The sequence below is a fragment of the Chanodichthys erythropterus genome, chromosome 17 (assembly GCF_024489055.1).
Source record: "Chanodichthys erythropterus isolate Z2021 chromosome 17, ASM2448905v1, whole genome shotgun sequence".
Taxonomy (NCBI): Eukaryota; Metazoa; Chordata; class Actinopteri; order Cypriniformes; family Xenocyprididae; genus Chanodichthys; species Chanodichthys erythropterus.
Window position 1 is genome coordinate 10872974 of NC_090237.1, and position 72089 is coordinate 10945062.

At 38.8% G+C, this 72089-nt stretch overlaps 2 protein-coding genes and 1 pseudogene across 5 annotated transcripts; all 3 read left to right on the forward strand.

The window, feature by feature from the left end:
- Window positions 1-6919: 6919 nt before the first annotated feature.
- On the forward strand, window positions 6920-12875 carry LOC137005335 (calcium-activated chloride channel regulator 3A-1-like; annotated as a pseudogene).
- A 7952-nt stretch (window positions 12876-20827) lies between these two features.
- Window positions 20828-39623, forward strand: LOC137005334 (calcium-activated chloride channel regulator 3A-1-like). 2 transcript variants are annotated; one of them, XM_067366178.1, is made up of 14 exons: window positions 20828-20996; window positions 34261-34398; window positions 34493-34634; window positions 34720-34825; window positions 34911-35079; window positions 35501-35734; window positions 35843-36067; window positions 36156-36336; window positions 36434-36540; window positions 36617-36832; window positions 37064-37328; window positions 37431-37595; window positions 38616-38840; window positions 38981-39623. In XM_067366178.1, exons 1-14 carry the CDS (start codon window positions 20850-20852, stop codon window positions 39364-39366), a joined length of 2706 nt encoding a protein of 901 aa, XP_067222279.1. In that variant the 5' UTR covers window positions 20828-20849; the 3' UTR covers window positions 39367-39623. The 2 variants fall into 2 exon arrangements, with proteins under 2 accessions (XP_067222279.1, XP_067222280.1); XM_067366179.1 differs by lacking the exon at window positions 20828-20996 and adding an exon at window positions 21898-22040 and having other exon boundaries at window positions 38981-39622.
- Window positions 39624-39802: 179 nt separating this feature from the next.
- LOC137005336 (calcium-activated chloride channel regulator 1-like) lies at window positions 39803-52593 on the forward strand. Of its 3 annotated transcripts, none has more exons than XM_067366180.1 (15): window positions 39803-39992; window positions 46849-47068; window positions 47403-47540; window positions 47635-47785; window positions 47879-47984; window positions 48069-48225; window positions 48324-48551; window positions 48700-48924; window positions 49017-49197; window positions 50530-50636; window positions 50725-50940; window positions 51024-51288; window positions 51385-51549; window positions 51633-51857; window positions 51951-52593. In XM_067366180.1, exons 2-15 carry the CDS (start codon window positions 46922-46924, stop codon window positions 52211-52213), a joined length of 2574 nt encoding a protein of 857 aa, XP_067222281.1. In that variant the 5' UTR covers window positions 39803-39992; window positions 46849-46921; the 3' UTR covers window positions 52214-52593. The 3 variants fall into 3 exon arrangements, with proteins under 3 accessions (XP_067222281.1, XP_067222283.1, XP_067222282.1); XM_067366181.1 differs by having other exon boundaries at window positions 39982-39992; window positions 46920-47068; XM_067366182.1 differs by lacking the exon at window positions 46849-47068.
- The last annotated feature ends 19496 nt before the right edge of the window (window positions 52594-72089 follow it).

Sequence of the window (72089 nt, forward strand, 5' to 3'; positions counted from 1 at the left end):
AGACTAAAATGGCACTTTGAGAAACTTGATAAATACAGGCCCTGGTTAGTGATAAGGGAAGCTGGCTGTTTTTGTTTTTCAATCCTCATCTGCTGAGATCTCGAGGGATCTGTTAGTGTTTGATGTTCTGTTGGGATTTAAAAGGTTTCTGTTGAGTTTTGTGGGACAGCATTGTGTTAAAGAGTAGAGCCTGTGCTTCAGTCCAGAAGAAGACCTAGAAAAACTATTAAAATGCTGCATGTTGCTTTATGTAAAAAGCAAATACAATTCTATTTTGTACTTGTATACTACGTAATGTTCTATTTATTAAAACCAAGTATAATTACATCAAGTTAGTGTTTTTACGCATTTTTACATTTATTCCAAAATAATAACTAAACAATATATATTATTTATAAACTAATATTCAGCTTTTCTTTTTAATAGTCAATTTATTTTCAGCAGTCATCAAGCTTGAACACACTGGTCACTCGCTCACTCACAGACACAAAGATATACCTTTAATTTCACCACGCTGATTGCTCACTAAAAACCCCACAGTCATCATGTTGTCAGGCCATTTCGAGTTTGATTTTGACATGAAATGAAGCAGTGATATCTAAGTAACAGTTGTTTACTTACTTTTTAATTATTCTTCCCATTAACACCATCACTGTCTTCATTCAGGCCGATTCGACAAGAACGCGCACGTCTTTAGAAAAACGAGTGACTTTTACACCTTTTAATGTCAAATTTTGTAACTTTGCATTGTTTGCATCCTAAATAACTGATAACTGAAATGTTGCTGGTTCTTACGCTGTTGAATCACAGACATAATATAATCGATAAACATAATACCCATTAAATCAAAAGAGTAGACACAGAAAGAGATCAGTGAATTAAACAAATCCAAGATGATTTCAACACCATCACAACAGCCAAAAAACCAGATCAACTTCATGTTGGTTTTTTCCTGCCGTAACAAATGTGTTTTATTAACACTCAGTTACAGCAGAACGTGAGCGTAAAAGAGTCAAGAGCCCAACTAAAGCAGACACTGGTCACCACGATGGTGACTGCAAACTTCAATACATTTTTATTTTCAATAAAACATCAACATCCAAATCTGTTAATTCTCAACAAGAACTTCTGTACATGTATGAAAGAAATAATGTCAAACTGGTTTGACACTGAAGTCAGTTGTAGTTCTTGTGTTTCTGCTCGTCTCTTCTCTTTTTTCTGGTCTTGTTTCTCTGTCCTTCAGTGATTCTGCTAATCAGGTGTTCATCAGTGTCTGAATGTACTATATTAGTGAACTAATGTAGGGAATAGTGAATGAGGGTATAGTGTGTGATTTAGAACACAGCCTCTGAGTGTTGACTTTGAGCGATGTTAACTCACAGTATATTTCTGTAGGCTATTTTTTCGAAAATGACAAATATTACCCAGAATGCATTGTTTTCTACAGTATATTACTGTTTTAACGGAAAATGGTTTGTTACTGTCAGAATTTGGCCAATTTTCTACAGACAGTGCAACAAAAACCTGTTCTAAAGTCAATGGCACAATATTTGTTTCGTTTAAAGAGCAAATTAGTAATATGCGCCTACAGGTGCATGTACACTTTGCTTATTACACACACACTCCCCTGAACAATAAAGCACACACAAACATGCCAAATATTAAAAATAAAAGGATCATAATGTAATTATTATTATGTGCATAAAGATAAAACTGCTTTGGTGGAATTCGTCTTGTCCCGTAGATGGACTGCAGATCCATCTCCTCATTAGAAAAGCGTTCAGTTTTTCCGTTTGCAAATTCCACCATGTAAATAGCGAATCCAGCATGGCGCAAATGCAACTGGCTTTTAAAGTGAATGAAAGATTAGATTCTGATTGGATTATTGCACGTTACGCCCAAAACACACCTATTATTCATTAAGAGAATAGGGACAACCCTTTTAGACCATGCACTGGGCACGCTGACCATTTTTCCCCATCATAAAACTAGCAAATGTGGATTTGGACACGCCCTAAGTGCACTTGCAGGTAACACTTTAGATAATGGTCCGTCATTAATAAGTAACTATGCAGGAAGTAATGCAGAACAAATGAGTAGTACTACATTAACCCTTAAGCTACTACTATTAACTAATATAGAAACAAGCTTAACTAATCAGTAAGTAATATTGAATTTAGTACTAAGATAGTTCCTTATTAGTTCCTTATTATCCTAAATTCGATATTACTTACTGATTAGTTAAGCTTGTTTCTATATTAGTTAATAGTAGTAGCTGAACTGTTAAAGGTGCCATCGAACGTTTTTTTACAAGATGTAATATAAGTCTAAGGTGTCCCCTGAATGTGTCTGTGAAGTTTCAGCTCAAAATACCCCATAGATTTTTTTTAATTAATTTTTTTAACTACCTATTTTGGGGCATAATTAGAAATGCGCCGATTCAGGCTGCGGCCCCTTTAAATGCTTGCGCTCTCCACCCCTTCCGAGCTCGCGACTCTATCATTGCATAAACAAAGTTCACACGGCTAATATAACCCTCAAATGGATCTTTACAAAGTGTTCGTCATGCATACTGCATGCATGCATCGGATTATGTGAGTAAAGTATTTATTTGGATGTTTACATTTGATTCTGAATGAGTTTGATAGTGCTCTGTGGCTAACGGCTAATGCTACACTGTTGGAGAGATTTATAAAGAATGAAGTTGTGTTTATGAATTATACAGACTGCAAGTGTTTAATAATGAAAATAGCGACGGCTCTTGTCTCCGTGAATACAGTAAGAAACGATGGTAACTTTAACCACATTTAACAGTACATTAGCAACATGCTAACGAAACCTGTATAAAGACAATTTACAAATATCACTAAAAATATCATGTTATCATGGATCATGTCAGGTCCGTGTACTTTTGCGTCCATTCGTTTTTCCTTTTTTAAACCAGAAATGAAATATGGAAAATGTGGTTTCTTTGTTTTTTATTTTAACATTGATGAATAGAATTAGCAGATACAAGGCAATTTTCTTTATGCAAGATTAATATTTTATTAAAAATAACATAAATGATATACAAGTTGTTATTTAATATGTAAAAATGCTAAATTTAATTTCCAGTGTTTTGCGTCATACACACAGGGACGCTAAAGCGCCCTCTAGTGCCTTTTCCTCTGGCGTCAATAGAATGACTCGCTTCAAGAGCCTGCCTAAATGACATTGATTAATTTTCATTCATTAAATTACTATTATTATTATTTGTACATTTATATTTTAACCTAAACATTACATTTCTAAACCTTATAGCCTCTTGTTTAGCGCTCTAACATGATCGAGTTCCCGCTTGTGGTCTCAATCCCGTCATTTTTATGTGAATAAAGGCCAAAACGACATCTAAATTACTGTGACTTTTTCATCTGGCTCTGTTAGGTGTTTTATATTGTTTTATATTGAGAAAATGTTTGGGATTAGGATCGTCACTTTATAGCTGTTATTCTGTATATGAAAATATACATTTGTTATGATGACAAAATTATACCCCAATATGTGATTTCGTGAAGACAAAATTCCCATGCCCTTTGCCTCAGTGGAGGTTTGACATGAAATATTTCTCAATTCTCATTGAAAGCAATGTGTTACGCCCGCGTAGCTGGGACATTAATTCTGTATGTGGCTTAATCCTAAAAACATCCAGGGAGAAACATTTTCTTTTCTTGTCATCACTAGCATCTGCTATAACTGCAACGTAAACAAAATGGAAGGACAATATAAAGTTATGCGTTTATAGCTAATGGTTTTCTACAAGTGGAAAACGCTGAACGTTGAAAGCGCGTTGCCTTCGGCCTGACCTGCTTGTCTGCACATCTTTATTGGTAATTTAATATCAGTGTCTTAATGCATTAGCGTTTTCTTCATAACTGTGTTTTATTTTCTAGGAAAATGCTTAACGTGTTATTAATTGTGTTCATAGTGGGCTGCTTATAAGGTGTAGTGAATTTGGTCCTCCAATATCACCTACATTAAGCCACATTAAGGATTTTTCACGTTAAGCACTTAGAATGTCCCGCTTCGCTGAACGCGTTTGCTGCCAGTATCTCTTGGACATGCGGCATTATCGGACCCCTCGTGAGTGAGAAGGGTGTGGAAATCAAGTCAAGATAGGGTGACCACCCGTCTCGCATTTTGCGGGACAGTCCCGAAATTGGGAGCTTTGTCCTGCGTCACGCAAGACTTAAGTAGTGTCCCACATTTCATTTATGTCTGTAATTTTTTTCATCCCTGAAATTACAATACAACAGAAGGAAATATAATAAAAACTAGGAGCATTAAAAATCTATTTGTGCAGCAGTCATATTCTAGCTGTGAAAATAACCAACCAACGCAATCATAGAGAGAGGTTTTCCCTCTGATGACAACTGAGTGGACAGCGCAAAGAGCAGGCCTCATCAAAGTCGGTAAACACAACTACACCAGCAAGGATTTCATCTTCCATACTGGATAAGAACCTCAAGAGCTGCTCATAGGCTGCCCAAATCAATGATTTAAAGCATGTAATCATCCATCCTGATGTTAAATATTTCCAACGAACGGCGGCGATCAAGCGCCACACACGGAAATGGTCGAGCACCTACAGAAAAACGAGATATTCTCCATTTGTTTTAACCAATACAAAATTGCGAAATTCAGACACGACTTTCTTCACACGTTAATAGTTCATTTAATGCGGGTTTTATGGCGTTATTATAATGAAAAATGTCGAGAGCGCATTATTGTATCACGAGAGCGCATCAAATGCGCGAGCAGGAATCTCTCCGCTCACAGGCGGATTCCCTTGCACAAAACTGGACGCGCCCGCGCTCTCGCTCACATATTACATCTGCGCGCTCAAACTTTGTCCTCCTGCATGCAGCCGTGAATCTATCTTCTCTCCAGGATTTAATGTTGCCATAAGCGCAACATTATGGGCACCCACCGGCAGAAACATTAATCGGCGTATATGCCAAATTTGCCAACAAATGTAAATCAATATTTACATAGTAATAGTTGTAAATTTATCTGTTTCACTTTCATGAGTCCCGCAAAATCACATCTACTGTCCTGCAACAGATCAATAGCCAGGTGGTCACCTTAAGTCATGTATTATCATGTTTCAGAGACATGGCTCTCGAAAGTGTGGGGGAAACAACAATTTTACAAAAGATAACTTGTAAATTGACATTTTTTCGACTTTAATTTGTCCTTTTTTAATTTTGGTTCATAAAGATGCAAAACGTAATAAACAAAAATCTGAAAATAAGTCAATATTTATTTTGTGCACATGAAATTTGTGTATTCGGATTTAATTTAAATTTTGGTATTCACCATAGCATTTAAAAATACAACAACCGTTTCTTTTTTGTTTTTCTTGACGAGGTTAAAAAACGAAAAAGGAATGGACGCAAAAGTACACGGACCATGTCAGTTATTATTGCTCCATCTGCCATTTTTCGCTATTGTTCTTGCTTGCTTACCTAGTCTGATGATTCAGCTGTGCACAGATTAGGGATGGTCCGATCACGTTTTTTTGCCCTAGAGTCAGAATCCGAGTCATTTGATTTTGAGTATCTACCGATACCGAGTCCCGATCCGATATTTCTATAATACATAAAAAAGAATAAAGAAGAGCGAAAAAACAGATCCAGGATCCAGGAACAGTGCTTTTCAGTTTTTTCAGGTATCTAACAGTAATCAAATAGTAATCAAATATAAAATATCACTGCATATTATCTTTACTGTATAAAATAAATAAAGATTAATCATGATTGAACTTACAAAAACTATTCAGTCAAGAGCAATGAGTGATTTCTTTGTTATTTGTTGTTTGATTTAACATTAAAAACAGGCAGCAGGAATAGTTTTTTTCCCTTTAAGACATGCACGATCCAGTACATATACTGTTACACATGCGCTGTCTTTCTCGACTAATATACGTTCACTTAAGACATAGCCGCCTATGTTTGCTAGGATACTCGCTAAGACCAACCCGGGCATGTTGACATATTTTTTGTATGAATTTGGCCGCTGAAGCACAAGACTTCACTTCAGTATTTGCGCGCTGACTGAAATAAGCGTGTGCGCGCTTCGGATGAGCGCACAAATCACAGCGCGTGCGAGTTCTCTTTCGCGTTTTGTTCTTGAAGGTTTAAATCAGCAAGGCTTAAATGAGTTAGTTTAAACACAGATAGCAACGTGTGCTGTTTAGGTCTCACATCTTCGGAGGTCTTTTAAACAAATGAGATTTATATAAGAAGGAGGAAACAATGGAGTTTTAATGGAGACAAGATAATGAGATATTTTTGAACACTGGCTGGTTATGTACTTGCTCAAAAATTGATTTTTGATTATTTTTAACCAAAAAAAGTTACGGACTGCAGCTTTAAAATAGGGCCCTTTGTGTTAATCCACCGAAATCTAATCAAAAGCAAACCTTTGTCCTGGAATGTGCTGTTCACCACAGTTGTGATAAATCATGAAAATATTATTTTTTTACAGTGTAGTGACAGACAGCACTCAATACACTTGATAAATAAACAGCCGATAAACCAGCCAATAAAAAGTCAATAAACAGCTTATGAGAGTGTATGACAGCGATAGAGAACAGTTATTTTAAATTATAATAATATTTCACAATATTGTTTTGTTTTTTACTGTTTTTTTGAGGCTTATTTTGAGGTCCTTGTGAGAGTAGCAGCACTGTAGGTTCTTTCGTGCAATAAGTCAAGGAAAGTGAATTAAACAGCTTGCTGTTGATTGCTGTCTCCAACATTTTGCCCCATGACTCAGTCCAGTTATTGATATAATTTAGTCCATTCCAGTAAATGACATTCTATCTGTAATCAGGCCCTTAAAGTTAATTTTTTACTATATATGTTTCAAAACTGGGTTTCGGGAGTTGCTGTTCATCAGAACTCTACAGCTATGGACTCAAGAACAGTGTTGGTCTTATTATGGATGTTGTTGTCGTCCTCCACTGGAATCAAACTAGATGGAAATGGTTATGTTGACATTACCATTGCAATCAGTTCAAATGTAAAACAGGATAACACGCTCATTGATAAAATCAAGGTGAATATGCTTTCGTTCTTCTTCTTTTTTTTTTGTCTATTATGTGCATTAAATGTTTTTGAAAGATGTTATAGAAGATTTTGTGTTCCAAAGTTTTTAATCCAATTAATTTTGTTTATATTTGTATAACAGAAATATATATATATATATATAATTGTTGATAGTATCTGTGAATGAACAAATTAATAATTAATTTTGTATAAATGCACTGAGTTTTCTCTTTTTATCTTTTCACTTTCCTTCTGACAGGACATGTTCACTGAAGGGTCGATTTATCTTCATCAAGCATTGGGAAAAAAGGTCTATTTCAAAGAAGCTACGATACTCGTTCCACCCAACTGGAGTGGTGTGAAATTTGACAGAGCAAGCACAGAGTCCTATGAAAAGGTACAGAGCATTATGGCATTATATCTTTTAAAATATTAATTTCCAGTCATTTCATTCACATATGATGTTGCTGACCCAATCTCTGTCAAACACAGGCCAAAATAAGAATCGATAAAGCTCAATCAGATGAGCCATACGCTCACCAGTATGCTGAATGTGGAGATGAGGCTCAATACATTCATTTAACCCCAAACTATCTCCTAAACGACTCTGTCATTCAGCTTTATGGACCAAGAGGTGAATGTCATCTGTTATCCTTCAACATTTATCCAGGTTAATGCAGTAATCTGTTTGTTTAATTACCAAAAATGTTCGTTTGCAGGAAAGGTCTTGGTTCATGAATGGGCTCATCTGAGATGGGGCGTGTATGATGAATACAGTGACACAAAGCCATTCTACCACTCTAATGGCCGCATTGCAGCTACAAGGTCATAAACTGTGAATAAAAAGAAAGAATATTATTAAAGTGTCTTTGGAAATTACAATCACTTTTGATTTCTTGCTTATTTTTAGGTGTAGCAATTTCATTGATGGAGTGTTTCATCATGTTAATGCTGATGGATCTCTTCAAATGTGCAACATTGATCAACAAACTTCACTACCTACTGAAGGCTGCAAGTATTTTCCAAACAAAAATCAGTACACAGAGAGCTCCATAATGTTCATGCCAAGCCTGGATTCTGTAAGTGCAGATTTTGCATGTTTCCACAAATTCCAGAAAATTACTTCAGTAACTAATTAAACTTGCAGCATACAGTACATGATTTTTTCCCCTGGGGCCGTGGACGTTCATTTGGATGTTACATCCCACAATTATTATCTACATCAATTTCACTTTGAAACATCTGCTTGACAAGTTACATTTGAAAAATATAAAGTTTGAATTATAGCAAGCTAATATTAATTTTTAAGTTTGTCAGAAATTACTTGAGATATAAAGTTGAAATTCAGTGATATGAGGACTCAAAGATAATCAAGTTATTTTTTTTTTTACTCCTTGCTTAATTAAAACAAGATATCTTAAACTGATAAGCTGAGTGAAACTGAGTGTTTGGGGACATACTTTTGTTTAGTGACAAATTTTGTTTTTTTAGGTGATCACATTTTGTCAAGCACACGAACACAATTATGAAGCCCCAAACCTGCAAAATGAAAGATGTGGCAACAAGCCGACGTGGAACGTAATATTTGAGGATTCTGTGGATAAAGACACACTTCCTTCTCTAAAACCAATGCAGTCCTCTCCACCAGCGCCAATTTTTAAAGTTGTGCAACGAGAGCATGGGTTATTTGTCTCATCCTTGATGTCTCATCAAGCATGGCAATAGTATGCAAATATTAAAAAACCTTAATTTGAAACAAGTGTGCCTGCATAATTTTAGCCTCTACACAATGAATATCAATGCTCTTCCATTTTCTAGGACTCCAGAATCCTTCGACAGCAGCAGGCTGCCACACATTTACTGCGGAACATCATTGAGGATCAAGCCAGTGTTGGAATTGTAACCTTTAGTACTGATGCCAAAATTGAAAGCTCCTTGACTACTCTTGACAGTGAATCCACACGAGAGAAACTCATCAAATTGTTGCCAAGTACACCAAGTGGATCAACGTACATGTGTAAAGGCCTCGATCTAGGCTTACAGGTGATATTTTAATTGTTAATTTTATGTTTGTAATATGTGAGGCGTATATGTAGTTTAATCTAGGCAAATGCTCTCTTTTTTCTAACCACCAGGTACTTAGAACAGACAATGGGAATGTATTAGGAGATGAAATCATTTTTCTGACAGATGGTGAGGCGACAGACGACATTGGCAGTTGTAGTCGTGATGCAATAAAGACTGGCGTCATTATACACACAATAGCTTTAGGTCCCAATGCAGCTAACGCACTGAGGAATATGGCGACACAAACTGGTAAGTAAAAAAATAAATAATAAGTATCTATATCTGAGTAAATCATATATTACATTAGTGCCAGTTTAGTATGTAATGCACAATTGTTTCATGGTGAAAATAGGAGGGATTTACTTCTCACCAAATGATCAGATCACCTCCAACCAGTTAATGGATGCGTTTGCTTCACTTACATTATCAACTGGAGATTACACAAAAGACCCAGTTCAGGTTTGGCAAGTGATCACTCATTGTATACAATTATTACTTTGAGAGTGTCATCGATACTGAGTATTTTAATGTTTCTGTTTTTATATATTCTTTAGCTAGAAAGTGTTGGAGTAAAAACATCAGACTGGTTCAATGGGACAGTATCAGTGGATCAGACTGTTGGTAACAAAACCAGCTTTGTAATAATCTATCAACAAAGTGTTTCTATCATTTCAATCCAGTCACCAAGTGGCTCAATCTACAATCAGACAGAAATGAATGATGATACATCTCTGAATACAGTCACCTTGAATGTTCCTGGAACTGCAGAGGTATGACAACTTTTATGAACCAGATATTAATTTTATAGTTCAATCCATAAACATCTAAACTAAACAAACTATTAAAACAATAAAAGGCATCTGGGCCCAGAGTTTTAGATAAGTGAAAATGTGTTTGACAGTATCTTCAGACTAAGACTTATCTTAGAGGTTATCACTGATGATTCAGCTACAAACCTCTATTTTTCTGCTTGCATGTTTTTTCTAGCCTGGGGACTGGAAGTACAGTATCCGAACTACAACACTTCAGGCTCTGACTATAACAGTAACGAGTCACGCGGTGAGTGCTGATGTTCCTCCTATCATAGTCAAAACCCGCATGAACCAGCAGTTCAGTGACGGCACTAAACCCTTGATAGTGTTTGCTGAGGTCAGTCAGAATTACAGGCCTGTAATAAATGCTGAAGTGCGGGCTACGCTGGAGTCCCAATCTGGGTCCGCACAAGAATTACGACTCCTGGACAATGGAGCAGGTAAATTACCCATAATTCTTGTTCCAAGTGTGCACTTAACTTAAAATATAAATAAATCATGTAAATTTCCAACTGATATAACTCAGAGATACATCTTTTCAGGAGCTGATGCTTTCAAAGATGATGGCGTCTATTCCAGATATTTCACAAAGCTTGAAAAAGGGAGAATCAGCTTGAAAGTAAGAGTGAAGAATCAAGATGGACAAGCCAGAATTACTGTCCAAAAAAGGGGTGGTGCCCCATATGTACCTGGATACGTGGTAAACGGTAAACTCTTCTCTTTTTTTGAAAATGCATTTAAACTTGATCACCCCCCCCCCCCCCCCCCAATGGGCTTTTTTGCGGAGCAATTTGCTGAGTTTTCTGAAAACCTGGCAACCCTCGCCAGCAGCAATAATTCTAAACAAAGCCAGGTAACACTTTAGAATACTGATCCTTCATTAATAAATAACTACACAGGAACAAATGAGTAATGCATTATTAACACTATAGTAACTGCTGTTAACTAACAAGAAACTCTGATTAATGAATTAGTAAGTAATAGCGCTCAGTTGAAGGTGGCAGTTCACTATTAGCTAATCAATAACTACTATTTTTTTCATTCCTCCCAGAGAACTACTAAGAACTACTATATACAGGTTCATAATTAACATGAATAATGCATAATGTATAATTAATTCTAAAGTAAAGGTCATGGTAACCCACTAGTTAGTTAATAGTAGTTACTAGAGTGTTAATAATACATTACTTATTTGTTCCTGTGTAGTTATTCATTAATGATCACTCTAAAGTGTTACCCAAAGCCAAAGCAGAATTGTGCCCACTATTTATTGTTCATCACTCCAGCACTTTAAAGTTTGTATAAAATAAAAATACAAAGGAGTTGAGGCTCTTATTGCATTTAATTAGTCCAGTGTGTGGTTTGCAGGTATAAAGTGTGCAGGACACAACATTTTCAATGCAACTAAATGTAATTGCAATAGCAATAGTAATAGTAGTATTTACCAATAGTAGTTACCTTACCAGTATTGTCTTAATTAAATACACTGTAATGTACTGTAAAATAAAGTGCAACCCAAACATCTTATTTAGTCAAGTGATCTGATCTTTAAAAGGTATCCTGGTTGGTGAATAGAGAGATATGAACACTGTGTAGGGACCCTGATAATTGGAATGCAGCTTGTGACTGAATAAATGAATCTGAGATAATGATTTAGTTACTCCCTCATAAAGACACGTGTATCTATGTAACCTGCAGAAAGTCAATGAATTCATACACAAACTGGAACTATATTTAGCTACACCGCTGCTCAGAGAAAACCTTCAAACAGAATCAAGCAGATTCAGGTGGTTTTTCTAATTTCAGGTGTGGTGGAGCTGAACCCTCCAAAGCCTCAAGTTTCTGAAGAACCACTCGAGGTTGGAAGCTTTACCAGGACAGCCATCGGTGAGAGTTTTGAGGTGGCTTTTACAGGCACAACGCCACCAAATTTCCCTCCTAACAAAATCACAGATATGAGTGCTGAGATCCAGGAGGACTCTGTGCTTCTCAGCTGGACGGCTCCTGGTGAGGACCTCGACCAAGGGACAGGTAAAGCATACAGTTACTATACCAGAATTTAAAATACAAAGTTTTCATCTTCACTGACAACATAGAAGTAGTTTCAAATTTAGATCATGAAATAATGAAAATTTTATTGTCTTGCATGGCATGTTTCTTTTCCTTTAAGCTAAATCCTATGAGATCAGGTGGAGCTATGACCTTCAAATGCTTCGAGAAAACTTCAGCAATGCTCATGCAGTCAACACAGCTGCCGTCTCACCGCTGGAGGCTGGATCAGTCGAACAGCATTCATTCAATCTCAGTTTCACAATCCAAAATGGCACCACACTTTTCTTTGCAGTTCAGTCTGAGGATGAACAAAATGTGAAATCTGAAACCTCTAACATCGCTCAAGCTTCAAAGATCCTCCCTGATCCAAACCCCCCTGGAATATCAAACCCAGGCTTGAATTTGACAGTTCTTGTCATTTCTTTGTGTGTAGTAATTATGGTCATATGCTTTGTTGTTGCTGTAATCACATGGGCAGTGAGACGCAGAAAACGCCTTGGTTAAAGAAACAACTGGAATTAACAATCTGATGCAAACAAATAAATCAATCTTTATATCTAATTTGAATATAATGTACATCCAACAACTTTAGAACATTTCTTAAAACAACCATCTCTAACTATCAAAGAGAATTTCTTACTTTCTGAATATTTTTTCAAGTATATGTATTGCTACTGTATCTCATGTAGAGTTCTCATTTGTAACAGATTCTCATTTGAAATATCTTCCTCTGAAATGTGAGTGACTTTAAATACAAAATAATAAAAACATTTCTGTACAGTAAAAGGCATGTATTAAACTTTCATTATGATGATTTAAAGCACATTTTTAGTTAACTAATTCTTTGAATTTTAAATGGGGACCTATTATGCTATTTTTCAAAGTCTTGAATTTGTTTTTGGGCTCAAAGAAAAAAAATTATGTAATATTTTATTGTGTACCTTGGAACCAGAGGTGGGAAGTCCAGGGGTCAGAGAGTAAAAGTCCTGCCATATTTTTATTCCACCCACTGAAGCATTAATGAGATAAATAAGTATTTAATTGAGTGATGATTGACCATTATTGAAGACACCTGATGATAACAAGCAGAATCACCAAAGGAGAAAATCACTATTTTTAAGTTACCATCATCGAGGTCAGGGTTTGTTGTGGATGTAAAGAGACAGTTCTATATAAATGCAGCGTTATATTTGGCGATGTTTTAAAAAAAGATTATTATTTTTGTAATTTTATATGCTCTTGGAGGTTTGTGGAGTAGCATCACCCCAGGGGGTTTAAAAATAATTCAGCAGAGGCAGGGATACATAGACCAGATGGGGGGAAATCCCCCCACCCCCCCCCTACAAATCGCACCCTCTGTATATATATATGTATGTGTGTGTGTGTATATATATATATATATATATATATATATATATATATATATATATATATATATATATATATATATATATATATATATATAACTAAATACGACCTCACGTTTTAAACATTTGCAGCCTTTGAAACTTCCGTCCGTCATAATAATTAATTCGGATGGTTCGATTTTCTGCATTTTTCGCATCCGTAGCAAATATTTTGAGGGGTGTTTTTGACAATTGAGAGCCACCAAATGACGAATATGAAAAAACGAAAACGACAGTTACGGACTCGGTCAGGGTGCAAGGACATTAAACTTGTGAGGCTTGCGCAGCTTCTCGAGGAGAAATCAAACAAATGAGCGCCGTTTTCTAAAGTCTATGAGCGCAGCACACACAAATAAACTACGGTTAATTGACATACTGCAGTTAAATTTCAAAATGTGGTGTTTTTATATTTATAACATTTGAATACAGTTCAGCAACATACATCACACGACCTGACGACCAAGAGAGCTGACAAGTGACCATCACTTTATTTACCATCACCTCGCGATTGAAAATGTGACACTGATACGACAGTTCAACAAACAAGTTAATAATATTAAGTCACTTACATTTTAACACAAAGATGGTGTTTTCAGATCTATCCACTCTGGGACCCTGTTTCAAAAATTAGTGGTTTCACCTTTCGAAAACGGCGGATCCGTGTGGACGAAACACCTATCTGATACAAAATTTGTGCGTATTCACAAAAACGCGTCTCCGTGTGGATGGGGCCTAAATCGCTCAATATCTCAGCAGAGGAGGGTTAAACAACAAAAATAATATTACCAGCTTCACTTATTACTAACCATATTGACTATTTCTGTCAGACATCTACAGAAGTTCCTATTGAGAACTAACAGATGTTTTGTTTCGTTTGACGTTACCATGATGGAGGTCAGTGCTCGCTTTAGTTGTGCTCTTGACACTTGACTTGTAATATGAGTTTCTTTTTGGTTGGTGTAAATGTGTGTTTTTTTAAGACATATTTGTTATGGCATAAAAAAGCTAAGAGAAAATGTGTGTGTTGGTTATGTTTTGATTATGAAATGAACAATTCACTGAACTTATCCAGTGTCTAATCTATTATAAGAAATGTTGCTTCTTGTTCTTTAATAGATTTACTTTTATATTACAGCAAAGGATGAAGCAGTGCTAAGCAATCATAATTTTTAAACTCATTTACAAAAAATGTTTAATCGATGACATCACTTAAATTAACACGGACATCAAGAATCATCATATGAATCTCAACAATGGTGACAATCAACAAAAAAGATAAACAGATCAACTCTGAACATCATAAAACACACTACTAAAAGTCAACACAAAAACAACAGCAAAAATAAAGGCAAACAGTGAGAATTAAAGAAAATAACCAGTCAATTTAGCTGCATAATTTATTCATGCCGCAATGCATGCTGGGAGTCATGAATGATTTTAGTACTATGTTGGTACCCAGCATGCATTGCGGCATGAAGCTTTTGATTGTCACCGTTGTTGAGATTCATACTCCAATTCTTGATGTCTGTGTGAGTCTTTCGGTTGATCAAAATGTTTTGACCACAAACTGTAAGCTAATGTTAAATAATTAAGGTTCAAGAGTACAACTAAGCAAACACTGAAACAAACAACATCTAAGCCTCTGTTAATTCTCAATAATAACTTTTGTAGACATGTGACAGAAATGCTGTAGAATCACGGTGCTGCTGTAATAAACAATAATAAATCTAACTAAGATTGGAATTTAAATGAGTTCAGTGATTCAGATCAAACAATGATTATGTGAAAACATAACCAACACCACCTGATCATCTTTTAGCTTTGCTTGTCTGGTTGGTTTTAATGACCCTGACCCTGACCTCGATGATGGTAACTTAAAAATGGTGATTTTCTCCTTTGGTGATTCTGCTTGTTATCATCAGGTGTCTTCAATAATGGTAAACACGTATTTATCTCATTAATGCTTCAGTGGGTGAAATAAAAATATGGCAGGACTTTTACTCTCTGACCCCTGGACTTCCCACCTCTGAATTTATTGAAAGTCCAAAAACAGGCAAAGGGTAAACAGTCCAAACAGTCAGACTCACAGGAACACAGGCAAACAGGGAAAATCAAGAAACTGGGCAGAAAGTCAAAACCATGAACATGAGAATCAAAAGACAGCACGCTCAGAAATCCAGTGATGATGAGACCAGGCAATGAGTTATGGGGGATGTAGTCTTTGATGGAATGGCAAAAGTCTGTGATGGAGTGCCCCCTGGTGGCTATCAAGGGCACTCCAGCTGTTGATCGTGACCATTTATTACTGAATGGCAAGAGGAAAACAAATGATGCAATATTTTATTGTGTACCTTGGAACACCTTATCACAATGAAGCAGTAATTACTGAATTCATCAGAGTCAGTAAAAGTTTTATTGCAAAATATGATTGCATACACAAGAAATGTTTTGGTGACAGAAGAAGCTCCCGGTACACAGAGAGACAACAGTACACAGATAGCAAAATAATAAAAATGAAGATGTATGTAAATAAGATACAATATAAACATTGTATTTATATAATAAATTAACAGGGAATAGAATAAGAAGAGGTAGGGTATTGTTAAATAAATATAAGTGATGTTCCATATAGTTGTCGTTGCACAGTGGGGAGAACATTTAACTGTTCATGATTGCCTGGGGGAATAAACTTTTCTTGTGCCTGTCTGTTCTGGTGCTCAGTGCTCTGTATAGCGCTGGCCAGACTGCAAAAGTTCAAAGAGAAGGTAGCTTAGATGTGACGGATCCAGAGTGAGTTTCTGAGTCCTTTTTGTCACTCTGGATGTACACAGTTCTAAAATACGTTCTTTCTTGAAAAGTCAAGACCAACAAATTTATTTAAAAAGCACCATCAAATTTGCATCATAATTTGGACAAATAGTTCCTAATGTTTTGTCTTTTTTTTTCACCATAACAGCTGTGTTTTATAAACACTGAGATACAGCAATCAGAGAAACACTAACATTAAAAGTCAAGTTCAAGAGCCCAACTAAAACAAACACTGTTCACCATGATGGTGATATCAAACTTTATTATTTACAATAAATCATATACATCTGTTAATTCTCAATAAGAACTTTTGTGCACTTATGAAAATGATCAGGGCCCGTATTTATCAAGCCTCTGAGAATTACTTACAAGAACACTGCTAAGAATTGACTTAAGAGTAAAAAACTTCTTGGCTCAAAGCTGCGCTTAAAAGTTAGTTATCAAGCATCTCAGCTCTAATTTCAGTGAAGTGTATGACTAAATCTTAAGTGTCAGTCTTAGAGATGATTCACGACACGTTGCTGTTCCACAAACGGGATTTTGGATGACGACATAGGCATGGACCAATCACTGAATAGATTTCCTTATTTAAGAATATTCTCAGAAAAATTCACATTGAATGGTGACATTCCTAAGAGGAGTTTACATTCAACACATTCAATTTGACAATAAAGAATTTTCAAGAGAATACATGATGATATACACATTGGAAATTAAAGATAAACACGTTTTCCATCTTATCTTAATTGCACATTTTAAACCGGTGTACTGTTAACTGACCTGCCTTTATATAGCCTAGATTTTATGATATAATCAGTCACCATGGATTCCAAAAGAAAACTGAACTGGCAAGAGGAAGAAGCGCTACTGCTTGCTGAATTAGTCGAACAAGCTCAGCTCAACATTAACCAGCGCTAACAAAGATGATGCCTGCTCTGTCCAAACGATACTGTTTAATTGCTCGCCATAAACATTTCAACAACATTCTTGCTCCCCTGAAAGATTTGTGCACGTCTCCTCAGTGCCATCACAAGCCCCTTCTGGCAACTCCTAACCACTTGAGAGACCTCTCGAGCTGTCTTAAATAACTGGGAGAGTAAGAGTGATTCTTATAGCTTTAAGAAATTCGATAATTCGCTTTTATACTTAAGTTTGAAAGTAGGAGTAAATTTCATAAATTCTCAACACTTAAGACTAAAATGGCAGTTTGAGAAACTTGATAAATACAGGCCCTGGTTAGTGATAAGGGAAGCTGGCTGTTTTTGTTTTTCAATCCTCATCTGCTGAGATCTCGAGGGATCTGTTAGTGTTTGATGTTCTGTTGGGATTTAAAAGGTTTCTGTTGAGTTTTGTGGGACACCATTGTGTTAAAGAGTAGAGCCTGTGCTTCAGTCCAGAAGAAGACCTAGAAAAACTGTTAAAATACTGCATGTCGATTTATGCAAAAAGCAATGGTGTGTGGTGGTGTTTTAAAATGAGACAGCGTTCTCATTTATGTCTCTGTTACACAATTTTCCTGGTTAAGTTAACATTTCATAAAAAGAGAAACCAAATACAATTCTATTTTGTATTTGAATCTAATTTTCTATTTATTAAAACCACGTGTCTTTATGTCAAGTTAGTGTTTTTACACATTTTTACATTTGTTCCAAAATAATAACTAAAGGCATTAACAATTTAAAAAATATTTATTATTTATAAACTAATATTCAGCTTTTCTTTTTAGTAGTCAATTTATTTTCAGCAGTCATCAAGCTTGAACACACTGGTCACTCACTCACTCACAGACACAAAGATATACCTTTAATTTCACCACGCTGATTGCTCACTAAAAACCCCACGAGCCCGATCACACGAAAATGCGTATCAATAGTACGAGTTTGTAATCTCGTAGAATATATACGCCAAAATGAGTTTTGGCGTGCTTATGGTACGCAGTTTTTCGCGTGCATATGATACGCACTTTATGGCGTATTATACGTACGAAACCCCCACCCCCCCACCCCCATCCTACCCAAGAGCGTATCATATACACGCCATAAAGTGCGTATCATATGCACGCGAAAAACTGCGTACCATAAGCACGCCAAAACTCATTTTGGCGTATATATTCTACGAGATTACAAACTCGTACTATTGATACGCATTCTCATGTGATCGTGTTGACCCCACAGTCATCATGTTGTCAGGCCATTTCGAGTTTGATTATAATACCCATTAAATAAAAAAAGTAGACACAGAAAGAGATCGGTGAATTAAACAAATCCAAGATGATTACAGAATCACCACAACAACCAAAAAACCTGAACAACTTCATGTTGGCTTCTTGCCATAACAAATGTGTTTTATAAACAGCAGCCAGAGAAAGCAAACGTAAAAGACTCAAGAGCCCAACTAAAGCAGACACTGGTCACCACGATGGTGACTGCAAACTTCAATACATTTTTATTTTCAATAAAACAACAACATCCAAATCTGTTAATTCTCAACAAGAACTTCTGTACATGTATGAAAGAAATAATGTCAAACTGGTTTGTGAACTGGTTTGACACTGAAGTCAGTTGTAGTTCTTGTGTTTCTGCTCATCTCTTCTCTTTTTTCTGGTCTTGTTTCTCTGTCCTTCAGTGATTCTGGTAATCAGGTGTTCATCAGTGTCTGAATTCACTCACTTCTTTTCAATTAATCTGTCAAGTGGACTAATGTAGTTGATTCTTATCATGTAGCAGCCACAGCATCAAATTGTGTTTTCTTTTGTTTTTTTGCTATAACAAAAGCAGCCAGAGAAACTTTACATTACAAAGACAAGTCAAACTACCCAACTAAAGAAAACACTGATCACCATGATGGTAACATAAAAAATCAATAAAAAATCAACAAAAAAAAAACTCTCTTGATTCTCAATAAGAGCTTCTGTATATGGAGTTGTTTAATCCTCCTCTGCTGAGATCTTGAGAGATTTAATGTCTTCTTTTATCTAAGGCTGTGGCTGAAGTCAGTTCTAGTTCTAGTGTTTTCGATTTTTTCTGTTCTTGTTGTTTCTCTTTCCTTTGTTCTGCTTGTTAACAGCAGCTATCTTCAATAATTCTCAATCATCACTTAATTAATTACTTTATTATCTCATGAAATCCAACACTGATTCAGTGTTACATTTAACAGCCTGTAGTGTGCACTCTGAACAATGTTCATTTCCTCTGGGCTAAACCATGTGGGCCCTACATAGGTGTGCTGGCTGGGAGACGTCCCGCCAACAGGATCGTGACAGTTAGGAGGTTAAAGGGAATGGAAGATTAGATTCTGATTGGTTTATTGCACATTACGCCCAAAACACACCTATTATTCATTAAGAGAATAGGGACAACCATTTTAGACCGTGCACCGTGCACGCTGACCATTTTTCCCCATCATAAAACTAGCAAAAGTGGATTTGGACACGCCCTAAGTGCACTTGCGGGTAACACTTTAGAATAATGGTCCGTCATTAATAAGTAACTATGCAGGAAGTAATGCAGGACAAATGAGTAGTACTACATTAACCCTTCAGCTACTACTATTAACTAATATAGAAAGACGCTTAACTATTCAGTAAGTAATATCAAATTTAGTACTAAGATAGTTCCTTATTAGGTCATAAATAGTTACGGAATGAGATTGGCATCATTAAAAAATAATAGGTAACTATGACCAATTATAAAGAATTACTAATTAATTACTAATCACAACATTAAAGTGTCTGAGATGTGAGCAATTGTCTTCTTTTTACTCTCAACGTGATCATGCATAATTACTCAAGTGTTACATAGTCACTATGCAGGAACTACTAGTGATCTGGAACATTATTTTAAAGTGAAAAACGTCTTACTGATTAGTTAAGCTTGTTTCTATATTATAGTAGTAGCTGAAGTGTTAATGTATAGTACTACTCATTAGTCCTGCATTACTTACTGCATAGTTACTTATTATTGACAGACCATTATTCTGAAGTGTTACCCACTTGCGCCATGCGCTTTAGACCATGCACTTAGATCGTTAAAATAGGGCCCTTTGAGTTAATCCACCAAGATCTAATCAAAAGCAGACCTTTGTCCTGGAATGTGCTGTTCAACACAGTTGTGATAAATCATGAAAATATTTTATTTTATTTTTTTACAGTGCAGTGACAGACAGCACTCAATACACTTGATAAATAAACCAGACAATAAAAAGTCAATAAACAGCTTATGAAAGTGAATGACAGCAATAGAGAACAGTTATTTTAAATTATAATAATATTTCACAATATTGTTTTGTTTTTTACTGTATTTTGAGCCTTATTTTGAGGTCCATGTGAGAGTAGCTGCACTGGTGCTTTCCTGTGCAATAACAGTTAAGGAAAGTGAATTAAACAGCTTGCTGTTGATTGCTGTCTCCAACATTTTGCCCCATGGCACTGTAATGTTGCCATGTTGCAATGTTGTAATGTTTTTTATTGGTATGACTCAGTCCAGTTATATTGATATAATTTAGTACATTCCAGTAAATTACATTCTATCTGTAATCAGGCCCTTAAAGTTAATTTTTTACTATATACGTCTCAAAACTGGGTTTCGGGAGTTGCTGTTCTTCAGAACTCTACAGCTATGGACTCAAGAACAGTGTTGGTCTTATTATGGATGTTGCTGTCGTCCTCCACTGGAATCAAACTAGATGGAAATGGCTATGTTGACATTACCATTGCAATCAGTTCAAATGTAAAAGAGGATAGCACGCTCATTGATAAAATTAAGGTGAATATGCTTGCTTTATTTTTTTTTTTTTTTTTTTTTTTTTTTTTTGGCTATTATGTGCATTAAATGTTTTTGAAAGATGTTATAAGAAAGATTTTGTGTTCCAATGTTTTTAATCCAATTAATTTAGTATATATTTGTATAACAGAACTACATATTAGGGGCTGTTAACGCATGCGAATAATTCAAAATCCGGTAACACTTTAGAATAATGGTCCGTCATTAATAAGTAACTATGCAGGAAGTAATGCAGGACTAATGAGTAGTACTACATTAACACTTCAGCTACTACTATTAACTAATATAGAAACAAGCTTAAGTAATCAGTAAGTAATATCAAATTTAGAAGATATTTCCTTATTAGCTAATCAATAATTACCTAAAGAGATTACCATCATTAATAACTATTAACTACACTGTAAAAAAAGTCAGTAAAATATACAGCAAAACACCGTCAAATTCCAACGGTAATGGAGCGTAAAACCAAAAACTTCCTTTTACTGTATTAAATAGATTGAATAACCGTTAATTGTGAGACTGGATAAAACTTTGTTTTTTACTGTAATAAAATGTTGAAATTATAAATATTTTCTGTGAAAACAAATAAATATGCATACATTTTACAATTAAATGTTGTAATGTTGAAAATGTCTAAAAACCTTAGATTTGATGGTATTATTTGAGTAAAACTACATCTTTTGGGGTTGTGCACATTGGAATTCACAGTATAAATCTGTAGATTTTTAAAGGTGCCCTTGATTCAAAAATTGAATTTACCTCGGCATAGTTAAATAACAAGAGTTCAGTACATGGAAAAGACATACAGTGAGTCTCAAACCCCATTGTTTCCTCCTTCTTATATAAATCTCATTTGTTTAAAAGACTTCCGGAAAACACACGGATCTCAACATAACACCGACTGTTACGTAACAGTCGGGGGCTCTGCCCCCAATATTTGCATAGGCCTATGCCATTGCCAGCTCATATTCAAGCCATTAGAAAGGGCAGAACGTCTGGATGTGCAAAGCAGAATCAACAGACTAGGTAAGCAAGCGATGACAATAGCAAAAAAGGGCATATGGACCAATATTAACTGACATGATCCATGATAACATGATATTTTTAGTGATATTTGTAAACTGTCTTTCTAAATGTTTCGTTAGTATGTTGCTAATGTACTGTTAAATGTGGTTAAAGTTACCATCGTTTCTTACTGTATTCACGGAGACAAGAGCCGTCGCTATTTTCATTTATAAACACTTGCAGTCTGTATAATGCATAAACACAACTTCATTCTTTATAAATCTCTCCTCATTAGCCGTTAGCCACGGAGCACAGCCTCAAACTCATGCAGAATCAAACGTTTAACATCCAAATATATACTTTACTCACATAATTCGAAGCATGCATACAGCATGCTTGACGAACATCTTGTAAAGATCCATTTGATGGTTATATTAGCTGTGTGAACTCTGTAAATGCGCTGTAATATAGTCCAGAGCTCGTGTGGCTGGGAAGATGCGATTGGCAGGGGGCGGGGTCGAGTGAAAATCAGTGCATAGTTAATGATGCCCCAAAATAGGCAGTTAAAAAAATTAATAAAAAAAAAACTATGGGGTATTTTGAGCTGAAACTTCACAGACACATTCAGGAGACACTTTAGACTTATATTACATCTTTTAAAAACATGATCAAGGGCACCTTTAAGCAAACAAAAACATTCATTTTTACAGAAGCAAGATGTTAAAAAATCCCACTAAACACTGGACGTCGGATAGACATGCAGATCATGTCTATATTAGGTCCGTCGGTCCATGACCATTTCTGAACATCTATTCGACGTCCAAACTACACAGTTAAAAAAAAACTGTCAAATTTACAGTAAAATACCGGCAGCTGTGGTTGCCAGGAATATACTGTGAAAAAAATGTGGAATCTGTAAAAGACAATACGGTATACTGGTTTTGTAACCCTAAATTTTACAGTAGACAACGGATTTTTTTTTACCAAAGTCATGGTAGAAAAAAACAAATATATTTGTCAATTATACAGGTCCACTATTTGGACGTCCAACCATGACCCATAAAAAAATTAATGGGGTAATTTTTTTGGACGTCATTTGGACGTCAATAACAGATGCAGGAAATTGACATGATTAATATGTAATATTTGTTTTATAGGGCCTATCAACATGATTAATACACGAAGAGCTCAGATGCAAAAGCCTCTAAGTGCCATCTGAAATTTTCTTCTAGAATTATCATTTTTATCAAGCTTGTATATTTAAGTTCAATAATTTCACTTAAATGGCAATGCAAATTACCTATTAATTGTCATTTAAGTGAAAGTACTTAACTATACCACAGCAAAATCCCCAGTGTTAAATTAACACATCTTACCGGGTGTTAAAAAGTAACACTGAAGCAGTGTTAAAGTTAATGAGATAATTGATTGATGATTGAGTGATGATTGACAATTAGTGGAGACACCTGATGATAATAAGCAGAATCACTGAAGAAACAACAAGAGAAAAAGAGAGAGACACAACAACTACAACTGACTTCCAGCCATTAAACATTATTACACTTATTATTAACCAGTTTGATTTGATTTCTGTCATACATCAACAAAAGTTCTTACTGAGAATGAACAGATGTTTAGATGTTAATGTTTGCATTTTTAAAATTTCATGCATGTTACCATGATGGTGTTTAGTGTGTGAATGACACTGTGTGCGCCTTCTATACGTTAGTGTTGTCCTTCTCAGCTTGTGAGAAATCTGCTTGTGATGAACTTTGATTCATCATGTGACTCTCATCACCACTGTGTTTGGTGACTGTCAGTGTATTGTAAAGATACAAAACAAATATTAGTACTTCATTAGGTTGGTAAATTAACATTATATCAGTTAATGAAATACTTTATTTTACCGTAAATTTAACAGATTTTTTTTAATGTTGCTACTGTATTTTTTACGGTAAAGTTCTGGCAACCACAGCTGCCGTTTTTTTACCGCAACTTTTACTGGGATTTTTTTTTTTACAGTGTATTACTGTTAAATTAACAACAAATTACTTTTTTTTTTTACTGCAAATATCCGTAAAAAGCTATGGAAAGTTGCATTTTTTACATAAAATTACTGTATAATTGACAAATATATTTGTTTTTTTCTACCATGATTTTGGTAAAAAAAATACGTTGTCTACTGTAAAATTTAGGGTTACAAAACCAGTATACCGTATTGTCTTTTACAGATTCCACATTTTTTTCACGGTATATTCCTGGCAACCACAGCTGCCGGTATTTTACCGTAAATTTGACAGTTTTTTTTTTACAGTGTAACGGACAAATTGTAAAGAACATTATCGTGTCTGAGACGTAATCAGTCATAATTTTTACTCTGAATATAGTTATAAAATGCATCATTAATCACTCAAGTGTTACCTAGTCACTATGCAGGAACTACTAGTGATCAGGACCATTATTTTAAAGTGAAAAACATATTTTTTCACTTTAAAATAATGGTCCAGATCACTAGTAGTTCTTAAAGAATGACTAGGTACTTGAGTAATTAGTGATGCATTTTATGACCACGTTGAGAGTAAAAAACAACAATCTTCAAGAACTACTAGTGATCTGGACCATTATTTTAAAGTGAAAAAGATGTTTTTCACTTTAAAATAATGGTCCTGATCACTAGTAGTTCCTGCATAGTTACTTTGTAACACTTGAGCAATTAATGATGCATTTTATGACCACGTTGAGAGTAAAAAAAGACAACTGCTCACATCTCAGACACTTTAATGTTGTGATTAGTAATTAATTAGTAATTCTTTATAATTGGTCATAGTTACCTATTAGTTCTTAATGATGCCACTCTCATTCTCTAATTATTGATTAGCTAATAAGGAACTATCTTAGTCCCAAATTCGATATTACTTACTGATTAGTTAAGCTTGTTTCTATATTAGTTAATAGTAGTAGCTGAAGTGTTAATGTAATACTACTCATTAGTCCTGCATTACTTCCTGCATAGTTACTTATTAATGACGGACCATTGTTCTAAAGTGTTACCCAAAATCCTTAACACGTTAAAATATTTTAACGCATATTTAACGCAAAAAATTACGGAAGCATGTGAAATTGCGTCATAACGTCATTTACGTCACGCAGTTAGATGATCTTAAATTCCATGCTGATTATATCAGAGATGGCAGAGAGAATTATTCATTCCAGTGTCTGTTTCGCTTTAAAACAAGAACTCTCTGTCATATTGTGTCATCTGAAGAGCGTGAGCCCTCCCGCATCACGCTGTTCCTGTCTGAACGGAACGTCGAAACATCCCACCGCTGTATGGACAGATGATATGAAAACTATGTTTCTCGGCTGGATAAAGCCAACGAGCTTCTTGCTATGAAAGTTTTGATGGATGAGGATTGCAGTCAAAGTAAAGATGATTGCGGTGAAGTACAGAAGCACGCGCGTGTCTGTTATACTGATGGGCAAACAAATCATGTATGAGCGCTCTCGACGCACTGATCGCACATTGTATTTATGCACAGACACATTTCAGTACTTTCACGTTGTTTTCACACACATTCAGGATAATGCTTGGATTTGTCCTGTGTATGTTGCTGTGTACTTTAATATATTTGCAGGTCAAGGCGGTTGGTTTAGTTTTTTTTGGCATCACCATGTGGTCCTGTTCAGTAACTTGACTTGTCTAAAATGTTAACAACAAGCTCTTTGCTGTTGCACAGGGACATAGAGGTCTTCACGGGTCCAAAAATTCATACCCGAACCCGAAGAGACCCGTAAATGTGCTACACCGAACCGACCCGGCCCCGACTATTATTTTGAAAGTTGGACCCGAAACCGTGCAGAACCAAGAGATGCTATAAATGTACTACCCGGAACCAACGTGGACCTGTCTATTATTTGAAAGCTGGACCCGACCGAGACCCGACTGGACCCGATCGGCACATAGGTCTATTCCACAGCAAACTGCTATTAATAAGTCAATAAACAAGTCACGAAAATAAAACGTTTTGTCTTACCTAATGTTAGTAGGCTAACAGTTAGCTTTCTCCCTTGTACCTGACTGTGATGCACTTGCCAAGAAAGTTCATCCGTTATTCCTCTCTTGCCGATTGAAATGCTCATTATTCCAGCTTTAATAGTCCACTTGCTGTCATGATGACAAATGCGACTTTGCAGTTTTGCATTATTTTGTTGTATCTCGAGACTCGAGTCAACTCATAATAAAATAACTTAACTGTAAAATAACTGTTTGCCCTTGCGAATAATAACGATTGCTTGTTCAGTGACATGGCAGCTGACGTTAGCATTAGCTACTTATTTGCGATCATTTCTGTGCTCTCTAAGCCGAGTCTGACCAAAACTCTATAACAAGACGGTTCATTCATAATATTATTATAAATATAGGAGAAAGAAAGTGCGCTCGCATGAGACCGCACATGCGCGTTAGCTGGAGCAACCTGAAACAAGCTTTTAAGCGTCATAGAAAACATTTGTGTGATAGTTAATCTCAGATTGTGTTAATGATTTGAAATATGTTATTTAAATGTGAGTGTGCAAGGCTGCAAGCAGTTTTTGAGATTTGAAGTTTGTTTGCATTACTGTTGCACACAATAGGAATAGGAAAACTCGATGATCACCGTTCGCTTGCTTTAACTCCGCCCGCTCTGCTTCTGATGGCTGGGGTCACTCGTGTTTTTTTCACCTTATTTCCTGGCTCATACTTTGCAAGTTACAAAACACACGCACAGCGCTGACTGACTCTCTGGGCCGGGTGATCTCCGAATCAGATTGGCTTGGGTATACACACAATGTTAAACAGACCCGGAAACCGAAGTAATATTTTGGGACCCGACCCGGCTGACCATTTAAAATATAGACCCGAACCCGTACGGGTCCCGGGTCCTCGGGTCTCGGGTCCTCTTTGTAGACCTCTACGGACAGTCCCGGTTTTTGGTGTTCTGTCCCCGGAAATGTCCCCGTTTGTTCAAAACGACATTGCAAAAAAGCCCAACGAGCATACAGCAGGCTGCTGGAGAAATTAGTGGTCATGTTCTCCAACAGAGGGGGTTGTGCAGATACAGATATACTCCTTATACTCCATGAAGAACGTAATTTGGATCTGGACCAGAGCATAGACCAGAGCAAAGCGCCATTATAGTCAAATATCAAAATAACGTCTCGGTTACAAAGGTAACCCTCGTTCCCTGAAGGAGGGAACGGAGACGTACGTCGGACAGACCGACGAATAGGAATCTCGCTAGAGAGGCCAATCTACTTCGAGTGTAACTAAACGAGCCAATGCACATTGGCATGCAATCATATGCATCAGCTGCTCGCCTCGCAGCGCGGGTATATAATGAGCAGCAGGTGCGTTGCATCTTCAGGTTTTCGCTGAGGAGCCGAACCGGATAGGCGGCAGCATCAGCGGGGTACAGCGACTGTGGCGACGGGACGTACGTCTCCGTTCCCTCCTTCAGGGAACGAGGGTTACCTTTGTAACCGAGACGTTCCCATTCAGTCGGTCACGTTCGACGTACGTCGGACAGACCGACGAATAGGAATCCCTACCAAAGCGCCACAGGAGCTGCCCCCTTCCAGCGCTCTGTTGTAAGCCACCTGAACCCCCTTGCCTGAGGATGGTGGGACAGGGCTAACACAGAGAGAGTCGATCACTGCTGTTCCCCAAAACCCATTCAGTGAGACTATTGGATAACGCTGGGAAAGCGTACCCTTCGCTGGGAAAGGAACGCTGCGGAAGCCACATCCTTCCCCGAAGGAGTTATGTGGAGAAGTACATATGGACTAACCCTGTAGGGCTGTGCTACATATGGAAGAGCTGGGGTGACTCCAACCCGATGAAGGGTAGGTTCTCCCAGAGGGAAAGACACGGGCTTCGTTTAGGAGCAACCGTGGAACCAACCATATGGGATCCCCGTAGGGTCACACATATGGAACCCAGCCTAAACCCGGTTCTCAAGGATACAACGGAGTATAGGCCTGGCGCCAGACGCTCCGCCACGTCGGCTGCCGAAGGGATATCGGAGGACTCGACAGGGTCTGCCTTGTAGGGACTCTCTGGAGAAAAGAAGCGCATGTAGCGCAGCAAGCCGACACTAAGCCGGGGCCTCTCCGTGCCTCTGACCTGTGGCGAGAACATGGGAGGAGACCGGCTCGACACGAAGGCTATAGTATCTAGCGAACGTGTTAGGTGTCGCCCAGCCCGCAGCTCTACAAATGTCTGTCAGCGAGGCGCCACGAGCCAGCGCCCAGGAGGATGCGACACCTCTCGTGGAGTGAGCATGCAACCTGAGCGGGCAGGGCACACCCTGAGCTTGGTAAGCCAGGGCGATGGCATCCACTATCCAGTGGGCCATCCTCTGCTTGGAGACAGCCTTTCCCTTCTGCTGGCCTCCATAACAGACAAGAGCTGGTCTGAGGTCCTGAGGCTTTAGGTTCTGTCTATGTACAGTCGCAAAGCGCGGACTGGACAGAGTAAAGCCAGGGCTGGGTCTGCCTCCTCCGAGGGCAGCGCTTGCAGGCTCACCACCTGGTCCCTGAAGGGACTGGTAGGAACCTTGGGCACATAACCAGGCCGGGGTCTTAGTACCACGTGGCTATCACCCGGCCCGAACTCCAGGCACGATTCGTCGACCGAAAATGACTGCAGGTCCCCTACCCTCTTGATGGAGGCCAATGCCACCAGCAGCAAAGTCTTCATAGACAGAATCTTTAAGTCTACTGACAGCAAAGGCTCAAAGGGAGCAATCTGAAGTGCTCTCAGCACCAGAGTGAGGTCCCAAGAGGGTATGGAGAGGGGACGAGAAGGATTTAACCGTCTCGCCCCCTAAGGAACCTGATGACCAGGTCGTGCTGACCAACAGATTTGCCATCTAAGTGGTCGTGGTAAGCGGATATAGCAGCAGTATGGACTTTTGAGGGTGGAGGGGGACAGCCTACGCTCCAACCCTACTGCAAGAAGGAAAGCACGACTCTGATCGAGCATCTTCGGGGTCTTCCCGGCGAGAAGAGCACCACTCGACGAACAGGTTCCACTTTGGAGGCGTAAGCACGTCTCGTAGACCGTGCACGTGCCGAAGTGATGGTGTTAAGTACCTCAGGGGGTAAGTCACCTAGAACCTCCGCATCCCGTCCAAGGGACCAGACATGGAGTTTCCAGAGGTCTGGACGCGGGTGCCAAAGAGTGCCCCGTCTCTGAGAAAGAAGGTCTTTCCTCAGAGGGATGGGCCAGGGAGGGGCTGTCGCGAGGAGTGAGAGTTCTGGGAACCAGGTCCGGTTGGGCCAGTAAGGCGCAACTAACAAGACCTGCTCCTCGTCCTCCCTGACTTTGCACAGGGTCTGTGCAAGTAGGCTCACTGGGGGAAACGCATATTTGCGCAGGCCCCGGGGCCAGCTGTGAGCCAGTGCATCTGTCCCGAGTGTCCCCTCGGTCAGAGAGTAAAACAACTGGCAGTGGGAGGTTTCTGGTGAGGCAAACAGGTCTACCTGAGCCTTTCCGAATTCTCTCCAGATCAGCTGAACCACCTGGGGGTGGAGTCGCCACTCTCCTGGCAGCGCAGCTCGTGATAGCTCGTCGGCCACACGGTTGAGCACACCGGAGACATGAATGGCGCGAAGCGACCTCAGATGCTTCCGACTCCACAGGAGGAGATGGCGGGCGAGTTGTGACATGCGACGGGAGCGTAGACCACCTTGACGGTTGATGTACGCAACGGTCGCAGTGTTGTCCATACGGACCAGTACATGCTTGCCCTGAAGCAGGCCTTTGAGGCGGCTCAGAGCAAGGCGTACTGCCAGCAACTCGAGGCAATTGATGTGCCAATGCAGATGGGGTCCCGTCCAAACCCCTGAGACTGCATGCCCGTATTACGTGGCACCCCAGCCGGTGGCAGAAGCATCTGTGAACACCACAGCATGCCGGGACACCTGTTCTAGGGGCACTCCTGCCCGAAGAAACAAGGGGTCCGACCACGGACTGAAGGTTCGGCGGCACGCCTGAGTGATTGGCACCCGGAATGTGCCGCGCTGCCACGCCCATCTCGGGACTCGGCCATGAAGCCAGTGCTGAAGCGGTCTCATATGAAGCAGACCGAGCGGTGTTACAGCCGCAGCAGCCGCCATATGCCCCAGGAGCCTCTGAAAGAACTTCAGTGGGACCGCTGTCCTGCCATTGAATGTATTCAGGCAGTTCAACACTGACCGAGCACGTTCCTCTGTGAGGCGTGCTATCTGCTCGACCGAATCCAACTCCATACCGAGAAAAGAGATCCTCTGCACCGGGGCGAGTTTGCTCTTTTCCCAGTTGACCTGAAGCCCCAACTGGCTGAGGTGTCTGAGCACCAAATCCCTGTGTTTGCACAACTGATCCCGGGACTGTGCTAGAATGAGCCAGTCGTCGAGATAGTTGAGAATGCGAACACCCCGTTCTCTCATGGGAACAAGGGCTCCCTCCACGACTTTCGTGAAGACGCGGGGAGACAGGGCCAGCCCGAAGGGTAGGACTCTGTACTGATATGCTCAACCTTCGAACGCGAATCTCAGGAATGGCCTGTGTCGCGGAAGAATTGAAACATGGAAGTACGCGTCCTTCAGGTCAATCGCTGCAAACCAATCTCGGGGACGGATGCACTCGAAAATGCGTTTCTGCGTGAGCATTTTGAATGGTAGCTTGTGGAGGCTCCGATTCAAAACTCGCAGGTCCAAGATCGGTCGTAACCCGCCGCTTTTCCTGGGTACAATGAAGTAGGGGCTGTAGAACCCCGACCTCAAATCGGCTGGAGGGACCGGCTCTATCGCGTCCTTCGCCAGTAGGACTGCGATCTCCGCACGCAGGACAGGGGCATCGGCATCTTTCACTGTAGTGAAGAGGACGTCCCTGAACTTGGGGGGGGGGAGCCGGGCGAACTGAATCGCAAAGCCGACCCTGATGGTCCGAAGGAGCCAGCGAGACGGACTGGGGAGCGCTAACCCGGCTCGCAGAGACCGTACAAGCAGGACCAAAGGGACCACCGGTGTACCCGCAGCAGGGCAGCGAGGTGGAACACAGGGACGCGGCTCGGGGGGCTCTCTTTGTGAGGCGGCCCGAAGCGGCGTCACAGTGTGCTAGGCAACACTTACCTGGCTCCACGGATGGACAGAGGGAGCAGTCGAGGCTTTGGCTGCCCGCTGCTCGCTGCTGTCCACTGGCGACAGAAGAGGGGGATGAGAGTGGTGAGGTTTTTCTCCTCCCACTGCTCTCCAAACCCTCTTCAGACCTGGAAATGGAGGAACTGCTCTTTAAAATTTGGGTACCGCTGCCTCTTGGGTCAGTGGCGGAACAGAAACAAACCCAATAAAGGATTTACCACCTGGCCCTCCTCCAGGGGTGGAAGAGCAGCCCCACCCATCTCTGGGTCGCCCGTCTCAGGGGTGATTCTCACCAACCAGTTAAACAGCTGCAGAGACGGGAGGCGTCATCTCCCCGCAATGGATACAGCAGAGCCTGCTGGGCCGGAGTTTCTTGCAGGGGACGACACCCTTGGCGACGAGCAGACTGAGGGGCGGCCCAAGAGGAACTCAATGGTTTGTCATGGGAAGCTCCCCTATCCGCTACTAACTGAGGAGAACCGCTGGGCTCAGTCCTCGACAGTGTCACCGAAAGGCCACCTCGTAAGATGGGAGCATTGAGAAAGCATTTAGCTTGACAACCTCTCACACCTCACAAGGTAAGCCAGGGGGCACTTCTGGACCACGGAGGTGGACATCGTCTGGCTGAGGGCCTGCGCCGTGACTTTGATCACGGTTAGTCAACAAGCGCAGCTCAACCCCAGCACAGAACTACCCTCATGCAAAAAGAGTGCCTTGGCCTCACATGCAGGGTGGGTGTGGTCTGTGTACAGCCACCCCATCCAAGAGGGTAGTGAGAGAGGAAAAACTTATGCAGATTGGCACCTTTGGCATTCCATATTTATGGCACCAATATACCCCCATACTGCCAAGTTTTCCATGCACATCTGGAAGACCCAGGAAAGCATGGCTGTAAACTCTGAATCTGAGTCAGCATAAGCACACACCATTACAGTGGGCAGCGTCACCCTCATTTCCAGAGCATAACAGCACTCTCTCCGATGCTGCAATCGACGTCTGTCCCTCAGCTGGAGCTCTGAATGAAATGCTAGGTTCCCCTATGAAAAGGACCAGCAGTCCAATCCAGAAACTGCACAGCTTGCAATGCGCTAGAGAGGGAGGGGCCCTAGGGGGTTGGTTCCCCGAAGGAACCCCTCAACCTCATGTCACCCAAGCCATATCAGCAAAGTAGACCTCTTCTGGTGCACCAGAGAGGGCGCTACAATGGAGATTACGCAAGGGAACCGCGCATCTAGAGCGCCGAGCGAGCGCTGGGTTGCCGTGACAACCCGCGCTGCAGCCCGGCAGCTCGACGGCACACGACACGCAGAGGAGCGAGAGGTTTGCTCTCGCTGATCTCCGCGGTCTCCCAGAGTGTCGGGCAGAGCCGCGGCTGTGCTTTTACACACAAGCGGCAGCTGGCCAACAACAGAGGGGACTCAAGCTTCCCGGAGAAAGAAGAGTCACGACCGGCGTGTCGACGTGATCATGTTCTCATATGAAAACATGAACACCCACGAACATCATTTCAGCACGCGCCCAGACATGCGAAACGGTGATCGTGGCCGTCAGTGAGGACAGGAACGATCGCATCCAGAAACACAAGTAGGATGTCGTCTTTAAAAAGACGCGAATCTACTTGTGTAAGCTCTTTCAGGGACTTTACTCTTTTAGAAGTGCTGAAGCACGCAGGGGAACGGCCACCGCAACACAGACAGGGATTGTGTGCAGCCTGTCATGTGCTTTCTCTCTCTTTGAAGGCGCTCACTCTTACCAGCCGTAAAAACGGCTTTTCAGCGCTCAAAAGCGCACCGTACCGGCCGTGAGAACAGCCTTCTGACGCTGTCAAACAGCTATTTGCTCAAAAACGGCAAACGAAACAGAAAAAGAGAGGACGTCGACCCCGCTGCTGTGCTGTTCGCCCGCACTCGGAAAAAAAGAGAAGTTCAACCAAAAGCTTGACTCGTCTTCTAGCAGACACTCGCTTGCAGAGAACAGGAACAAACACCGTTCGGCTCCGAAGCGAAAAGCTGAAGATGCAACGCACCTGCTGCTCATTATATACCCGCGCTGCGAGGCGAGCAGCTGATGCATATGATTGCATGCCAATGTGCATTGGCTCGTTTAGTTACACTCGAAGTAGATTGGCCTCTCTAGCGAGATTCCTATTCGTCGGTCTGTCCGACGTACGTCGAACGTGACCGACTGAATGGGAAACATCGTTATCGGTTTCAAGGTAGTAACATACTAACTATTCCTGTTAAATTAAAGTAATACTGTTTGTATGTTTTATAACAGGACCTCAAAAGGGTGCGAGATTGTTTTGCACAATTTTAAGCTTCCACAAATGTTCCGCAGTCACAACGCAGCAATTTCCACACACACCTCTTAACTACGCAGTGAAGGTTCACTCAGATATGAATAAAAAATAAAATAAAATAAAATAAAATAATGCACGTACTTTGTGCTGAAAATGAGTCTAAAATGCAAAATAATAGTTACAAATTTAAGTTATAACAGTTGTAATTTCGGTATACAGTAAAAACAGATTGTGAAAATTAAAATATTAAATTCAATAATGTTAAAAAATAATTGTTAAATGCCATTTTATGTTCATCTTCTTATATTTATGCTTTATTTTTGTAATGTAATGTGCTTTTGTAAAGTCATAATTGTATAACAGGCATATTGTTTTGAATTGCTTTTACAATGGTTACTATTAGTCGTGTTATTTTTTATTTATTTCTTTTTTTTTGGTGAACTGTATTAAAATCAGAGCAAAAATCCTAATAATAAGCTAAATATGTACATACATATTTGTATAAACTAAATGTATGAATTATATGAAAGCATATCATTAGGTTATTTGGTTATTTTTTGGAAAGACATCTAAATTTACCTTGAAAAAATATGGCAATGATGGCAAAATGGACGTGTTAAACAAGATAAATGGTGTATGCTAGCTATATATATATATATATATATATATATATAATTGTTGATAGTACTGTGAATGAACAAATTAACAATTAATTTTGTTTAAATACACTGAGTTTTCTCTGAGTTTTTTCTTTTTATCTTTTCACTTTCCTTCTGACAGGACATGTTCACTGAAGGGTCGATTTATCTTCATCAAGCATTGGAAAAAAAGGTCTATTTCAAAGAAGCTACGATACTCGTTCCACCCAACTGGAGTGGTGTGAAATTTGACAGAGCAAGCACAGAGTCCTATGAAAAGGTACAGAGCATTATGGCATTATATCTTTAAAATATTAATTTCCAGTCATTTCATTCACATATGATGTTGCTGACCCAATCTCTGTCAAACACAGGCCAAAATAAGAATCGATAATGCTGATTCAATTGAGCCATACGCTCACCAGTATGGTGAATGTGGAGATGAGGCTCAATACATTCATTTAACCCCAAACTATCTCCTAAACGACTCTGTCATTCAGCTTTACGGACCAAGAGGTGAATGTCATCTGTTATCCTTCAACATTTATCCAGGTTAATGCAGTAATCTGTTTGTTTAATTACCAAAAATGTTTGTTTGCAGGAAAGGTCTTGGTTCATGAATGGGCTCATCTGAGATGGGGCGTGTATGATGAATACAGTGAAACAAAGCCATTCTACCTTTCTAATCTCCGCCCTGCAGCTACAAGGTCATAAACTGTAAATAAAAAGAAAGAATATTATTAAAGTGTCCTTGGAAATTACAATCACTTTTGATTTCTTGCTTATTTGTAGGTGTAGCAATTTAATTGATGGACTGTTTTATCATCCTTCTGCTGATGGATCTCTTCAACTGTGCAACATTGATCCACAAACTTTACTACCTACCGAAGGCTGCAAGTATTTTCCAAACAAAAATCAGTACACAGAGAGCTCCATAATGTTCATGCCAAGCCTGGATTCTGTAAGTGCAGATTTTGCATGTTTCCACACATTCCAGAAAATTACTTCAGTAACTAATTAAACTTGCAGCATACAGTACATGATTTTTCCCTGGGGCCTTGGACGTTCATTTGGATGTTACATCCCACAATTATTATCTACATCAATTTCAATTTGCAACATCTGTTTGACAAGTTACATTTGCAAAATATAAAGTTTGAATTATAAGAAGCTAATATTACTTTTTAAGTTTGTCAGAAATTACTTGAGATATAAAGTTGAAATTCAGTGATATGAGGACTCAAAGATAATCAAGTTCTTTTTTTTTCTTTTTTCTTTTTAACTCTTTGGTTAAATAAAACGACACATCTTAAACCGATATGCTGAGCGAAACTGAGTGTTTGGGGACATACTTTTGTTTAGTGACAAATTTTGTTTTTTAGGCAATCACATTTTGTCGAGCACACGAACACATTTATGAAGCCCCAAACCTGCAAAATGAAAAATGTGGCAACAAGCCGACGTGGAACGTAATATTTGAGGATTCTGTGGATAAAGACACACTTCCTTCTCTAAAACCAATGCAGTCCTCTCCACCAGCGCCAATTTTTAAAGTTGTGCAACGAGAGCAACGGGTTATTTGTCTCATCCTTGATGTCTCAACAAGCATGGCAACAGTATGCAAATATTAAAAATCCTTAACTTCATTTGAAACAAGTGTGGCTGCATAATTTTAGCCTTTACACACTGAATATCAATGCTCTTAAATGAGTTCCATTTTCTAGGACAACAGAATCCTTCGACTACAGCAGGCTGCCACACTTTTCCTGCGGGAAATCATTGAGGATCAAGCCAGTGTTGGAATTGTAAGCTTTAGTACTGATGCTACGCTTCTGAGCCGCTTGACTACTATTGACAGTGAATCCACACGAGAGAAACTCATCAAATTGTTGCCAAGCGGAGCAAATGGATGGACATACATGTGTAAAGGCCTTGATCTAGGCATAAAGGTGCCATTTTAATTGTTAATTTTATGTTTGTAATATGTGAGGCGTATATGTAGTTTAATCTAAATGCTCTCTATTTTCTAACCATCAGGAACTTGAAACAGACAATGGGAATGCATTAGGAGATGAAATCATTTTTCTGACAGATGGTGAGGCGACAGACGACATTAATGCATGTAGTCAGAATGCAATAAAAAGTGGTGCCATTATACACACACTAGCTTTAGGTCCCAATGCAGATAAATTACTGGAGCAAATGGCAAAAGAAACTGGTAAGTAAAAAAAAATAAATGAGTATCTATATCTGAGTAAATCATATTGCATTAGCGCCAGTTCATGTATTGCAAAATTGTTTCATGGTGAAAATAGGGGGAATTTACTTCTCACCAAATGATCAGATCACCTCCAACCAGTTAATGGATGCATTTGCTTCACTGACATTATCAAATGGAGATTACACAAAAGACCCAGTTCAGGTTTGGCAAGTGATCACTCAGCATGATACAATTATTACTTTCATCGTTTAATTTTTTTATTTTTTTCATTCTTTAGCTAGAAAGTGTTGGAAAAACAACATCAGACTGGTTCAATGGGACAGTATCAGTGGATCAGACTGTTGGTAACCAAACCAGCTTTGTAATAATCTTTCAAAGTCAATTTCCTAGCATTTCCATACAGTCACCAAGTGGCTCGGTCTACAGTGAGACACAAATGAATCATGATCCATTTCTGAAAACAGTCACCTTGAATGTTCCAGGAACTGCAGAGGTATGACAACTTTTATGAACCAGTTATTCATTTTATAGTTCAGTCCATAAACATCTAAACTAAACATAAACTATTATAACACAATAAAAGGCATCTGGGCCAAGAGTTTTAGATGAGAGAAAATGTGTTCGACAGTATCTTCAGACTAAGACTTATCTTAGAGGTTATCACTGATGATTCAGCTACACTTACAGCAAACCTCTATTTTTCTGCTTGCATGTTTTTTTCTAGCCTGGGGACTGGAAGTACAGTATCCGAACTACAACACTTCAGGCTCTGACTATAACAGTAACGAGTCACGCGGCGAGTGCTGATGTTCCTCCTATCATAGTCAAAACCCGCATAAACCAGCAGTTCAGTGACGGCACTAAACCCTTGATAGTGTTTGCTGAGGTCAGTCAGAATTACAGGCCTGTAATAAATGCTGAAGTGCGGGCTACGCTGGAGTCCCAATCTGGGTCCGCACAAGAATTACGACTCCTGGACAATGGAGCAGGTAAATTACCCATAATTCTTGTTTCAAGTGTGCACTTAACTTAAAATATAAATACATAATGTAAATTTCCAACTGATATAACTCAGAGATTCATCTTTTCAGGAGCTGATGCTTTCAAAGATGATGGCGTCTATTCCAGATATTTCACAAAGTTTGAAAAAGGGAGAATCAGCTTGAAAGTAAGAGTGAAGAATCAAGATGGACAAGCCAGAATTACTGTCCAAAAAAAGAATGGCGCCCCATATGTACCTGGATACGTGGTAAACGGTAAACTCTTCTCTATTTTTGAAAATGCATTTAAACTTGATCACATCTGAAAAGATAAACTTGCATTCAGACCAACAGCACAATTGTGAGTTTGATATTGTTTTACAGTGGTTCAATAAAAAAAGTTAATATTGAGTAACTTTTTTAAAGTTTTAGACACAATATTGCCAGATACATTCTATTTTTGCCAGCAGCAGTGTTGCCAAGTCTGCGGTTTTCCCCTGGAATTGGGCTACTTTTACATTGTTTCCACTGGTTGCTTTTCATGTCTGTGGGTTGAATCGACCCCAAATAACATGATATTTAGCCCTTGAATGTGAACTTTACCAGGGGAGCCCCACCAAAAATGTGATTGGGCTAGTTTTGAGGAGCAATTGGGTGGGTTTTGTGAAAACCTGGCAACCCTGGCCAGCAGCAATAATTCTAAACAAAGCCAAAGCAGAATTATGCCCACTATTTATTGTGCATCACTCCAGCACTCTAAAGTTTGGATAAAATAAAAATATAAAGGAGTTGTTATTGCATTTAATTAGTCCAATTTGTGGTTTGTACGCAGCTGTTCGCAGGTATGAAGTGTGCAAGACACAAAATTTACAATGCAACTAAATGTAATTGCAATAGCTGGGTAATAATAGGTACTAACCCTAAACCTACTTTAACCCCTGTAGTTAGCTTACCAGTATTGTCTTAAGTAAATACACTGTAAGTACACATAAGTGCATGTACTGTCAACCCAAACTTCTTATTCAGTCAAGTGAAGTGATCTTGGTCCTGCTCAGTGAATAGAGAGACTGTGTAGGGACCCTGATAATTGGAATGCAGCTTGTGACTGACTGAATGAATGATTGTTTTGAATGAATTGCTTGAGATAATGATTCAGTTACTCCCTCACAAATACACTTGTATCTATGTAACCTGCAGAAAGTCATGCACAAACTGGAACTATATTTAGCTACACCGCTGCTCGGAGAAAACCTTCAGACAGAATCAAGCAGATTCAGGTGGTTCTTCTAATTTCAGGTGTGGTGGAGCTGAACCCTCCAAAGCCTCAAGTTTCTGAAGAACCACTCGAGGTTGGAAGTTTTACCAGGACAGCCATCGGTGAGAGTTTTGAGGTGGCTTTTACAGGCACAGCCCCACCGAATTTCCCTCCTAACAAAATCACAGATCTGAGTGCTGAGATCCAGGAGGACTCTGTGCTTCTCAGCTGGACGGCTCCTGGTGAAGACCTCGACCAAGGGACAGGTAAAGCATACAGTTACTATACCAGAATTTAAAATACAATGTTTTTCATCTTCACTGACAACATAGAATTAGTTTCAAATTTAGATCATGAAATAATGAAAATTTAATTGTCTTGCATGACATGTTTCTTTTGCTTTAAGCTAAATCCTATGAGATCAGGTGGAGCTATGACCATCAAATGCTTCGAGAAAACTTCATCAATGGTCATGTAGTCAACACAGCTGCCGTCTTACCGCTGGAGGCTGGATCAGTTGAACAGCATTCATTCAATCTCAGTTTCACAATCCAAAATGGCACCACACTTTTCTTTGCAGTTCAGTCTGAGGATGAACAAAATGCAAAATCTGAAACCTCTAACATCGCTCAAGTTTCAAAGATCCTCCCTGATCCAAACCCCCCTGGAATATCAAACCCAGGCTTGAATTTGACAGTTCTAGTCATTTCTTTGTGTGTAGTAATTATGGTCATATGCTTTGTTGTTGCTGTAATCACATGGTCAGTGAGACGCAGAAAACGCCTTGGTTAAAGAAACAACTGGAATTAACAATCTGATGCAAACAAATAAATCAATCTTTATGTCTAATTTGAATATAATGTACATCCAATAACTTTAGAACATTTCCTAAAACAACCATCTCTAACTATCAAAGAGAATTTCTTACTTTCTGAATATTTTTTTCAAGTACATGTATTGCTATCTCATGTAGAATTCTCATTTGTAATAGATTCTCAATCGATGTCTCTTCCTCTGAAATGTGAGCGACTTTAAATACAAAAGAATAAAAACATTTCTGTACAGTAAAAGGCATGTATTAAACTTTCATTATGATGATTTAAAGCACATTTTTAGTTAAGTCACTCTTTGAATTTTAAATGGGGACCTATTATGCCATTTTTCAAAGTTTTGAATTTGTTTTTGGGCTTGACTAGATTAAGTTGTCATACTTGAATGCTAAAAAAAACCTTATATTTCTCAGTGTTCGACATTGTTGCAGCACCTTTCTTCCTAGTCTATCAGTAACACTTTGTTTAGTTCCTGTCTCTATGAAGACCCTCCTTTGGAAAAGTGCAATGTGCTCTGATTGGTCGTGTGTTGTGATTGGTCAACCACTTTGAACGTGTTTCGGAAATGTCACTCCCCTTACCATAACCGTGAGTTTCAACACGCTACTTACTAAGGGAATGTTTACATGACAACAATGTACTAACAATGGAAATTTTTCTTTGTACAGATCTGCAAAAATGCGGCATGCCAGGCCAGTAGTTGGCTATGTCCGTTTGTAAAAAAAAACCTACACTCCTGTGCACATAAGCATTCTTTTCATATACAACTAATCCATATATGAATTGAGTGGTTTAGCCCAAATTTTCTGAAGAGACTCGATTGTTTATTTGATGAACTGATTGAATTTAAGCTTTTATTCACATATAAACAAACAAAAGCTCAACTGTACTTGCTTGACACGTGAGAACAAAACTCACTGGTTCTTGCGAAAGCTTAAACGTGCTGTGTAACACGAGATTGAACCTCATTGGTTCTTGCACATCAAGAAAACATGCTTGAGCTTGTTTACAATAACTGATGTACGTGTTGATGAATGTTTATATGTGAACAAAAGCCTAATGACGTCTCAGACTGTCTGACGGCAGATAAGGGGGACTTTTTAGCGATTCATTACTGTTTTGTACAAGTTGTCATGTTATAATTCAAATATATTGTGTTTTATTGACCACAATATTATTGTTGATAATTTCTGAGAGGGGCACTTTTGATTCATTTTGAAAAAAGGCAGGAGCTAGAGAAGTTTACCCAACTATGACAAATTCTGCTTCTGAGAACACTGGAAATGTGAAAAAGGTCCATTAATATTCTAGACTATTTTTTGGAGGGTTGTTGCAATGTTTTAATTTGACTAATCCGAGACACAAAGGTTGAGGATCAAAACATTTATTGAAAGGGTAATCCACAATCAAAGTCCAAAAACAAGCAGGTCAACACAGGTCAAGCAGGTCAACACACACCCAGTCCAAGCAGTCACAGGGCACAGATACACACACAAACAGGGAAAACAAAGCAGAAAGTCAAAACCATAAACATGAGACGTAAAAGACAGCATGCTCAGAAATACAGAATAGTCACATACAAGACTTTACAATGAATGGCTGTGTGAACAGGGTTTAAATAGGCTGGGCTAAACAAGGTAATGAGAAACTGCTGTAGACAATCATGTATGATGAGACCAGGCAAGGAGTTATGGGGGATGTTCCCTCTAAGCTGCGCGCGTGCGCGGCCACACACTTCTGAAGCCGCGGCCGCGCAGAAAAAATAATTGCCGCGCAGAGAACAGACATGAAACTGATTGTAGTAGTTTAAAGGGGAGGTTACATGTTTTTTTTCTAGGCTTGATTGTGTTTTGGGGGCACAGTTTAACATGTCTTAATGCTTTGTTTTTTTTTTAAATGCTGTATTTTTCACATATTTTGTCTTAATTCTACACCTCTGTTTCCACTGTCATATGAACGGCTCGTTTGACTTCCTGCTTCTATGAAGCCACTCCCTCCGACATACGCAATGTGCTCAGATTGGTCAGCAGGTTGGTTACTGGCCCAGTCTGTCGTGATTCGCTGAAGTGTCCGGAAACGCCACGCCCCTTACCATTCGTAGTTACGCGCTTAGGTGGAAAGTAAATAAAAGCGCCTATATTGCTGTATCAAATTGAGCCAAATCAGACCCAGATGAAGAGGAAAAAGTAGAACCTCTGCAATCGCGGCTTTTGAAGGATGTTTATGAATGGTATTTCATTTAGTATTTGTGTGTTTAGATAAGCTGTCACTGCTGTTTGTTAGCTTTCAATATACAGTTTTATCCTGATTAAAGCTTTACCTTAGTAAATACATGCCTGAGTAGTCGCATTTTTGTAAAGGTAGCGTTTAATTTATAGCATGAACAACTGTTTGTCTATGAACATAGAAGTTTGTTGGTGTTTGTTGCACTAGAATTTAGCTAACTGGCTAGCAAAAACGAGTTGCTCTTGGTATACGTCCTAGATGCATTAAAAATAGCAACAGAACTATAACATTACGTTTAAAAGACAAACAATAAAACGTACTTACAGTTTGGGGCTGATAAACAGCAGCTTCTGCTTTTAAAGTGGGAACTGCTTCATCTTTTAGTAAAAGTCTTTGTGTAAATCCAGCATTGAACTCGTGTAGATTCAGGAAGCCGTCTTCAGCGCCGCATCCAGTGTAGAAAATATCAAAGATAATAATGGGTTCTATATCTTTTGACGCGTCGTGTCGCGCAGCTCGCGTTCGGTGTAAACAACTCTTCCGCTTTCATTATGCTGCGCCACATGGCCTCGCCCACTTTGTTGCGTATTCCCGGGGGCAGTGTTTATGTTAATAGCAAGGGTTTATGATGTCACCAACCCGGGAAGAAGCTTGTTGTAGTCCAAACCACCCGTTTTTGTAGGCAATAAAATGCCATAACTTTAAAAGACAATATCTCCGTGTGCATTGAACTTTCAGCGCTGTAACTTTGCAGATACTGTTTATGCTCAAGCAGCAACATTACACACTAACTAAAGTTAAAAAAGTGAAATCGCATGCAACCACCCCTTTAAATGAGAAATAATTGCAGTGCTCTGGACAACCGCTATAGAGTTATTGTCGCTATAGAGTTGGAACCGGTGAATGCGGTTTACAGGTTTCATAGAAAGAGAACGACTGAGCGCGTGTGAGCTGGCTGGCCCTGAGCCAAATCAGTCACGGTAAGAATACTGTAATGTTTGCGGACTAAATACATCAACAAAAGAAATGTGAAATAAAACGTCATGTTTTAATGAAAAGTGGTGGAAATAACGGATGATGGGCACAGAATGCTAACAAAACTCTGGGACATTTACAATCACACACCCACCACAGGTGTGGCTTGCAAACTCAAAATACATCAGTGATACCTCAGTTTAAATAGATTTTTGTGTGTGGTGGTGCTGTGGGTTTCAGGGATGTTTAGATGACTATAAAAGAGTTAACACTTTTCTTAAAAATATTTAGCTATCGGTTTAAATGCTTTAGTTTGTTTTCACTATATAATATATTAAAACAAAAGGAAGCATTTAAACTGATATAATACTGTATAAATACTTAAATATTATATTTTATTATATTATAATGTAAGCCTAATAAAAAATTGATCTTACAAGGGGATTGTTTAGGGCACCTTGCCATGAAAAATCTTAACCTCCCATATAAAATCTGGGAAATTCATAAGCAATAAACATGTAATTTTGATGGTATAACACTGTCTGTTGCTAATAATTGACTGTACAAAAACACATTATGGTTGTCCCAAACCATCATTGTAACTGCTCAATAATTATATTATTATAAAGAATTGAACTGTCCTGCAGGAGGACAGAAATTATTTTTTAATAGAATTTCTTGGTAAAGACTGGTACAGTTAATACAGCAATGTGAAAAATCTCAAGTAACCTAAAATGTGCTTAATTTAGTGACTGAACTGCTTGTTTTCAAACATATTATTTAATAAATCACTAAGTTATATCAAGGGTCGAATAAAATAGAAACGGCACATTAAAGTTAAATGTTACAGTTGCATGATAAAACCTTTTGTGTGTGTGTGTGTGTGTGTGTTTACGTTCATTGTACAGGTCTGATATAAAGTATGTTTTTGCTCAGGTGGCCAAAATGTGCGCTCAACAGAGAAAAGTTTTGCTGAGTGAGAAAAAAAAATTAGAGGGAACATTGTGGGGGATGTAGTCTTTGATGGGATGGCAAAAGTCTGTAATGGAGTGCCCCCTGATGGCTCTCAAGGGCACTCCAGCTAGTGATTGTGACAATTTTTTATTGAATGGCAAGGAAAAAAATTATGCAATATTTTATTGTGTACCTTGGAACACCTTATCACAATGAAGCAGTATTTATTGGAGTTATGGAATACTACTTTGCTTCCTGAGAAGTTGACACAATACTTGAGGTCAATTTTATTTAAAAAGGATCATCAGATCTGAATCATCAGTCCACAACAACAGTGGCGAGACTTAGACTAATAGTCCCTAATGTTTTATTTTTGTGTGTTTTCACTAGGATTGCATCTGGTCATTTTTGAAAGTGTGGTGGCAATTGGATTGATTTAATGTGTAATGGCTGTAATTTAACAATACAATTTAGACTCTAAATATTACCTGCTGAGCTTGTATTTTAAAGTAGAACTTAAATATGAACTTTTTGAGCACTCATGGCACTCATGTAATTTCCCCAATTTTATCCTTGTCACGGCAATAAACAACAACAACAACAACATACTAATAATAATAGAAGCAAAAAGTTAGTTTATAATTCTGCCCTATAAGGCAAAAGGTAGTAACTTCATTTTTGGTCAAAAATGAGCTATTGATATTTTGGGACATTCAAACTTCCTTTATCATGTGGATAAATATCTTTTTTGTTTGTTTGTTTGTTTGTTTGTTTGTTTGTTTTTTGAGAAAATAAAGGATTGTCTTAACAGTAATTTCCAAAAGCCCATGAGAAACCAAGGCAGAAAACCATAACACCACGCACATAGAAGGTGAGGACCTTGCACAACGTTCCCTAAAAGTTCTCTAAAGGTGACGAAAAGTCAGAATCTTTACAGAACATTGGGGATGTTCCTAAAACGTCCTCTTTTGGTAATGAAAGTGCTGCAGCTTAAGATTCCTAATATGCCTTTAGTGGGACCTTCCATTTAATCTATGGTCTCGTTATTAAAAGAATAACAGAGGACCATGTGGGAACGTTCTGTTAATGTCCCAAATGTCCTCTTTGTAACGTTCTTATGTGACCATAGCATAACCAAAAGAGAAGGTCCCCCTAAAGTCATTTAAGGAACCTTAAACTGCAGCACTTTCATTACCAAAAGAGGACGTTTTAGGAATGTCCTGAATGTTCTGTAAAGGTTTAGAATTTTTTCATAATAAAGTCGTCAGATATAAAAAGTTAACGGTAGGCTTTAAAATTTCTGTCACTGCCACCAAGCTTCCTCAAACTTTAAAAAGCAACTTTAAAAACATGCTCGCTGATTGTGATCTGCGCTGTGTATGAATACTTATCCAGTTTTTCATGAGAAATGCTGTCCAAATGTCCTGATTGTCATGATGGCGGTTAAAGTCCCCGCCAAAGGAAGTAGTCCCTTATAGCAACTTGTTAGCAACCACCGTTTTTAAGACGCAATAAAGGTTTAAAAAAATCACAAGCGGGTTATAACTGGTGTGTTTTATGTCATAGATTAAAACAGTGCCCCCAAACATCACAAACTGATTATTTCATCCAGATCAAAAACAAGACACTGCACAGAGACATCAATGATCAACATATGAACCTCAAGATTTACAGGCTGATTCTTGATGTCTGTGTGAGTCCGCATGACCTTGTCAAAACATTTTCTGCATAATTTAATAAAATTGTTTATAGTATCACAGCACTGTATTGCTAGCAGCAATATTACTTTATGTTTTGTTGTAACAAACACATACCAAAGACACAGTTATAGCAGAGAGAGAAATATTAAAGGGATAGTTCATCCAAAAATACAAATTCTGTCATCATTTACTCACCCTCAGGTTGTTCCAGACCTGTATACATTTCTTTGTTCTGCTGAACACAAAGGAAGATATTTTCATGATTTTCATGACTTCCATGATATTATTATACTACTATGGAAGCCAATGGTGCCCCACAAGAGTTTGGTTGCAAACTTTCTTTAAAATATCTTCCTTTGTGTTCAGCAGAACAAAGAAATGTATACAGGTATTATGGACATATGGGGTATCATTCATAAAATGTTGAGTAGAAAGTAATTGAGTACTTGTACTATACTGCCGTGGGGTTTGTTGTGTCTAATAACTTAATGGCTGAAAATCTATTGTCATTTTCCAGCAGTTACGTTTTTATTTAGACAATGATTTTCCTTTTACAGGATCATTGCCCCTCATCTAATGTAATTATCACTGGCAGAAAGCACAATAACATGAATGATCATAATGAGATCTAATGACACTATAAAGTCCTCATAAACAATGCCATGACTGAACCCAGATCGCCCTTATGATTTTTCAATAATCATAAGGGCGTTTCCTACAACCCCTCAAACATGACTATAAGGCAAATTGATATGTTTAACACAAGGACGACTGCATTTTTTTTTCTTTTGATTGAAATAATAGATTTAAAAAAAATAATAATAATAATTGGTAACACTTTCTATGAAGACCATGCTTATAATGATTTATAGCCACATTTTGTTTTATGGTGTGTAGCATAAATAGGCTAGTCTCCAAGGCTACTAAACTTCTTCATATAACAAAGCAATTGTAAATCATCCAAAATAAATGCCATGATCACTAGATTTTATACAGGTGTTACTATAATGATTTTGTTAATGGTGATCAGCAACCAAATATTGATAATGTGGAAGTTACTGCCTTTTGCCTTGGCATGACTTCTCACTTTTTGCAGACAATACAAAGGCAGAGTACAGTAACTTCAAAATAGTTGTGAAATTTTGAGCTCAAGATTTTTTTATGTAGACAATTTTCATTACTAAAACATCTAATTGCCAGATTTCCAGTGTCTTACCTATAATTAATTTGGTTGGGTTTTTTAAGTAATTTTTCTCAGTTCCACACTATAGCAAGTTAATGTCTTTTGCCTTTTAGCGTAGAATGGTTTTCAAGTCTCTTGTTGAGTTTTTACGTAATACCCTGTGATGGTGAACACACTGAAGAGTGCATTTCCTGTTTTCTAAGTCATATCGATGCATTGCCACAGTATAGTCTCACAAAGTAAACTAATTAAGAGTTAGCCAACATTTTTCAAATGTATAAGCTTTTTGGGCAAATTAAGTATATGAAGAATATAGATCTTATGTTTTAAATAGATCATGATGTTAGCAGAATGTAGTCACGCCCCTGCATGACATTGAAGCACACACCCTCTTATCTCTGATCAGACTCCTCAAGATCATTTGTGAAATTGTCCAAAACTGGGTTTCGTGAGTTGCTGTTCATCTAAACTCTACAGCTATGGACTCAAGAACAGTGTCGGTCTTATTATGGATGTTGCTGTCGTCATCCACTGGAATCAAACTAGATGGAAATGGTTATGTTGATGTTACCATTGCAATCAGTTCAAGAGTACCACAGGATAACACGCTCATTGATAAAATCAAGGTGATTATATATATATATATATATATATATATATATTTTTTTTTTTTTTTTTTTTTTTGTCTATTTAACAAAATATTAATTAATGGTTTTAATAGCTTTTGTGAAAGATAACATTTTGTTGCAGCTTTTAAAGAAAATCATATAGAAACATATAGGGGGATTCAGGTTGATTGGGACACTTTTTCAAAGTCTCAATTGCAAAAATTGTTCCAATCATCCTCAATTCACCCTAATCAAGTTTCATTAACAGTATTTGTGAATGAACAAATGAAAGTATAATTACTTTTTTATAAATACTGTGTTTTGAGTTTTTCTTCATTTTTCATTCTGACAGGACATGGTCACTAAAGGGTCGATTCATCTTCATCAAGCATTGGATAAAAAGGTCTATTTCAAAGAAGCAACAATACTCGTTCCACCCCACTGGAATAGTAAGGATTTTACCAAAGCAAGAGCAGAGTCCTATGAAAAGGTACAGAGAATTATGCCATTTTATCTTACGTGTCAAATATTAACGTTTACTCATTTCATTAACATACTGCTGACAATTTCAATGTGAAATGCAGGCAAACATTAGAATTGATAATGCTAATCCAGCATATGGTGATGAACCCTACACTCTTCAATATGGTGAATGTGGAGCTGAGGCTCAGTTCATTCATTTCACCCCAAAATTCCTCCAAGACGACACACTCATTAAGACTTATGGGTCAAGAGGTGAATGTCATTTGTTATCCTTCAACATTTGTGCAGGTTAATGCACTAATCTCTTTGTTTTATTAACCAGAATGTTTGTTTGTTTGTTTGCAGGAAAGGTCTTGGTTCATGAATGGGCTCATCTGAGATGGGGCGTGTATGATGAACACAGTGAAACAAATCCATTCTACCACTCTAATGGTCGTATTGAAGCTACAAGGTCATAAGACTTTAACAAAAAGAAAGCGTATTATTAAAATCTCATTGAAACGATCATAACCATTGATTTCCTGCTTATCTTTAGGTGTAGCAAAAACATTGAAGGTCAGTTTTATGATGAATCACGTCAACCGTGCCAGACTGATCCACAAACTTTACTACCAACTAAAGGGTGCAAGTTTTTTCCTAACAAATATCAAAACACAGACAGCTCTATAATGTTCTTACCAAGCCTGGATTCGGTAAGTACAGAGTTTACATGTTCCCACACATGCAAAATTTGCAGTGCATTTTATGCAACATACAGAATGAAGGAATTGTGCTAAATATTTGGTTTCAGGTGAGCACATTTTGTCGTGAAAACGAGCACAATTATGAAGCCCCAAACCTGCAAAACAAAAAATGTGGCAAAGCAACACGGACTGTGATATTTGAGGATTCTGTTGATAAAGACACACTTCGTTCTCTGAAACCACTGCTGTCCTCTCCACCAGCGCCAACTTTCAAAGTCGTGCAGCGAAAGCATCGGGTTGTTTGTCTCGTCCTTGATGTCTCAGGAAGCATGAAAGTATGCCATAACATTAATTTACTTGAAAACAAAGATGCTTACATTATAACCTTCAATACTCTGATATGATCTAAATCATTTTGATACCTGAGAAAGCATAAAACTTGAAATCATATGCATTTTTTTTTTTATTGCACCCATTCTCTAGGGCCCCAGAATGCGTCGACTACAGCAGGCTGCCACACATTTCCTGCAGAACATCATTGAGGATCAAGCCAGCGTTGGAATTGTAACCTTTAGTACTGATGCTAAAACTCTGAGCCCCTTGACTACTATTGACAGTGAATCCACACGAGAGAAACTCATCAAATTGTTGCCAAAAGTAGCAGATGGATGGACATACATTTGTAAAGGCCTCAATCTAGGTTTAAAGGTGCAATATTGATCATGTTTATGATGTGTTAAGTATATAGCCTACAGTTTGTTTTATATAAAATGTTCTGTATTTGTCTTCAAAACTTAAAGGTACTCGAAAAGGACAATGGGGATGTGATGGGGGATGAAATCATTTTTCTGACAGATGGTGAGGCGACGGACAACATTAATAGTTGTGTTCCAGCTGCAATTAAAAGTGGAGCCATTATACACACAATAGCTTTGGGTGATAAAGCAGATAAAGCACTGAGGGAAATGGCTGACAAAACTGGTAAGTACCATTGTCACCTAATGATGTACAGTGTTCCAGAAAAAGTAGAAGTATGAATTTCATTACTTAGACCAGTAGTTTTCAAACTGCAAGTTGTGCAAGTGTTTTGCAGATCAGCGACGGCACTCCACATGAGCTTCACAGCATCCAAAAATAAACATTCATCACAGTTCGGTTCACTAACAAACTGCTCTTATTAACCTGGGCAGCGTTTCCCAAAAGCATCGTAAGCTTAAGTTGATCGTAGCTCCATTGAAACCAATGGAGCTACGATCAACTTAGGCTTACGATGCTTTTGGGAAACGCTACCCTGGTTCTTCTAATGAATCATTCAAAAGAATCACACGGGGCCTGTCCAAATACCCACACTTGCTGTCTCTGCACTTGACCACTTGTACACTTACATGACGTATTTCCTGAATTGAAATTTCAGTAGTCCCTATGTAAAAGAAGACACAATTTAAAATTGTGGCTTATTAAAGGGGTTGTTTCACCCAAAAATTAAAATTCTGTCACCATTTACTCACCCTCAAGTTGTTCCAAACCTGTATGAGTTTTTGAATTTTGTTGAATACAAAAGATATTTTAATGGATGTTGGTAATCAAACAGACAACGGTAGCCATTGACTTCCATAGCAGGAAAAAAAGGCAAAAAAACCCCCAAAAAACAACAACATGGAAGTCAATGGCTACCGTCAACTGTTTGATTACCAGCAGTCTTTAAAATATCTTATTTTGTGTTCAACAGAAGAAAGAAACTCATACAGGTTTGAAACAAAAATTTTCATTTTGGGTGAACTATCCATCCAAACAGTTGCAAATATTGTACAAAATACACATAGCCTATTATCATCTTTGCACCAATAAAAAGTGCACCAAGCTATATGTCATGTCTAATTAATTTAACCCACAGTAGAATGTTTTCCTCAACATCTTGCGATTTCAGGCCACCTAAGTTCCCGAACATAATGCATGATGTGATATGTATAGCCTTGAATACTGCTTCCGATACTGTGGGTTTATTGTGCATTCAGGGCACTGCACTTTGCCATTTTTAAGTCAATGGACAGTCTTGCACATTTACTTCCTGTCACGTGTACTCACTCTCAAGTGGCCAAGACTGCAAGTATGGGTATTTGGACAGACCCAAACTCAGAAGTTACAAATCCTTAACTCAATATATATATATATATATATATATATATATATATATATATATAATCATAATATGTCTACTATCAAAATATAGTAGGTCTAAATCATAATATTCATATTATGAATACCCGTTTATTATCCAGTGCATATTTCTCATATGTTCTATGTTGGAATTAGGGGGGAAATTTATCACAGCCAGTGACGACATTCTCTCTAATCAGCTACTGCATGGATTTTCTTCAATTACAATACCAACAGGAGATCAAACAAAAGATCCAGTTCAGGTTTGACAAGTGATCGCTCATTGCTCATGGTAAAACACTTTAAGATTATTATGAATATTCTAATAATTCATTTTTATTACCACTTTAGATAGACAGTGCGGGGAAAAAAACATCAGACTGGTTCAATGGGACAATATTAGTGGATAAGACCATTGGTACCAAAACTAGCTTTACAATAACCTATGAAAAAAGTTTACCTGACATTTCCATACAGTCACCAAGTGGCTCAACCTACAAACAAATACAGATGCGTCATGATGAAGCAGCAAAAACAGTCACTTTGAAAGTTCCAGGAACTGCACAGGTGACAAATTACACAAGATTTAATTAACTTTCCTAAAACATTTTCATTAATTATTCATCTAATTATATTTTTGTGTTTGCTAGCCTGGGGACTGGAAATACAGTATCCAAACTACAATAAGTCAGTCTCTGACTGTAACAGCAACGAGTCAAGCGGCGCGAGCTGATGTTCCTCCTATCGTTGTCAAAGCCCACATGAACCAGCAGTTCAGTGACGGCACTAAACCCTTGATAGTGTTTGCTGAGGTCAGTCAGAATTACAGGCCTGTAATAAAGGCTGAAGTGTGGGCTACACTGGAGTCTGAATCTGGGTCCGCAGAAGAATTACAACTTCTGGACAATGGAGCAGGTAAATTACCCATCATTTTTGTTTAAAGTGTACACTCAACTCAGATTTACACTATAAGGCTAAAAATGCTCAAATAAATCAAGTATTGTTTTACAGGAGCTGATGCTTTCAAAGATGATGGTGTCTATTCCAGATATTTCACACAGATGAAAAAAGGGAGAAGCAGCTTGAAAGTAAGAGTGAAGAATCTAGATGGACAAGCCAGATTTACTATCCAAAAAAGGGGTGGTGCCCCATACGTACCTGGATATGTGGTAAACGGTAAATCGTGAGATTGAGACTAATTCATTCATTCATTCAGTTCCTCAACTTTAAATTTATTAATGCGGTTCCTGTAATATCAGGTGTGGTGGAGCTGAACAATCCAAAGCCTCCAGTTTCTGAGGAATCACTCGAGGTTGGAAGATTTACCAGGACAGTCACCGGAGAGAGTTTTGAGGTGGCTTTTACAGGCTCAACCCCACCAAATTTGCCTCCTAACAGAATCACAGATCTGAGTGCTGAGATCCAGGAGGACTCTGTGCTTCTCAACTGGACGGCTCCTGGTGAAGACCTCGACCAAGGGACAGGTAAAGCATACAGTTAACATAAAATAAATTTGGGGATCACAAAATAATGTATATTTTTTAATAGGCCTCACAAGGTGTTTCCTTCCTTTTAAGCTAAATCCTATGAGATCAGGTGGAGCTTTGACCTTAAAGAGCTTCGATTCAACTTCAGCAATGCTCATGTATTCAACACATCTGCTGTCTCACCGCAGGAGGCTGGATCAGTTGAACAGCATTCATTCATTCCTAATATCACAATCCAAAATGGCACCATGGTCTTTTTTGCTGTTCAGTCTGTGGACAAAAAAAGTGTAAAATCTGAAATCTCCAACATTGCTCAAGCTTCAAAGATGCTCCCTGGTCCAGACACATGCTAGACCTGAACTTGATGTTCATTGCAATTTCTGTTTGTCTGGCAACTGTGGTGATTATTGGTATTATTGCAATAACAACATGGGCGTTGAGTCGAAGAAAACTTTCTGATTCTTAGACTACAACTAACATTAATATCTGATGCAAAGAAAATCTTTCTTTTGTACAATTACTTTGCAGAATTTTCTTTAGTTGTACACCATATGCTTGGCAAAAACATAAAATGCAAAATACAGTTCGGTAAATTGTTTAGATTTGTTTATATTGGAAATTTTTCTAGAGAGGCATAACATTAAACTCACTCAGATGATGACTGCTGTTCAGTTCTTGATTTTTGCTTTAGCTATTGTTGTGTACCCTGAATATAATCAAATAAATGTGTCTAAAAGCATTATGATTCCCATCATTTCAAATTATGTCCATATCTACAAAAGATGTGTGCCCTCCCATGATAGATTAATAAATAATTAAAAAATGAATAAATAATTCTGTTACTCAGCAGAAAACTTGTATAAATACAAAAGATACATTATTTTTTATTCCCTAAAGTCAGAAAAAAACTTAAACAAAAAAATAGAATAAAATTTGATTCTGCACTGTTATAAAAGCTTAATTTTGTTGATTAATTCCAAACACAGTCACTTTGCATGATATCCACAGACATATTAGCATATCTGTTATGATTTACTGTGTGTCTGATATATTAGTTATGTGTTTTATATCTTTTTCAACTTTTTTTAATCAAGCAGAAGTGTTTCACCATCTTCCACTTGACAAGTCATGTTTAATGTCGTTGAGAGTTGCTTAATAAATTTCATCAGATCCTGTGAGAGGGTTAAGCAAATAAGATGACATGTCATGTAGATATAAATATATCAATACGCCTTATAGTCATGTTTGAGGGGTTGTAGGAAAAGGTCTGTATGGCTTTATGGATGGGCTGATTGTGACATTTGAAAAATCATAAGGGCGATCTGGGTTCAGTCATGGCATTGTTTATGAGGACTTTATAGTGTCATTAGATCTCATTATGATCATTCATGTTATTGTGCTTTCTGCCAGTGATGATATTTACATTATATGGCAGCTATTCAGTCATATAGTTAGATGAGGGGTCAAAGATCTTGTAAAAGGAAAATCATAGTCTAAATAAAAAATTTAACTGCTGGAAAATGACAATAGATTTTCAGCCATTAAGTTACAACAAACTAGAGACCTGCCCGCTCCTGCAGGATTCTGTCTCACTCCCACAAAATAATGTTATATTGTACCACTCCTGCTCACGACATTCATGTTTTGTCCCACTCCCGCCTGCAAAGTCTCGCATAAAAGTATCCTGTATAGATTTTTGGGTTAAGGTTCCCTTTGTAAAGGCTTTATAAAGTTGTTTGTTAATGAGTAATATGTAATTTAGAAATGCATTATAAACCATTAATAAGCAGTTATAAATAGGGTGACTGAATTATGAATAAAAGGGCGACTTTAATGCAATACCTGCCAAATAGTGAGCCGTTTTTACTCACATGTTATAAATGCTTAATAAATGTATTTATTCACACTTATTTAACTCAAAACCAGATTCTTGATTTATTTCATTATGCAGCAAAAATTGACTATCATAATTAGACCGAAGGGTGTTGTATTTGTGGTTTTCTTAATATATCATGACTGCCACTTTTCTTACTATGTTGCTTACCAGAAGTTTCTGTCTTACCCATGATACTCTCCAAAAAGGTCATGATGCCTATCCACAGCTTGTTTATCAAGGTGAAATTGAACCTTTTTTTATCAATATATTTATTTTCACATGAACAATTTACAGAATCAGTTCAGTATACAAGTAAACTATTTTTTCTAAACACCCTCTCAACCCTGTCCCACCCCTCAAGAGACTGAACACTTGCATGGACATTATCACGAGGCCTTGAGATGATGTGCAAGATAAAAAATTATAATAATAATAATATAAATATATAAATACATTAAAAATGTTAAAGTAAAGAAGGGTTACATTATCACATCAGCATTTTTAATCAATGTAAAATCCAAATTATTCAAATATTCAGTATAGTTGCTACAAATCTTTTCGAATATTTATGTTTTTTTTTTTTCCTTTTTTTTTTTTCTTTTTCAGATTATACATTATTTTTTCCACAGGCACATAGGACGAAAGTTCTCTAAGCCATACAGCCTGACTGTGCGGTTCTTCTGATTTCCAATGTATAGCTATATATTTCTTTGCTGCTATCAGAGCCATCTTAACAAAATGTGAAATTCTTCCTTTGATCATATTGGAGGACCGATTCATTGCCCGAAAGTGAACCTTAAAGGTGCTCTAATTAAGAATGACAGCTAGTGGTTGAAATGGGTAGTGCAGTCCGAATTCAAAATATTGTTTGCCCTGCCCCTTCGTCCTCAGACTCAATGCTCTCGCAGGTTGCCAGTTTGAAGACACTCAACAGGAGCGAGCTCAACTGACATTTGAGACTTACACACTGTAAGATAATTAGTTTATTTATTTATTTATGATGAGTTGATTCATTCATTCATTCATTTTCTTCCGCTTATCCGGGGCTGGGTCGCGGGGGCAGCAGTCTAAGCAGAGACGCCCAGACTTCCCTCTCCCCAGACACTTCCTCCAGCTCTTCCTGGGGAATTACGAGGTGTTCCCAGGCCAGCCGAGAGACATAGTCCCTCCAGCATGTCCTAGGTTTTCCCTGGGCCTCCTCCCGGTGGGACATGCCCGGAACACCTCCCCAGGGAAGCGTCCAGGAGGCATCCGGAACAGATGCCTGAGCCACCTCAGCTGGCTCCTCTCGATGTAGAGGAGCAGCGGCTCTACTCTGAGCTCCTCCCAAGTGACCGAGCTCCTCCCCCTATCTCTAAGGGAGCACCCAGCCACCCTACGGAGGAAGCTCATTTCGACCGCCTGTATCTGGGATCTCATTCTTTCGGTCATGACCCAAAGCTCATGACCATAGGTGAGAGTTGAAATGTAGATTGACCAGTAAATCGTAGATTGACCAGTAAATGTTCGCATGTGTTCACTTTACATTAAAGGTGCTCTATGTAAAAATACTATAATATGTTTGCAGATATTTATTAAACATGCTCAGTTCACATTTTCGTTTCTCTGAAAACCATTGGTACAGTTATTTTACTTTGAAATTTGCGTTCTATGTTTGAATTTCTGTTTTTGTTTCGCATGTTGCCAGTTTACTCAATTGTATTTTGCCACCCCAGGTTGCCAGTTGGCAAAACTGGAAAACACATGCAGCGAATTGGAGCCATGGAAGCCAGTGAACAAACTGGGTTAGAGATCGCAGAATCTCTATGAACGGGAGCATATCAAAACGTGATATCAACTCATCAGCCCCTTATGAAAAGTATTACATCAAGGTCTGTTACATCACCCAGTATGGCGCAACTGGGGCCCCACCCTGGAGCCAGGCCCGGGGTTGGGGCTCGCATGCAAGCGCCTGGTGGCCGGGTCTTACCCCACGGGGCCCAGCCGGGCTCAGCCCGAAGAAGCGATGTGGGGCTAACCTCCCATGGGCCCACCACCTGCGGGAGGGGCCATAAGGGGCCAGTGCACTGTGGATTGGGCGGCCTCGGCGACCCAATCCCCAGACACAGAATCTGGTGCTAGGGACATGGAATGTCACCTCGCTGGGGGGGAAGGAGCCTGAGCTTGTGTGGGAGGTTGAGAGGTACTGACTAGAGATAGTTGGGCTCACCTCCACGCACAGTTTGGGCTCTGGAACCCAACTCCTCATGAGAGGCTGGACTCTCCACTACTCTGGAGTTACCCGTGGTGAGAGGCGGCGGGCTGGTGTGGGCTTGCTCATAGCCCCCCAGCTTAGTCACAATGTGTTGGCGTTTACCCCGGTGAACGAGAGGGTCGCTTCGCTGTGCCTTTGGGCCAGGGATAGGTCTCTCACTGTCATTTGTGCCTATGGGCCGAATGGCAGTGCAGAATACCCGGCCTTCTTGGAGTCTCTGGGAGGGGTGCTGGAAAGTGCTCCGACTGGGGACTCCGTCGTTCTACTGGGGGACTTCAACGCTCACGTGGGCAATGACAGTGAGACCTGGAGGGGCATGATTGGGAGGAATGGCTCCCCTGATCTGAACTCGAGTGGTATTCTGTTATTGGACTTCTGTGCTAGTGATGGCTTGTCCATAACGAACACCATGTTCAAGCATAAGGGTGTCCATCAGTGCACGTGGCACCAGGACACCCTAGGCTGGAGGTCGACGATTGACTTTGTGCTTGTTTCATCGGACCTCCGGCCATATGTCTTGGACACTCGGGTGAAGAGAGGGGCGGAGATGTCAACTGATCACCACCTGGTGGTGAGTTGGATCCGATGGCGAGGGAGGAGGCTGGACAGACTCGGCAGACCGAAACGTGCTGTGAGGGTCTGTTGGGAACCCCTGTCAGAGAGATCTTCAACTCCCACCTCCGGCAGAGCTTTGATCGGATCCCGAGGGAGGTTGGAGACATGGAGTCCGAGTGGACAATGTTCTCCGCCTCCATTGTCGACGCGGCCGTTCGGAGCTATGACCGTAAGGTCTCCGGTGCCTGTCGTGGGGGCAATCCCCGAACCCGGTGGTGGACACCGGAAGTAAGGAATGCCATCAAGCTGAAGAAGGAGTCCTATCGAGCCTGGCTGGCTTGTGGGACTCCTGAGGCAGCTGACGGGTACCGGCAGGCCAAGCGGACTGCAGCCCGGATAGTTGTGGAGGCAAAAACTCAGGTCTGGGAGGAGTTTGGTCGGGTCCATGGTAGGGCTGGGCGATGTATCGAATGCTTTTGTCACGCGCATTTCTTCAGTAAAGCCGGTTCCCTGATTGCCGCTAAATCGCCATCACCTGCTTTCAAATGAAGCGGCATTTAATAGACAGAGCCGTAGTTCACTGATAAGACACGCAATATCGCGTTCAATATCGGCGGCGATACATATCGATATTGAACGCGATATTGCGTGTCTTATCAGTGAACTACGGCTCTGTCTATTAAATGCCGCTTCATTTGAAAGCAGGTGATGGCGATTTAGCGGTAATCAGGGAACCGGCTTTACTGAAGAAATGCGCGTGACAAAAGCATTCGATACATCGCCAGTAGAGTATCATATACACTGTGCCAGAATAATGATTTATTACCCTAATTTATGGTTTAATTTATGACCATATTTCTGTGTGTTGTCAGTCAAGCTGGCTGGACAGTGGATGTCAAATATGTTTTATGAGGGCTGTGAGCCTTGATTGGCAGGTCAGTGGTTGTCAATGGTTGTTTTTTATGGCTGAATTTATGCCTGTTGTCCCCTGATTGGTAGGTCACGAGTGTCAATGAGATATAGGGTGAGTTGGATTTATAGTTAGATAAATGGGTAAATTTATGGAGGTTGTATCTCAGCCCAGATTTGGCATTTTTATGACATTTTGGTGAAACCCGGGTATCTGGCTCCTTTCAGTCTGTTGGGAGCTGGTGGTGACCATGTTTTTCCTTTGATTGTGGGTTGAAAGTCACCCAAGCAAATTTCACACCTTGGAGTGAAAATCAAGTGTTGTTTCATCTAAAATATTGAGTCTGTAGAGAAGCAGTACAGGGCTCTCTCTTATCTTAAATCATGCTGAGGAAGCAAGATGTCTGCATTTTCATGTTTGCATTTTTTAGATTGAGACCTCAGCAGGGATGAGCATCAGAAGCCTAGTTTCTCTTATCAATTACCTGCTGTGATGCAGCCAGTATGTCTGTTAGAATGTGTTTTTAATGTTTGTTAACATGAAAGTTGCAGACGCAAGGTCTACTGATGTATACTTATATCTATACAAAAATATCCTTTGCTATAAAATAACTTTTTATAAGCTTCCCTAAATACAATAGACAAATTGGATGTGTTATTTTAAAGATTTTTGTTAAATCTCATCCTTTGAACAAAAAACAGTAAACTTTCTAGGTAAATAATAGATGTACAGGGTTTTATAATTATTAAAAATTGTAATGCATCTTTTTATAGACGGATGAAGCTATGCATTGTTTTTTTGTTGTTGTTTTGTTTTTTATCTTATTTTTTATTTTGAAAAGCCGACATAGTTTTATTCTTTAAATATTCCGGTGTTCAATCCTTTTCCTCAGGGGTTTGTAAGGAGGTGGGGTCTACCGAGACGTAACACCCCCAGTTTTCACACCACTGATTGTGTTACCTATAAAGACCATTGGAGGCTAGTAGGCTGGTTTTTCTGTGTGGCTAACACATAGAGCATTTGCTACGATTTTACTTGGTTTTACTTTAGATTTTCTAAAGTCATCAAAAGGGTTTCCAGTATTCCATTTTCACCCTAAGGACATATTTCTGAAAATGGATCCTCCTTCAAACGGTAGGCCTATTTTTCTGATTTGGTGTTTTAATCATAAATAAAATAATTAAATAAAATGCATAAATAAATTGTTTATGTAGTTCATGGCATCAATATGTTGTTCACTAGGTGATATGACGTTCTGCGTACAGAACTCCCATTATGACAAGGCTGTGGATCAGCTTCTAGCTTTGAACGGTGTGGGTATGATGTTATGATGTCAATTTTCAACTCTATAAATATTAAAAACGTATATGGAGTGTGTTATAATTGTGATTTTAAAGTATTTTCCCCTGCCCAATAGTGCGGGGCCCTCAGGTTTCTGGGGCTGATGTGAGCCAAAATCAACAACAATCTCCGCTTGGTAAGTTTTAGCTCATCTTTTATTGTTTGTTATAACGTTTTTATCATGTTAAAAACATGAACTAATATGAATTTTTTTTTTTTTTTTTTTTTTAGCATTCCTTGAGAAGTATTGTGAACAGTGTTGGAAACAACGGTTCTGAAACGAAGGTTGGGAAGCATTTGAAAGTAAAGGCCCAAATTCACACTCCAACTGAGGATACTGGAATATCTGATCCGATCGGTATGTGGGTCAATGCATTGGTGGATAATATATATATATATATATATATATATATATATATATATATATATATATATATATATATTGCAGGGATGCATATGTTAAACATCGGAAAAAAATCACTCATACAGAATTTCATTCCCCCCAGGACATATAAGGGAAGCTGTTAGAGCCATACCACCACCCACTGCATTTGCTGATGATATCACCACGCATGGTATTAAAAGGAAAGAGCCTGGGTCAGGATCAGTAGTACATAGTTCTGAAGAATCAGATGAAATATGTGTGATACCCAACACCCCTGAGCAAAAACGTCAAAGACAATCATGGGGTATGTATATACAGAAAAATATATATATATATGGTAATGTTTTTTCCTTTTCATGTTATTAGATTAATCCCGATACACTTATACAAATTATTTTTCCACAGAATCGTTCCCGGAAAATGGGGTCCCAAGCGTGGATAATGCAGATAATTGGGATTATGAGATGCTGCATGCATGGAGCATTTCTGACTTTTCAGAGGCTTTACCAATTGAGTCTCAAACAGTAAAGAGTGGTTCGGAGAACGTCGCTCATGTGTCTGGTTCAGAACCGGATTCGGATTCGGATGCACTACCTTCCAACCAAGAGGCCTTCAAGAATGAGGGGCAATCCTGTGTATGCCAGAGTAAGGATGTGATGTCGGGACAATTTCCTGCTTTTAGAGAAGAGAATGAACTATTACATAAGAAGAGAAGAGCAGAAAATGAGATATTACGTCAACAAGTGAAAAGTTTAAAATCATCCGTTGAATTGCTGGTAAAAAATCAGAACATTGCGTCAGACCACAGACGAAGGGATAGACAAGAGTATGAACTCTTTAACCGGACTGTGACTACCGAGCTCCAGGGACAAAGAGCTGGTTTGAAAGAAGTTATTGCGTTACTAAGACGTCACGGTTCTATACAACAGCTCTTAAGAACTGATCAGGAATTAACTGTGGAGTTGATGAAGCAAATGGTTGAGAAGTTTATACCTCGCTTTGGTAAGTCCTGATTGATTTAATACAAATGTGGATTTACAAATGTTCGCTATGTTTATGTTATGATTTTGAGCTATATTTTATGTATTATGCTTACGATGTAGTTTTAGGGTTTCATTTGTAGGATTATTTTGTGTTCTGGTGTTTTGACACTTTCCAGCTTATTGTTGATTATTTAGTGTGTTTGTGCTAGTTGGTTGTGGATTTTAAATAATTTGTGTTAAAAATGGCCACAAAACGTTGTCTGGAGTCAGATGATAGTGAACAAAGTCCAGCAGTGAGATTTAGATGTGATAATGATTCACATCATCAGCAAAGCACAACAGAAACTATGCGTTATTTAATTCAAACAGTCGAAAATATGGATAGACCTAAATCTAGTACACAAGTTTTGGTAGATTTGCTAAACACTGTACAATCAGCGGTGGTAAATCAAGAAGAAGAAACAGATTTTGATGTAGACCAATTTTTTAATTCTCCTCTGACCAACAATGTGTCTAATGATTCGTCAAACACCAATTTTGATGTAGACCAATTTTTTAATTCTCCTCTGACCAACAATGTGTCTAATGATTCGTCAAACACCAATTTTGATGTAGACCAATTTTTTAATTCTCCTCTGACCAACAATGTGTCTAATGATTCGTCAAACACCAATTTTGATGTAGACCAATTTTTTAATTCTCCTCTGACCAACAATGCGTCTAATGATTCGTCAAACACTAATTTTGATATAGAGCAATTTTTTAATTCTCCTCAGATAGGTGGGGGGGCGACCCCCCGCAGTACCAAGCATTTGATCCAGCAGCACCCAACATGGGCCTTACGCAGGGTGAAATAGATTCTCTTGTGAGAGATGGGGGTGTCGTGCATGAGTACACAGTGATTCCCAGAGCCCGATTCAATGGTTTGGAAATTCATAGGCTTATAAATCTGCGGCAGATATCTTCTACAGATTTATCTGCCTACACTACATTTTTACATGATCTATTGGCCGAAATTGTCTCATTTTCCAGATTATTAGCAGGTGATGGGGGGGTAATTAATATTACTTTGCGTGGGTCCAGCCTGACATCTGATGTTGATGCTCTCTTGTCACCTCAAAATAATTACGATCCAGATCTCTTTATTAATCAGCTTGAAAAGATATCGCAAAGCAACTCTGATGTAACTGTCGATGAGGCATTGGATTTAAGAGTGTCGATAGCAATGTGTAAAAATGGCGGTGCTCGTCGAAAGATACGTGACCTTTTGCATAACCAAGTAATCAGTAAAAACAGGATGAATTTATTCTGCCCAACAAACATTACAAATAATCTATGTGTTACAATTTGTCTCGCTCATTTTCTAAACCCAGAGAAACCACACACAGAGTTAGAGGCTGTAGCAGCATCTATACAGAAGTCAGCTGGTTTCACAGATCAGTATAAAATACGTTTTAATGACATTTCATGTTTTGAGCGCATGCTGAATATCAAAATTGTTACTTTCCATCGCACAAATGCAAGAATGTTGGAGAAGTATACAACGACGGACGACCCGCATCCAAAAACTGTGTTTTTATATTTGCATGATTCGCATTACTATTTGATAAAAAACCTAAAAGCGTTTTTAGGCGTGCCATATGTATGTGTGTATTGTTACCAAGGGTATACTTGTCGCAGAGATCACAAATGCAGATTTGTTTGCGATGTGTGCAATTACCCAGATTGTCACACACACCCCAAAAAGATAAAACACTGTGGCGATTGTTTGCGATACTGTACATCTGATTATTGTTTTGAAATGCACAAACATCCCGCCCCTGGTGAGGAATATGCACAGTGCACTGTCACCAAATTTTGCCCCCAATGTAATAGACGTTATCACGTCAGTGGGGCCAACCCGAAACCACACCGATGTGGCGCTGAACATTGTGTCCAATGTGGTGAGAGTTTGGTTACCGATGGGGAGCATCAGTGTTTTATTCAGCCAATCAAACCAGAGAGACCAAATGATCGCTACATTTTTTATGATTTTGAAACAAGAAATGAAAATAATACCCACATTGCAAATTTTGTCTGTGCAGTCACATTTAACGGTGAGGAATTTGTGGCAGAGGGCCCAGATTGTGTCGAACGTCTCATTAAAAAGTTCAGACAGCCTTTTTATAGTAATTTCACATGGATTGCACATAATGCGTCCGGATTTGATAATTTTATACTTTTGGAATATTTCACTAGAATGGGGATCACTCCTAAAATTATAATGCAGGGCTGTCGGTTGATTTTAATGTATGACAAAGCATTTAAACAGAGGTTTATAGATAGTTATGCATTCATTCCTATGCGTTTGGCCAAAACACCTGCTGCTTTTAATCTGACTAACAGTGAGAAGGGATATTTCCCGCATCTGTTTAACCGTGCAGAAAATGATGACTACATCGGCCCGTACCCAGAAAAACATTTTTATGGTTATTCGACGATGTCAACACAGGAGATGCTGAAGTTTGATGATTGGTACAATGGGCTCTCTGGTGCAGTTTTTGATTTTAAGAAGGAACTAGAAATGTACTGTAAGAACGATGTTTACTTGCTACGAGAAGTGTGTATGAAATATCGTAACGAGTTCATCGCCTGCACAGATTTGGACCCGTTTAATTACACCACTCTAGCAGGTTGTGCAATGGCTGTATATAAGACCCATTTCCTGCAAAAAGATACAGTAGCGCTGACACATGACAAGGCGTACACTAATCAAAACAAAACATATTCAAATGTTTCAATTGAATGGCTAGAATATTTGCAAAAATCACACTCCAATGGCATTCAGCATGCTCTAAACCATGGTGAGGTATCGTTTGGTAAATATTATGTCGATGGGTTTTATGATAATGGCACTGTGAAAAAAGCATTCGAATTTCTCGGTTGTTTTTTTCATGGATGTGAACGTTGTTATAACCCGAACGATTTAAATCCCTTATCAAAAGTGCCTTATGGCAGCCTCAGAAGACAGGTTGATGACAAGTTTGAAATTTTGCAACGTGCATATAATCTTCAAATTCATTTTGTTTGGGAGTGTGATTGGATGCTTTCCAAACAGACTGATGCTGATGTGATGGATTTCATGTCCACTTACACACACACAGAGAGGTTGAAACCACGCGATGCACTTTATGGAGGGCGAACAAACGCTTGCAAGGTGTACCACAAAGTCAGTGAGGGTGAACGGGTATGTTACCTAGACTTCACTTCGCTCTATCCGTTTGTTCAGGCGCGAAAAAGCTACCCCGTAGGTCATCCACAAATAATTCATAAAGATTTTCAAAATCTTGAAGATTATTACGGTATAATAAAGGCAACCGTCGTGCCACCACGAAAGCTCCTTCACCCCGTACTACCATTCAGAAGCTCTGGAAAACTTATGTTTCCTCTTTGTCGAAGTTGTGCTGAATAACAGAATCAGAGCACGCCGTGCAAACACTCGGATGATGAAAGAGCTTTAACAGGCACATGGGTCAGCATAGAGCTTTTAAAAGCTGTTGAAAAAGGCTATGTCGTAGTAAAACTGCATGAGGTTTGGCATTTTTCGCAAAGTTCAGAAACGCTATTTTGTGATTATGTTAAAACATTTTTGCAACTCAAACAGGAAAGCTCTGGATTCCCAAAAGATGTAGTGACAGAGATGGACAAAGAAACCTATGTCAGAGAATACTTTGAAAAAGAAGGGATTAGACTAAATCCGGACAAGATTGAGATTAATCCTGCACGTCGGTCTATAAACAAGCTCCTTTTGAATTCTTTATGGGGACGCTTCTGTTTACGTCAGAATCTACCTCATTCAGAATTGATTTCAGAACCGGAACAGTTTGCCCAACACATTTTTGGTCGGGGGTATGATATTAAGTATTTCACATTTTTATCCGACTCTGTTGCATTAGTTCAGTGGGCGTATGCTGAAGGAAAAGGTGGTCAGAGTCGTGATGTAAACGTCTTTATCGGTGCTTTTACAACAGCGCATGCCCGGTTAGAATTGTATGATGTTATGGATAAACTGGGTGACAGGTTGCTTTACACGGATACGGACAGTCTTCTGTTCACATCAAAAGATGGTGATTGGGAACCCCCGCTAGGACCCTTTCTTGGTGATCTTACGAATGAACTTGATTATGATGATTACATTGTAGAGTTTTGTTCAAGTGGTCCAAAAAGTTATGGCTTTAAAACGGTTAATGGTAAGACAAGCATGAAAGCCAAAGGTATCACTTTAAATTCTGTAAACTCTCAAATCGTCAAATTAGACTCGCTGATTGAGCTTGTTGGTCAGTATGTGAGGGGGGATGGTTGTGATAATTATATTCTTGCACAAACCGACGGTATCGTAAGAAACAAAAAGCGATTCACACTACATAACAAGACATTTGCAAAAAAATTCAAAGTCGTTTACAACAAACGCGTTCTGCTACCTGACTTTACCACACTACCATATGGCTACTGACAACGTTTTTGGACACCAAGGTGTGCGAGACACAGATGGTTTTGATTTCAGATTACAATTTCCATTCAGTTGTGTTTTATGTGGACCTTCTAACTCTGGAAAAACGTTTTTTGTAAAAATGTTATTAGAAAATGCTAAAAGTGTGTTTTCTAAAAAGATTGAAAATATAGTCTTCATATTTGACTGTTGGCAGGGTTTGTATGATGAATTGTTGGCATTGTATGATATTAAATTTATTGAAGGAATCCCCCAGAACCTGAATGATGTTCATCTTTTTCCTCCCAATAAGACACACTTATTAATAATTGATGATCTTATGAACGATGCATGTAACAACATACAGATTGAACGTTTATTCACTAATTATGTGCATCACAAGCATATAAGTTGCCTCTTTATGGTCCAGAACCTCTTTTGTAAAGGAAAATCCAGTAGAACCATCAGTTTGAATACAAGTTATTTGGTGTTGTTTAAAAACCCCAGAGACAATACCCAAATTAATGTGCTAGCACGCCAGATGTACCCCAGAAACAGCAAATTTTTTATGGAATGTTATCAAGATGCTACCAGTATTCCTTTTGGCTACCTTTTGGTTGACTTTAAAGCAGCAACCCCAGACCATTATCGTCTCAGAACGAGTTTACTCTCAAAACACCCTGTTGTATACATTCAGAAAAGAAAACACTAAGACTCTTGGATGTTACAATGTCTGCAAGACTTTTAAGGAACCTCCCAGTTTTAAAGTTGTTATTAAAAGCAACACCCAAACAAAGGCGTGCTATTTTAGAGTCAGCATCAGACGAACTCATCGTTGCATTGTGTGAACTAGCTCTTAATGTTCTCCATGGTAATATTCCACTTACACCACAGCAATATCAGAGACTGAAGAGAAGAAAAACCAACATCAAAATTGTTGCAGATAAGAAGGTTGGTGTTAGAAGGAAAAAACAGCTAATCAATCAACAAGGAGGTTTTCTATTACCGCTTTTAAGTGTTGCAATACCATTCATAACAAGCTTGGTTAGCTCTAAATAAGGTCCGGCGATGGAGTATGGTGAGAAGATGTTTTTAGTTCCACAACATCAGCTGGATAAGTTGAAAGCCTCTAACACACGCGAGTCTATACAAGACCTCGTGGAAAATGACCTAGACATTTCTATAAAAAGCATCCTGTACAGTTCTGATCTAAATCCCGATGAAAAAGCAAAATTGTACACAGCTGTTTTGCAAAGGTTTCTAACAATAGCTAGACAAGGGGATAAGGAGTTTGGTACATTAAAACTAAGTTTTCCACACCCTGATCACGTTGAAAAAGAAGACCCACCCAGGGCAGTTAGTGAGCCTGTTCATGACTTTTTAGATAATGTTTCAGAAGAAATATTAAACAATGTTCCACAGAGGAGTGTGAAAAATGTTCGATACATTTTAGAGAAAATGTCTAAAGCTAAAAGTGTTTCTTCATGGACTGACACGGGTGAGTTTGTGTTTAAAGGGCGCACGATCCCCGGTTCACACATGTTTGATTTTATTAAAAACATCACAGCTCCACATAAGATTGCAGATGAACGGAGACCGGATGGATGGAATGAGTTTCTGGAGGCTTTTGCTGGTTTAAATTTACCATACTCTGTGGTACCAAATCATCAGGTCAGACGTGCAATTAACTCTTTCAAAAGCAAAACGACGCCATCTGTAACTAATTCATCTAAGAAGAATAAACAGCAGAAAGTGTGTCCTAGTACACCATCACCATCTGTATTCAAATCACCCAAGCTTGAACATGGACAGTGGTTAACTTTTTAATCTGTGAGTTCTGTACACATGTATATTTTGTTTTATCATTATTAAAATGTATTGTTGAAATAATGTGTATAATAAAAAAGAGACAATACAGGAAATTAAAATTGCTTTGTTTTTATTAAAAGAAATTAATCATGAGACATAAACATTGCACCTGTTTGTACACACTGAACACATTTGAAAACATTTTCATTACATGGGGATTGCTTTAGTTTTTTCACAAAGGCTGACACCATTTTGTCATTTTTAATACAATCGTGAGTATAAAATTTCAACACATAATCATAATCAAACCCTTTTGCCATGTGGTACAGGAAGAACACACAGTGCTGACCACATGTGTCTGATGAAAAGTCTTGGACTTGGACATTTGAATGTTGGACCTCTTTAGAATTCCGAGTTAAAAAGTTTTTGATGAATACTGGAAAACGATGATGATCCGGTTTGTTTCCAAAACTGTCAAAAAAACAAGCAACACCATCTTCGTTTATGTAGATGGCTAGCCAATGCTGGCCTGGAAGCCCCGATATATCTGTATTTATAATAACTGCTGATGGTAGTTTTCTTAGAGGTGATTTTGGCAGATAATCACATGGAAGAACCCCAAGAAAATGTAGATTGCACGAAATCTTATCCATGATAGAGGTAAGCTGTACAGTGTTCATTTTATGTATTAATAGTAATCAACCAGAACCTGTCGACGATTTGAAACTTCAATTAGACTGTCAAAGACAGAGTAAATTAATAAAGTAACAGTACGAGGTAGAGGTTGTCTAAAACGGGCTTCTAGTCTAATATTTCCACTCTTGATAAGTGACAAATGCTGACTGCACTCCTCATCCGGTGTGAAGTTAAAGGCGTACAGTGTATACCCATGCAGAAATTCTTCCCTATCAAAAGACAGAGGCTGGTTTTTAAGATGTCTTCCAGAAGCCAATGCTAACTGGTAAAACTCACGCACTGCAGAACCGTTTTCATATTCAGGTTGCAAAGGTTTTGCGGGGTACTGTTGCCCATCCACATAAACTGCTAGAAATTCAAGGTCATAATTTTTAAACGCGAACGGGTTTTTATTATATGATCCTGTAAATGCATCATTATCAACCATCGCTATAACCATAGATTTTGGCAGTGTGCCTAAGAACAAGTTTTCTTGATTACAGACACGTGAACCTGCAGGTATTGAGAATGTCTTCATACACACGCGGTCCACAGGGTATTTTGCTGTTGTTGTAAGCAGAGCTTGAGCATGACCCAACCTCACAGCAGGTGCCACGGACACTTTTTTCACAAACAGTGATGCAGACAATATGCATAGTTTATAAGGTGTACCGTTGCTCCTCATTAAACAGAACTCATCTTTACCTCTGGTCAGGCGAACTTTAAGATCTAGACCAGGAATTAGAAGTTTTGACTGAAAAAAAATATCATTATGTACAGGTGCTAACAGCTCGACGATATTACTAGCATTGGTAAAGGCTGCTCTCTTTGTCAGCCCGCGATTTTCTCCAGCGGGGTCTGCGACATCCATTTGTCCTGCTGTGTCTTTGTAAAAAAGCCCTGCAGAGAAATTTGTTTCAAGCGTGTCTTTACCATAATTGGTAAGACAATCTATTATGCAGCGATACGGATATGTACTTGAACTCTGTGATATAAGACGATCCCCAAGCGATACATCTACTTGCGTAAAAATTGTTGCTCCAGGGTAGTTAATCAGGCCAACCGGATCCCCATCTGCGATATCAGTGCCATCAGGATTGGTAAGCTTAACCCGCAAAAACAGAAGTGTATTGTTTAGGTCGATGTAGTCCTCACCAGCCCCGGCGATAAAAAACTCTAAAGGTGTTGTCTCCGATATTGCTGATAACGGGGGGACTTCAATATAAGTATTTCTTTCAAGCGATATTTGGGTGGGTGGCACGGTGAAAAGATCCAGCTCAGTTTTTAAACATTCTTGTGACATGTTATGTATTGCCGCCATATTTTAAAATATTGTATTAACAGCTCTCTTTGCTCTTTTTGACCCAGTACGCTTGGCTGTCTCCTTACGCTTGCGTTTTACAACTGGTGTTTTTTTCTGAGCACGTTTTGTTTTCTTCTGTGTCTGGCCACTCCTCCGTACCCCTGGAGGCCTGGAACCTCTTTTGCGAGCCATCACCATTAACCCGGATCCATCTTGAGTACCATCGTTGTTAAAAGATCGTGATAATGTATTGCTAACAACATCGCTTAATATATTTTTCGCCGCTGATTTAAGATGTGGTTTCGCTATGCTAAATCCATGCTTTAGCAAGGGTATTGCCATTCTAAAAAGCCCACGAAAAAGCCCCCCAACCCCCGCTCCATACATAGGTCCGCTCCCGACATAGCAGGGGAGTCCGCCACCAGCTTGATTCTGGTAATACGCCACGTAACGCATCGGATCAGCGTTATGATTGGTGTGATAAATCATTTTTTAATTTTTTTTCTCTCCTAAGCGTTTATTAAAAAACACACTGTTTCACAGGTCTGAAGTGGAGTTTAGCAGTCACCTTTCCGTAACTAAAACGTATGTCCTGATTTTGATCGTCTTTCACCTGTATACATATCTCTGTGATGGAGGATTTATTAACCGGGACGTAATGTGGTCTGTCGTATCGAACACTAACAATTTTGTTATTCTCACCATCTATATGTACACACCTTAGTAGTGGGACGTGATGGTCTCCAACTGATTGATATTGTATTATATCCGTATATATATATATATATATATATATAGTGTAGAACCCCCCATTTATATCTGATTGATGAGGTGCATACGTCACAGACTTGTATCCAATACTGTGGTTTTCAATAGCTTGATCATTAGTTTCTATTGCAACCCCCGGTTTTAATCCTAAAATAACGGCCAACTTTCCGTAAAATGTGAGTGATGTCTTTGGTGGACCTTTCAGAAACACTTTGTTTTTAACATGGTCAAAACCAAAACTCACATGTGGTGGTAGATTTGCATTGATCTCCCTGATCAAAAAAACAATGTCGTCATAATATCCAGCTTTTAACCTGTGTAGCACATTTGATATCTTTTTATCCCTGAAGATGAAGATCTCAATCTCTTTACCTTCAGCGGTGTATTCGGGGGTGTGATCCTCACTATTTGCACCTGTTGTTGTTGTTTCCCCATAGTTGAAGATGAAAGCTGCATCTTCCTCATTAAAAGTATACCAGCTTCTAGGATATTCAAATTCGATCAAACCAACTTCCCATTCACCTTTTAGGTTTATAGTTCTTGCTAATCTGGTTGTATAGCTAGATATGGTATTTTCTGGATAAGCAGTTAACGAAGCGTTGCAGGGGAGCGTGACATAAAATCCACCCTCAGCCATGACCGGTTTTTACACTAATGTATTCATGTTATGCAGGATTTTGTTTTTATGGCACTTGTACATCCACCAGCTCTTTCTGATCAACCCACGATGCAAATTTTGCAGGCCATCCGAGCCATTGTACCAGCACCATTGTTTTACGCCCCTTCTTCTTCTTATCTAAAATTTTTTCCACTTTAAATGTCTTGTTATCTTTCACAAATATTTTTTGTAATTCCTCTGCATAAAAAACCCCATCAATGACATCACCGTCATAATCACGCAATCTGTAGACAGGCGGGTTACGGGGGATGCATGCTGTTACTGTGAAAAATTCCTGTGTGTAGTTTTCCTCATACCCTTTCGTGAACGGGCCTCTTACTTTAGAAATTCTGACAACATCACCAATTTTATATTTAAATTTGGGGGCCACACAGCGAACACCGCTAGAGCCATATAGATTATGAAACACCACAGATTCATTCTCTTTGTTCACATCGATTGGCCTCATCTTAATACTTCTATGGTAGCTACTGTTATATCCATCCGTTATGTCTTGAAGAATGTCGATGTAGCGTTTGGAGTTTATAGCTGTTAAATACCGCCACATTCTACCCTTTAACGTTCTATTAAACCTCTCAACAACACATGCCTTTAATTCAGTGGCAGGTGTAAAATGTATAATGTTATATTTTTTCATTAGATTTTGAAAGTGTTTATTGTGGAATTCCTTCCCTTTATCGGTCTGTAATCGCAATGGTTTTCGTCCATCATTCAATATGGATTCAAAAGCTTTAGTCACTTCACCCCCGCTCTTGTTTTTTAAAACACGCGTCCATGCATATTTACTAAACAGGTCGATACATGTCAAGAGAAAATGATTGTTGTCATTTTCTTTGGAATATGCTGACATATCAACAAGATCCGCCTGAAATTGAAAATCAATGCCGAAGACAAAGACACGATTCCTTTTGTATTTCACAGGTGCTGTTCTGTGCAGCGTGTAAGCATCTTCACCAGCGAGCCAGTCCGACACTTGTTTGTCGGATAAAGGAACACCTGTTTCTTTTAAAACAGCATCTTTTAAACGTTTTTTACCCCCTAAAGAACCAGGGTTACAAGGTGTGTAATAAATATTTTTTATTTCTTCTTCGGACATATTGTTGGTTCAGTCTCCACAAAAGAATAACTCAGATAATATACATGTTCTGGCTTTTTATTTTCAGTAAAAGAGAGTACAATAATCTCATACATCATCCAGGTACTGTAAAAATCTTATACACATCACAAAGTTTTTCTCAAGAATGTATTCAATTAAAGTTTCAACATTTTCACATACATTAGTTTGGTCTTTTTTTGACACAGTGATTACACACAAATCAGTCACATATGTACACAAACACAATATGTCAGCAATTCTAATACAGCTCCCACATTCAGTGACCAGGTCTAGTATTTTTCTAATTGTTGCACAAATTGGCTCACCTTTATTAATACACATATGCATTATATCAGTCCACTCATTAGACATGCCTCTTACACCAGACATTTGGTTCTTGAGATTTGTTAAACGTTTGGGGTCTACACCACATCCATTTACAGCAACAGGCACATCAACACAGTCATTAATGATCTTATACAACAAGTTTGTCAACTCGCATCTAATACGGCGTTTAAGTAAACATTTTGCCAGCCCCATTGCACAACATGTATTCCCCATTTCAGTATCACAGTCAGACAACTTGTGCGGACCCCTTCCAGTTGTCCACGGCGTCATAGACAATCTGTTCGCTGCTGACATCCACAACTTTCTCTCTGACTTCACGAAGTTTTTCCACAATGTAAACTTCGTCACGCAGTTCGTACAAAATAGTATCCACTGACCCCTGAATCCTTTGGGGATGAATTCTTAAACCACACCGGTTCAGTGCCTGAGCTATGATGTGTTTGAGTCCTGGTTTAATTAGATTATGAGTCAGCTCGTCAAAGTATGTGTCAAAGAAATAGGCATCAGGTTCAAACAAACAGGAATGTCTAATCTGACTCGGGTGCTCCACCTCACAACCCAAGCAAATCTGTTTTAGCTTTTTGTTGATGAGATGTTCCAGGAGGACCACAACAGTTGCTTTTATGATTCTGAACCCATCAGACCGAATAATTCCGTCTGTGTCGTCAACCCCACCATAGACTGCAGCTCCAGCTACTGCTCCTGTGTTCCCGTACGGTGTTGTAAGGAAAGTCAGGTTGTGATATCCCAGATCCATGCAAAATTTATCCAGCCAGCTG

Excerpts from the sequence above, each read along its gene's own strand:
- LOC137005334 (XM_067366178.1), top strand. The coding sequence starts at position 20,850 with ATGGACTCAAGAACAGTGTTGGTCTTATTATGGATGTTGCTGTCGTCC. Across the intron at positions 36,068-36,155 it reads GCCTTGATCTAGGCATAAAG|GAACTTGAAACAGACAATGG; the intron begins GTGCCATTTTAA and ends TCTAACCATCAG. Across the intron at positions 36,541-36,616 it reads ACACAAAAGACCCAGTTCAG|CTAGAAAGTGTTGGAAAAAC; the intron begins GTTTGGCAAGTG and ends TTCATTCTTTAG.
- LOC137005336 (XM_067366180.1), top strand. The coding sequence starts at position 46,922 with ATGGACTCAAGAACAGTGTCGGTCTTATTATGGATGTTGCTGTCGTCA. Across the intron at positions 47,069-47,402 it reads CGCTCATTGATAAAATCAAG|GACATGGTCACTAAAGGGTC; the intron begins GTGATTATATAT and ends TCATTCTGACAG. Across the intron at positions 50,637-50,724 it reads AAACAAAAGATCCAGTTCAG|ATAGACAGTGCGGGGAAAAA; the intron begins GTTTGACAAGTG and ends TTACCACTTTAG.